General features: G+C 35.7%; 3 protein-coding genes and 2 pseudogenes across 3 annotated transcripts; 3 read left to right on the forward strand and 2 right to left on the reverse strand.

Moving 5' to 3' along the window:
- Positions 1 to 6,689: 6,689 nt before the first annotated feature.
- On the reverse strand, positions 6,690 to 9,075 carry LOC113769308 (annotated as a pseudogene).
- A 20,265-nt stretch (positions 9,076 to 29,340) lies between these two features.
- On the forward strand, positions 29,341 to 32,883 carry LOC113768511. The gene is made up of 3 exons (XM_027312903.1): positions 29,341 to 29,914; positions 32,116 to 32,251; positions 32,478 to 32,883. Exons 1-2 carry the CDS (start codon positions 29,417 to 29,419, stop codon positions 32,140 to 32,142), a joined length of 525 nt encoding a protein of 174 aa, XP_027168704.1. The 5' UTR covers positions 29,341 to 29,416; the 3' UTR covers positions 32,143 to 32,251; positions 32,478 to 32,883.
- Positions 32,884 to 35,662: 2,779 nt separating this feature from the next.
- Positions 35,663 to 36,187, reverse strand: LOC113769309. Its single transcript, XM_027313769.1, has one exon. The coding sequence runs from the start codon at positions 36,185 to 36,187 to the stop codon at positions 35,663 to 35,665; it is 525 nt and encodes a 174-aa protein (XP_027169570.1).
- A 15,893-nt stretch (positions 36,188 to 52,080) lies between these two features.
- On the forward strand, positions 52,081 to 53,407 carry LOC113769310 (protein NUCLEAR FUSION DEFECTIVE 4-like). The gene has a single exon (XM_027313770.1). It carries the CDS (start codon positions 52,081 to 52,083, stop codon positions 53,341 to 53,343), a length of 1,263 nt encoding a protein of 420 aa, XP_027169571.1. The 3' UTR covers positions 53,344 to 53,407.
- Positions 53,408 to 68,004: 14,597 nt separating this feature from the next.
- LOC113769311 overlaps positions 68,005 to 72,089 on the forward strand; it is a 5,754-nt pseudogene continuing 1,669 nt past the window's right edge.

Raw genomic sequence — 72,089 nt, forward strand, 5'->3', positions numbered from 1 at the left:
TTTGCATCCTTCTACTAGTTTTCTTGTTTGATTAAGGTTTGCACCACCTGATTTGGAAGTGTTGGAATTTGAAATATTTGAACTGCCTGAGATCGACTAAGCTGAGCTCACTTGACACTTGAACCTGTTTAGGCGAGTGTGCTCCTACGTACACTCAATGGATCTGACTTGACTGAGTATATGGTATTTCTTTTATGCATGAGCAAATAGTTTGATTCGTATATGACCCGTATGTAGACTTGAATACTAAGACTGCTTGAGAATGTGAATTGCTGGACATAGGCTAGGCGAGTGTGTTCCTTGAACTTGAACTTAAACTTGTGCTCTTACTCGTACTCGTGCTCCTTGAACTTGAAATCATTGATCCTGCTTTTGAATTTGTATGTTTTCATGTGTGGTTGTAGACCGACTAATATTCTTTTGTAGCGGTTGAACTAAACCTCTCCGGTGAGCTATTGCCTGTTGTGTTATCAAGTACCGCCATTCTTCTGGCGAGGCATGCTTGTTGTGTTATCAAGCATCACCAGGGACGAAATCTTGATCTGAGGCTCTTTGGCAAGATATAGCCGTTGTGCTAACCTGTTGTGTTGTCCAGCACCGCTAGGGACAAAATCTTGAATCTGAGGCTCTCTGGTGAAGCATAGCGTTGTGCTAGCTTGTTGTGTTGTCCAGCACCACCGGGGATAAATTTCTGAGACTTTCTGGTGAAGTATAGCCGTGTGTTAGCTTGTTGTGTTGTCCAGCATCACTAGGGGTAAATTTCTGATCTGAGGTTTCGCTATGTCCTGAATTTCTTCCAAATATCAGGGACTTTAAGTCCAATTTCGAGCCTTTTGCATGTTTTATCTAGTTACTCGATTAACTATCTATTGGATCATGATTATTCAATAAGTTGGATTGGGGTGCTTTTAGTACTTGATTGTGATAAGTTGAATTAGAGTGATTCTTAGTACATGACCGACTTTTGAGGACTATTTGATTTGATTAGTACAAGTTGGAATGTCGAGGACGACATTCTTTTAAGGAGGGGAGTTTGTGACGCCCGAAAGAAGAAGAAAAGGAAAAAACATTCTAGTGAACAGTGATTTTTGGTGAATTCGGCAGGAAATCCGGCCAGTTCTTGGCCAGATACCTGCCCGGATTGGCTTGGAATTTGGAAAAAATTTGATTTCGCCACTGCCTTGTATTCGGCCAGCAATCCGGCTAGATCTTGGCGGGATTGTGACGTGGCACCTCGGCAGCCAGCTTTGACCGACTGTTTTTCCTTTATTCTTATCTTGTTTTGGCTGATATTTTCTTCATTTCTTCTCCTTGCTTGGACGGCTGTTTTGAGAGGCAAAACCAAGAGAGAAAACTCCATTTTCTTTCCCTTTGATTTCTTTCACCAAATCTTGAGATTTCACCGTTAGTTTTGCAATCTATTCCATACAAGTGCTCTTTGAGGAGGTTTAAAGTTTTTGGTAGAGCTGTTTTGGAGGGGCAAGTTCTAAGCTACCATTTTCTTGAGATTTCAAGATAATCTTTGCTAGAAATCCTTCTTTACTAGTCGTACTAGCATAGTTGTGTTTTAGAGTTGCAAAATATGTGGTTTATGAGAATATTTCATGGGTTGAAGTAGTTTATGGTGAATTTCAGATTTTTGGTGAAGTTTATGTCTTTAATTGATGCTTAAACATATGTCATAGATTGATGGCTTGGTGGTGTGTGAAATGGAACTTGTATATGCTAGATGTGATTTCCTAGGGAAAATTTCCGCTTGTGGGTGTAAATTTTAGTTCTAGGGTTTCGAATTTGAGGCCTTAATTGGTTAAGATTGAAGGGGGTATTGCAACCCTAATTAAGAGTATTTAATGGTCTATGATGTATATGTGTGATTGTGGTTAAATTGAGATGGATTTGGTGATTGTTGTAGGATGGAAAATAAAGAACGTAAGGGGAAATGCTGTCCGATCTTTGAGAGCATTTGATTGTTTTGGATTTGAGTTAAAGGGCTTAAGCTTGATCAAGAATTATCAATGATGGATGAGCACCGGAGCTGTGGTTGGTGAGTGATTCCCCAACTGTTTCCAATGTTACTTTTCGAACTATTTCTTGCACTGTTTACTCTATTGCATATCATGAGTGCTTGTATGTGAACCATGACATGATTTGGCTCCAATGAGTTCTTGGGAAGTCTTGTGCTGAACACCAACGTCTCCACCTCTGTTTATTTGGAGCAAATGGCTCCCTATCACTGTTTATCTGTTAACTGATCTGTTTGAGCGTTGGAGGTTTAAATGCAATGATTTCACTGGTTCACGAAAGCAATAAAAGTACATTTAATTACTGATTCATGACATCACTTATATGCATTCTTATGAAATTGATTGGATTACTGATTTTGCTGGTCACTCGCTGAGTTTCTAGCTCACCCCAAAATATATTTTTCTCCCCGCAGTTGGGTTTGTGGCAAAGGAGGCACTGGTATTAAGTTTTTCGTGTGACTGGATGGATTATCTCATGCACAGTTGAATTTGTTTTATCTTGTGTAATAGATAGAAATGTATGTAAATATTCGTTCAAGCTTGGGGAACTGTTATTCCGTTTATTATTGAGGTGTTTCGGATGTAAATTTGTGGAGCATTGTAAATTATTCGAAGATTGTAGTGAGTCCCGCGAGAGTTGGGCAGGCGGTCCGCCGAACCCTTTGGTTCGCCTTGGGGGAGGTGGGGCTGTCAGAACTGAATTATACATATCATTCACCATCATTAACTGTCGGAATTTACAGTTAATGTATGATTTGTGTGGAAAACTGGTTCTTAAATTTTGTGTGGAATTTACAGTTAATAAATTTTTAAGCTTTAGGATTTTTTTCAGGAATAACAATATGTTACTTGCAAGAAACGATAGTTAATTTCTTCTGTTCTTCCAGTCAATACTTACTTCGCAAGTGTCCAAAGTAAGAGGTTTTTAGATTTTAAATTGCCGGTTAAACATTCTTGCACCTAATCTTTCTTACACAAAAGTTATTATTTTTTCTTCATCATTTGCTAGCCAGCAAAAACATTTACGTTGATTTTGCTTTTCACATAGTATTTGATTAGCGCATTGGGAGTTTTGTTAACAAAATAGTTTTTTTTTTGGTTTGAAGGAATAAAAAAAATGAAGTTAGTTAATTAGCCTGTTTGACACAAGGTTTATCAAGTTGCAACAGTTGCTCTTGTCGTCTCTAGTGTTTAGTAAACATACCATTTTCATCCTAGTCATTTTAATTTGATAAAAATAAAAAGACGAACTTGCAGATTAGGTAAATTGTTTGTCTTGATGAACATGTTCCAACGTTAAATTAATAGCAACTCCTGGAGTGAAGATCATCGAGCAGAAAGCAGCAGTTGGTTCCAGTCCGTGTATTTGGCCATCTCTTGTAGGCAAAGTGTCTAATAAGTTACTTGTGAAATGAATTATAGGAGAACAGTGTGCATGAGTTTTTATTTCTTTCCCTTTGGGTCTATACTTTTTTCTTGAAATTGATGTCATATAAAATTTTTGGACGGTTTTTGAGGATCTTCCGCTATGGATTGAAATGGGGCAGAAAAATTTTGGTGGTTTTTTGTGGATCTGTAACTATGGATGAAATGTTACATGTAATTGATTGAGATTAGGCTGTTTAGTGGATTGGTAAAATGTTTATAGTTAAACGTTTTGTTGTTAGTAAGTTGAAATAAGGTCTGAACATTTGTCCTGTGAATCTGAAATACAATCAGAGTGAAAAGAGTATTAGCAGCTTAGGATCTCGGTTTAGAAATTTAAAATTTGTTTTCTGGTACACTGGAAAGCCAATGTAATGTCTTGTATTGTTGTCTTCCAGCTTATCACTCTACTGTTGGCTTTTCTGAGAAAGCACTTTACAACATTTTGAAACTTGATGTATGAAACTCAATGAGTGGCTGTGGGTAAGAAATTTGTCAATTGAATAAAGATGGAGAGAGGAATATGTGAGCTTTCTCTGAGTGTGCTGTCCATGAATTGGCTTTCCTCCACAACGTAGAGTGATTGTAATGTGAGTTTAAGTTGGACAGATTCTGTTTCTTCACCTCATTAAAGTTCCAAACCAATTTGGGTTGTGTTTCTAGTATTGAACTTTACAGAATGATCTGGGCACATCGAAATTCAAGTGTAAAGCATGTCTGCTAACAATATTTGAGAACTCAATTTGTAGTTAGATCTATCTTAGTATGTGGCTGATGCGTGCATTTGGTGTTGACTCATTGCAAATTGTCAATCTTTTAGGGTGATGCACAATGGTTATTCATATGTATTTGGTGAATAAACCTGGTAACTTTTAGGATGAAGTAGGCTAAACAAGGCTTTTTTAAATTGGATTTTCACTGCCTTCTCAGAAGTTCTAGTTGGAGATGCTAACTCTGCTTCGTCTTTTTGCTACTTGCGTTAGGTGGTGTTCATAAAAACGGCTGTAGGAAGCATGAGAGTTGAAGTGCCAGAGGACAAGCTAACTGATCCTTCCATTTCTGGGGACCCAATTGTGTTTGCTTCAAGTGCTTTTCTGAAAATATTTGGTTATTCTAAAGACCAGGTGATTGGGAAGAATGGAAGAATGTTTCAGGGGCCTAAAACTAATCGAAGATCTGTTCTGGAAATTCGTGAGGCAATAAGGCAAGAGAAGGCTATACAGATTAGTTTGTTGAATAATAGGAAAGATGGGACTCCATTTTGGATGTTGTTTCATATGTGTCCTGTTTTTGCTAAGGAGGATGGAAGGGTGGTTCACTTTCTGGGAGTTCAAGTGCCTATCTTGAGAAAGTCCAGAGTTGTGAGGAATCCCTCAAAGTTGTGTGAAGATGGAACCGGATTTCTTGGGTGCTGTCGGAGAGAGGTGACTTCTGATTCAGTCATGGAAGTGGGACGTGGATTGGCTCTGGATTACTTATTGAACTCAGAAGATAGAGGTTTGTCTCAAATTCTAATGTTTCCAGTGCCATAGTAGCATAATATTGTGCTTTCATTGCCACTTTCAGTGCTTTAGCAAGTAAAAATTTGTGTCTAGGGGGGGTGAGGGAGGGCTTTTGTTTGTCACTTTTGTGGATTGTTACTCTCCTTTCTGGGAAGAAACAGTGACCCACGTACAAATGCTCAACAGTACGATGTTACTTTATCTCACGTTTGGAGGAGTAGGATTATTGTAAATCAGATTCTCATTTTTATTAAAGCATATGATGTTTACGTTCCTTGATTTGTAGAATTAGAGATTGATCAGCCTTGTGAGACAATTGAGCTGGAGAAGAGGAAAGCTGCTACTGCTATTAGCAACATTCTCTCAGTGCTAGCTCACTATAGTGAGAGTGAGGTCACTGGTCGATTGGTGTGTGGAAAAGCATGCTGCCTATCTGGAATGGGTCTTGGTGCCTCCATTAATATATCATTTGGTAGAATCAAACTCTTTTTATTGTGAGTTGTTTCAATTTCCAACTATTTGTAACTGTTGCTGTCCAATAACTGTATTCTTTCCCCAGGTTATTGATGTTCTGCTTTCCATTTTTTGGAAACACTTTCTGTTTCCTTGCAGAACTGATCCACACTTACATGACATGCCAATTGTGTATGCCAGTGATGCCTTTCTGAAATTGACAGGTGCCTACCAAATATCGGTCAACTTGTTTGTTTGTCTGTCTTAATCAAGCTCAATCCAACCCTGACGAACTCCCACTTGGTAGAAAACTTCAAAACGATGTCTTTAGTCTTCTCATTTTGTTCTTGTATCCATGATTCAATAGGTTATGCACGGCATGAAGTATTGGCGCGTAACTGTAGATTTTTAAGTGGGCTGGACACAGTTTCTGTCACTCAATTTCAGGTAACTTATTCTCCAATTTGGTTTTGTAGTCAATCTTTGTTTTGACTTTGAGGGCTTCAAAATCTTAGTATTCTACATAAAAGGAAAGCAAATGAATGTAACCGCTGGCTAATTGTTCTTTGTCAGATAGCAGAATGCATTCGAAATGAGAGACCATGCACTGTACATATCCTTAATTACAGGTATTTTTAATAATTTACTCATTCTAAGTTAAATAAAAGTGAAATCAGCTGCAGTTACTTTGTTATGTTTTTTGTTTGAAATCAGCTTTATTGTCACATTCCTTTCACCAGTGATGCTAAAACTGCATGTATGTTGTTAATTGTTCTGATTGTTATCGAGAATAATTTTTTTCAATTGCTATCTGTTAAATGAGGCAAAAAATTGGCTTACTTGAAATGAATTAGATAGCGAAGTAAGTAGACACACAGTTAACAGGAATAAACTACCTCAATGCAGTGACAGTGGAATTATTGGTTTCAGTGATCTGATGTCAACTATATCTGATCTGAAAAGCTTCACCAATCATATGGTTTCGCTGACATCAGTAGCAGCACATGATATGGCAATCGCAAGAGCTGGACTATAATGAACATGTGGATTATATGATTCAGAGAGCAAGGAGGTGATTTGAGCAGTCTGCATTTTAAGGTTAGCAACTCAATTAGATGGATTGTTCAATATCTGTATTTTCATCAATTCTTGTACAAGAGTTTAAAAAAATTTAGAGCAAACGCACCATATGAAAAGTTGTTTGGAGAAGCAAAGTCTTGATGTCAAATTTTTATAGCTCAGAACATAAACCATAAGCAAGTGGCAAAACTAAACGTAAGAGAAACTAAGCAAGTGGTAAAACTGGAGTTGGGGTAACATTGTCACTGAATTCTGATGCAGCAAAATGCAGCAGCTGTTGAAGTTTAGAATAGTCGTTAAAAGATGACAAAAAAAAAACGTCTAAGTGAATTTTGATTTCTCCTTCTCACAAATAAGGAAGAATTCATTAAACTTTTAATTCAAGAATATCTTCATTAGAAGTTCCTAATGCTGCCAAAGTGAGACTAAAGTAGCTACTAAGCTGAATAACCTGTGGGAGACAATTTTTTAAAAAGGCGGAAAAGCTAAAAGCTAAAAGTCTGTACTCCTGTGTTCCCGAGAACGTTGGATCAAGTTCCTGTACATACCAATGTGAGACAGAGAGAACAAAAGCAAAACTCTCCAGAGCCTAACCAAAAGTACCCATATCAGTAGTACCTGATACCGCTCCAGTGCATTATTGATTTTCACAACATCACTTTTACACAGTTGGCATATGCCAGCATTAAGAACGTGCCCCTTGACTCTGTACTTTAACAAGTTATTGTTAAGTGATTGTCGGGCTATGTCTTCATAAATCTCAATTACCTTTGGATATCTGCAGGGCATTATGATTACCAGTTTTGAAGACACACACACACACTGAATCTTGTGTATAGGGTAAAAACAAAAAGTCTTATGACCAATTCCTTGCTCTTTCTTGCATCTTACCGTAGTTTCCAAACTTTTATCAGCTAAAACATCATTTATATGTTACGTGGGAGTAATTATCATATGCAAGCTGGCACTCAGGCTTCCTAGCCTTAAATCTTTAGTACCATCTTCCCATTTCTGCATTTACTGTTTAGTTTTCTTGACATATGCTATGCTTAAACTCTAAATAATGAGGAAAAACGTAACATCTGTATTGAAGACAGGCTTACTATTCCAATTGAGAAGCAAATTGGACAATTTTCTATCTGCACTGATTTGCAGTGGTGTTAATATCTTCACTTTGGAAAAGATCAGCTGCTCTCTCATAGTAGACAATAGCCTGCTCCAAATTCTGTTCTTACTCATATAGTTCAGCAATTTCCTAGATTCAAATAAAGGAATCAATAGCTAACACTCAAAAGGAAACATAGATTAAGAGATAAAAGCAGATATCACAGCCATCATGGCATGATAGACAGAAAATATATAGCATCGTAGGTTACGAGTTCTGATAAGTTGATCAATAGTCCGTACGTATTGATGTTACAGTATGTCGAAAAACTTTAGATGAGACATGAAAACTTTACATATGAATCACAAACGTATCAAATCTACCTAAAAGACATTCTGTTCTTTCAGAAAAGAGAAAAGAGCTTTAAGAATAAGATGGAAGATAACTACAGAGGCAAAAGATATTTTATTTAGGTGAAGTGACAGATTGCACCTTGTAGTATCTTGTGGACATATTGAGCCTTGCAATTTCCAAGAACAAATTCACGGACTGTTCCAAGCAAGATATAGACTATGTGAAGAATAAAATTATCTGCCATCAACAGTTCCTAAAATAAAAGCTCTATAATCTAAGTGAAAAGATGATGGCTTAAATCCCAAAATGGGATTGGATGAAAATCAGAGGAAGAAAGGAACAAGAATATCAAAACAGATAAAAGCTAGGCTGGAAATTAGGATTAAAAAGAAATTTCATTGCATTTCTTAAGTGCGGTTGAATTTGCAAAGAAGATGGGCTGGAATTTTAGTAGCGCTTATTGGCAGAAAAAGATGGGGTAAAATTGGCTGATGAAGAAACCAACTGATAACATGAGAAACAAAGCAGGCATAGGAAATAAAGTTTAAGACAATATTTAATCTACTTTTTTGGTGTTGAAATATGGACAAGTTCCTAAAAAAATCATGTAATCAATAACTAAAAACTAAGACTGATCTCCAATTTAAGCTGAAACAACCAGCCACCAGATGAATGATTGTATTGAGTGATAACCGACAGCCGTAGTCTGAGCTCAAACAATGTGTCAAAATTGGTAAGAGACCAAACCTTTAATGTTTGTCTTCTTATAGCAATGAGCAGCATCAGTATAAGCATTTGCAGCTTCATGTTTGCTATCCAACTGTGATATCAAAATTACGAAATTTAGTACAGCAAAAGAGAACAGCTACAGAATTGATACAGAAAAATAGGAGGTAGATAGATTCAAGCAATCAACAACTTTCAAATACTTACCTTCAGATGACAACTTGCCAACTTGATATACATAGCTCAAGCTTGATCCCTTAAAAGGCCCCAAAAGTCAAAATTAATGACAAACAGCAACAGAATTCAGCTTAATAAATTTACATAGACTGAGTTAATAAATGTGAGTCAGGAATTACAAATCATCAATTATCAGCCACTTCAAGAATCTGAAAGGCTTGATTTCCATTTACCAAATATGAAAACAAAGAGAAGGATGCGTATTTCTTAATGTTAAAGATATGTGATATGATATTATGGAAAGATTTGATATTGTAAATATTAGGAAAGATTTGATTATAGTATCATATGATTATACTATCATGTATTAATTAGGTATCATATGATTATAATATCATATATTAATTAGGTAGTAGATTGATTTAGATTAGCATGATTTTAGGATCTAAATTATGTTACACTTGTGTATATATATTTGTATATTGTGTAGTCCAAAAATATGTAGAAGAGTATTTTCTCTCCCTTTTTCTTAGTTTACATGGTATCAGAGTTTCAAACTCTGTTATCAGTTTGTCTTTTGACGTGACCCTATTGAGTCACTTATTAGGTTTTTCTTATGTGAATCTTTGTTATCAGTTTGTCTTTTGACGTGACCCTATTGAGTCACTTTTAGGTCTTTCTTATGTGAATTATAATGGCAGATATGAAAGGTAGTAGTAAAGAGATGAAAACAGTAATTTCTGATGTTATTTCTACAACATCAAAAATTACTGAACACAAATTGAGTGAAAATTTTTTTTGAATTGGAGTAAAACTATTCGGATATATCTGCTCAGCATCGATAGAAATAATCATCTCACTGATGACCCACCCGTTGATGGAGAAGAAAAGAAGATTTGGCTAAGAGAAGATGCAAAACTATTTTTGCAGATCCGAAACTCTATTGATAATGAGATCGTCAGTCTCATTAATCATTGTGGGTTTGTTAAAGATCTTATGGATTATTTGGCTTTCTTGTATTCTGGTAAGGGTAATTTAAATCATATATATGATGTTTGCAAGGGATTTTATCGTCCAGAAAAACATCAGAGATCCCTTATAGAATATTTTATGGATTTTAAACGTGTGTATGAGGAATTGAATTCTCTCCTTCCTTTTAGTACTGATGTAAAAACTCAACAGTCTCAACGGAAACAAATGGCTGTAATGAGTTTTCTTGCAGGATTACCAATTAAGTTTGATGCTGCTCGAACACAAATTCTCTCTAACCCAGAGATTGTTTCCCTCCATGACACTTTCACACGAGTGTTGAGAACTGAGAGATCTTTGTCTACTTCCAATGTTACTAGTGCTCTCGTGAGTCGAATTGGAGCTGGTCGAGGAAATAATGGTAGAAACAGTGGCAAAAATAGGACTGGTGGGATTGCTGGTCATGGACAATACAACTCAAATCAACGAGTCTGTTATCACTGTAAGAAATCAGGTCATACCATACATACGTGTTGGGACCTTCATAGTAGACCTCAACAGCAGCCCCCGTTTGCAAATTTTGCAACCCAGGAAAATAATTATGTGCCCTCTGACAAGTCCATACTCATCTCTGCTGATGAGTTTGCCCGCTTTTCTGAATTTCAGGCCTCACAAAAATCTGTTAACCCATCTTCTATTACCAATCCTCCTTTTATTGATCACTCAGGTAAATTTACTACATGCCTTGTGTCATCTTCTAACAAATGAATCATCGATTTCGGTGCAACAGATCATATGACCGGTAATAAAGGTATGCTCTTCTCTTTTAATCCTAACAAGGATCATCCGAATGTTACTTTGGCTGATGGGTCATGTGTTTTAGTTGTGGGTTCTGGTATAGTAATTCCTATGTCATCTATCCCCTTATATTCAATCTTATGCTTACCTAATTTTTCGTTTAATCTACTCTCAGTCAGTAAAATTACAAAATCTGTCAAGTGCTCTATCTCATTCTTTCCTGAATATTGTGTTTTTCAGGATCTTATGACGGGCAAGATTATTAGTAAAGGACGTGAGTCTGGCAGCCTATATACACTTGAAACCCCTTCATCAAAAGTGCCGAAACCTGTTGCATGTTCCTCCACCTTGACTCTGCTTGAAATTCACTGTCGTTTGAGTTATCCATCTCTACCCACTTTGAAGAAGTTGTGTCCAAATTTTCAGAATTTATCCCATTTAAATTGTGAGTCATGCCAATTTGCCAAGTATCATCGTTTGCCTTACTTGCCTAAAGTCAATAAACGGGTTTCATCCCCCTTTGAATTAGTGCACTCTAATATATGAGGCCCTTGTTCTATAGTATCTAAGTCTGGTTTTAAGTATTTTGTCACCTTTGTTGATGACTACTCTCGTGTTACTTGGTTATATTTAATGAGAAGTCGTTCAGATTTATTTAATAACTTTTGTTCCTTTTGTTCTGAAATAAAAACACAATTCAATGTGCCTGTCCGCATTTTGCGAAGTGATAATGCAAAAGAGTATTTTCTAAACTCTTTAATTCATATATGTCAGAAAATGGAATCCTTCACCAATCTTCATGTCCTAACACACCACCACAAAATGGTGTTGTTGAAAGGAAAAATAGGCACTTATTAAAAATTGCTAGAGCCCTTCTATTTCACATGAAGGTTCCTAAGCAATTTTGGGCAGATACGGTTTCAACAGCCTGTTTCTTAATTAATCGCATGCCATCTTCTGTGCTTGCTGGTGAGATTCCTTATTCAATTTTGTTTCCAACCCAATCTTTATTCCCTATTGAGCCACGCATATTTGGGTGTACTTGTTTTGTTCGTGATACCCGTTCTCAGGTGTCTAAATTAGATCCCAAATCTCTCAATTGTATGTTTTTGGGTTATTCACGTCTTCAAAGGGTATAAATGTTATTCTCCAAATTTAGATCATTATTTAGTCTCTGTTGATGTTACATTTTTTGAGGCGCATCCATTTTTTCTTGAGTCTAATGTCTATAGTAGTCAGGGGGAGGGAGATAATATTCTAGCCTACACTGTTACAACAACTGTTCCTACAAGATCACCGATCACTCAGGTGTATTCTCGTCGTTCTCAACACATAGACTCACATCCCCACCACCTTCTCTGTCTATAGATCCGAGTTCTGATCCACCGCTTCCTGAGTCTCTAGATTCCAGTCTTGATTTGCTTATTGCTTTAAGAAAAGGTAAAAGACAGTGAACTTATCCAATTTCATCATTTGCTTCATATGACCATTTGTCTCCCTCCTTGCGTTGTTTTACTGCTTCCTTAGATTCAATATCTCTTCCTCAACGCTTATCTGAGGCTTTGGAATATCCTGGTTGGCGGGCTGCTATGGAGGAAGAAATGATGACCCTAGATAATAATGGTACCTGGGATTTGGTTCATCTACCAATAGGTAAGAAACCTATTGGTTGTAAATGGGTGTTTGCTGTAAAAGTCAATCCTGATGGTTCTGTTTCTCGCCTCAACGCTCGTCTTGTTGCAAAAGGGTATACTCAAACATATGGGGTGGATTACTCAGACACGTTTTCTCCCGTAGCAAAACTCACATCTATTCGATTATTTATTTCCCTTGCTGCTACTAATAATTGGCCTCTGTACCAGTTAGATGTTAAGAATGCATTCCTTCATGGGGATTTGCAAGAGGAAGTTTATATGGAGCAACCACCTGGATTTGTTGCTCAGGGGGAGTCTGGTAAGGTTTGTAGACTCCGAAAGTCACTATATGATTTAAAACAGAGTCCTCGTACTTGGTTTGGGAGATTCAGTGAGGTGGTTCAAGAGTTTGGCATGAAGAAATGTAATTCTAATCATTCTGTCTTTTATCAACAATCTGAAGTTGGTATTATCCTATTAGTGGTTTATATTGATGATATTGTTATTACTGGTAGTAACAATGCAGGTATTGCAATCCTTAAAAATTTTCTTCAATCGCGCTTTCAGACAAAAGATTTGGGTATGTTGAAATACTTTTTAGTTATTGAGATTACAAGATGTAAACAAGGTATCTTCTTATGCCAAAGGAAGTATGTTCTTGATCTTTTGAAAGCAACAAGAAAGCTAGGTGCTAAGCCATGCAGTGCACCAATGATCCCTAACATGCAACTTACAGTAGATGATGGGGAGTTATTCTCAGATCCTGAAATGTACCGGAGATTAGTGAGGAAGTTGAATTATTTTACTGTGACTCGTCCGTATATTGCATAGCGGGTTAGTATTGTGAGTCAATTTATGTCCTCACCAAGAACCACCCATTGGGCAGTTTTAAAGCAAATCTTATGTTATCTTAAAGGAGCTCCAGGACGTGGTATACTATATGGTAATCATGGCCATTCTTATGTTGAATGCTTCTCAGATGTGGATTGGGCAGGTTCTAAAATTGATCGAAAATCTACAACTGGATATTGTGTCTTCGTTGGAGGTAATTTGGTATCATGGAAAAGTAAGAAACAAAGTGTAGTATCTCGCTCTAGTACAGAGTCTGAATATCGGTCTATGGCACAATCCACTTGTGAGTTTATATGGATACATCAATTATTATGTGAGGTGGGAATCAATAATTCACTTCCAATGAAGTTATGGTGTGACAATCAAGCTGCCCTTCATATAGCATCAAATCTAGTTTTTCATGAGAGAACAAAGCATATTGAAGTTGATTGCTACTTTGTTCGTGAAAAAATTCAGCAAAATTTGATCTCAACCAGTCATGTGAGAACTGAAGAACAGTTAGCTGATATTTTCACTAAATCTCTAAATGGTCCGAGAATTGATTACATTTGTGGCAAGATGGGCATGATTAATATCTATGCTCTATCTTGAGGGGGAGTGTTGAAAATATGTGATCTGATATTATAGAAAGATTTGATATTGTAAATATTAGGAAAGATTTGATTATAGTATCATATGATTATAGTATCATGTATTAATTAGGTATCATATGATTATAGTATCATATATTAATTAGGTAGTAGATTGATTTAAATTAGTATGATTTTAGGATCTAAATTAGGCTATACTTGTGTATATATATTTGTATATTGTGTAGTTCAAAGATATGTAGAAGAGTATTTTCTCTCCCTTTTTCTTAGTTTACACTTAACAAGCGAAAAGACAAATGCTGAAATTTATTTTTTAAATCAACTTAATTACCAATACCACAAGGCAATCGCTTCTTTTTTGTTCAATAAATCTAGATTCTTGAACTAATAAATTAGAAATAACAGTTGCGCGTATGCAGTGTTTCTGATATTATTTCTAAAAATTAGAAATCATTAACTAACGTTACAATGTTATATCTAAAACTTTCCAAAACAGATATTTGTGTGTTCTAGGATGCCCTTGAATTTGCACTTCCCTATTCTTTAGACAATTAAACATCCCCAGCAAGCACTAATTAGCTATAATCATAAGCCTACCTTTTCAATTGCAAAGTAAAGAAGTCAAACCCTTTCCTGGTCAATGTGTGCGATCAATAACTGGATCATTTTAATTCGTCAAAACAATTAACGAATTGCATTTACCTCTAATTCACAATTAAACCCTAAACCACCTTTGCTTGGCAGCTCAGAAATGTTGAGAAATTCTTCTCAAATTGCTTGACATATGCCCTTATCACGCTTGAAGGACTTGAACTTGCCATATAAATGTTTCCTTGATTAATCTCTTCGAATTCAGGAACCTAAGGAGTAAAACCAGCATTATTTAAGTTTGGCTTTAAAAAAAATTGTAAACTTGAAATCAAGCGAAAAAAAGAAAGGAAGAGAAAACATGCTTGAGACAACCATTGAAGACTATTAGATGAGTGAACAAATGAAGTTTTTTGGTGGGGAAAAGCCATTGGTAGAATGAAACTTTAATCTCTTCCATCTGCATCTTCAGTTTTTCTTGAAACTGTGGCATAGACTTCAAAATGGTGTTGAAATCATTGCTAGGAAGATGATTCAAGTATATCTGATATTGTGGAGATTTATGGCCTAAAATTTTGCGTTTCTTGTCCACAGTTTTGATGAGCTCAGAAACTGCCAAAAAAGTGTTAGGTCGAGATGAACATCTCAAGTTTGCAATGCTGATGCTTTTGGGGATGAGGCTGCGGTAGAGATCAGTAATGGCCGCTTCTGTTATTAGCCTGGTCGTTAGCATCACCTTTTGCTGCATGGTCGAAATTGAAGGTAAATGAATACTAATCAAATTGTTGTTTTTTTCCTTATAAGCCACCAAAAAAAAGGGAGAAAATCTGCATGCAAAGATTGTATCAAGATTAAAGCTTGGTGCAAATTTTGAATTTAGGAAGTAATCCCAAGAACAAAATATATTGTTCAAGGATTATATTAAATGTATAGAGAAGAAGAAAATTAAGTTAGATGTAAAAAGAGAGCAGAATTTATTTAGGATAAGTAGACAACCTGAACCAATAAGGAGCTATTAGTGACAAATAAAGAGCTCCACTGTGTGACAAAAATCATCAGCTCCACTGTGTGACAAATAGGGAGTTGCTAGGGAGCTGATTTTCGTTGTTGTAGATGGTTTCTGTCAATAACTCGTATTACTGCTATTAGATAGATATTACATTTTTTATTATTATGCAATGTGAATTGTATAAGAATTGCAATGTGAATTGTATACAAGTCTGTCCAGGCAGTAGTCCTTTTATTTTTCATAATCTATCAGCATAAATAGTTTCCTTTGGATCTGTGTGGGAGACATTTCTTTCAGAATTATGATTACCATCTGTTATCTGAATATCTTCTGATGTGGTATTTAGTCATGAAGGATGTAGCTTAACTTTCAAAAGAAAAGCTTGGTGTTCATTGTTTACAAGGTCAAATGCTATTTGAAGTTCCCAATAAAGCATCAATTTTGCCTTCTGTTCTTAAGAGTTTGTCAAATACAGTGGCAGTGTCTTTTGGTGTATCCAAAAGCATGAGAAGCTGACATATGCTTAAACAATCAGGCAATGGCAGTTTTTGCATCAACATTCTTTAGAATTTGGAATAAGGTTAACAAGAATGAATTACGTGGATATAATTACCTGATGCTGATATTTTCTAGAGGTGATAAAATTGCGAGAGACATCACTACAATTGTGTTGGTTATATACCTACAGGGAAACTGAAAAATGAGATAATGAGAAAAAGTTGAAAACTGTAGTGTAATCTAGCGTTTCAGAAGTTTATATACATTCATGTATAGCTTTAGTTAAGACACAAAACGATATAGTAGAAAAAAATATGTAATAAGTTGATGTGATGGTTAAAAAGAAATGCATAGTTAAGTTATATAATATTAGTGGCACTTTACACTCCAAGATTAGTAGTTATTCAACCATGATTTATTTTGTTATAAGTACAATACATAATAATCCTGAACAAATTTAGGAGGCAGAACTGAACAATAATATAGCACCTAGAATAGTTCATACATAATCTAAATCTTCTGATACATTGAATAGAAGCTCAAGTCCAAAGGTATAGAACAATGAGTGATTTAGTTCATCTAAATAACAAAAGATCTGACAGGGGAAACAGAGATTTGTTATAAATAATGAATGAATATGAAAGCAAAAGAACTTAGGCTTCCTGTTCTTGAAATGCATTATACATAAGCTGGTAAAATGACTAATATATTAATGAAGCAGATGAGTACTCTGTAGAAGTGAGGTTTAAAAGAAAAGTTTATAAGGATTTCGAGTTTCTTTAGTGATAAATATTAAAGTAAAGCAAATCACTATTTCTATTTTGCAATTTGTTATATAAAATAGATAAGAAGAGAATTAAAGATACAGGAAAAGCATCTTTGAATCTTTGAGGCTAGTAGTGCAGCTAGTTGTCTCTGAGTCTCATCAAACTCTTCATCTTCATATACAGTCTCACTGCAAAATGATAAACACTGAGCAATGAATTTTTTGAATATAGAATTAGAAGAATGAGTAATATTAATTCATAATCAGTGTTCTGTACATTCAACTACAAGAATGAGTAATGTTAATACATAATGAATTTTCTAAATCTATAACTATAAGAATGAGTAATAAGAGCAGTATCATGAGAGTTTAGCAATAACTAATATTGTGGTATAAAAAAGATATTCTGTCAACAAAAGCAGTAATTACTTGTACGAGTTGTAAGAAAAAGGTCAACTAAGACATTGCAACAACAAAAATGGCCCTGATGAGAGGAGATCAAATGTAATGAACACTAACCTTTGTTTTTTGAATATTTCTTAAGGACATTTGTAAAAGTATAAGGTAGCTCAAAAATGAAGCAGTATTTGCGAAAGATTTAACATTATTTGCATTATCAATGAAGCATAAGCTTTACTTAATGCTATATCTTAATACAAGAATTTTCTTATTACATATACTGAGACATCAGTTGGCTGAAAAATTGAAGCAGTATTGAAAAATAAGTATTTTTTTACAAAAAAGTTAAGCATGAGTTGTCAGTGAAATCTGCTAAGTATAAAAGCAAGTGAAATCTGCAGCAGTGCACAACAAATAATTGGGTGTTAAGCTTTGATTAGAGCAGGTATATAGCTATGTAGAAAAGGTAGGGGAAATAAGTGCAATGAATATGAATCTCACAATCTTATAATCAATAATTATGAAAGGTGATGACTTGCAAGCTCTAAAATATCTTTGTATACTATGTTATTGGTAGCATAGTCAACTGTTGGATCAAAGGGAGAAGGCTGTATAAGAATCTTTACACAATTGCTGCCTTTTGCTCTTGATAAAGCAACATATAGTTGGCCATGTGAAAAAACTAGTTCACGTAAGTATATACCAACAAAATCTAAGGTTTGACCTTGAGCTTTATTGATTGTCATTGCAAAGCATAGACGCACTGTAAATTGAACTCTTTCAAATGACATCGGGCAATCAGGATTATTTTCTATTCGGAAACATATTCTATGTAAAAAGACTTGTTTGCCTTTGAATTCTCCAGCACTTATAACTGCATCAATAAATTGTTAGTAAAAGATTTACATATTAGCCTTGTTCCATTGCATAAACCTTCTGGGGGATCAATGTTTCTGAGAAGAATTATTCGGCAATTTGGTTTTAGGATAAGGTTGTGGGGGGGGGGGAACCATTGGGTGTTAAGCTGTTGAGAAAATCTTCAAATAGGCCTTGTTCTGAAATGTCAAGTGTTTTATCACGACTAATATATTCTTGAGTCTCACCTGGAAAAATGTTAATTAACAAGTTGTTTAACACATCAACAAATTCATTTTTTGTAGTAAGGATTGTTCGATTTACCATGAAAAATCATCCTTGGAAAAAGCACTTAAATCAGGGTAAACTGTTTTGATAAGTTCAAAAATTGATTCTGTTTCACTTTTGTATGGTATTAGTAGTGGGAGAGGAATCTTTACTTTTAACCCTTGTATTGTTGGTTCTAGTCCATTTCCTATTCGGAGACGGTAATCTGTGAATTCTGGGTCTGATATTGCTCTCATATTATCTGTGAGGTATAGTTTATGAAGCTGTGGCCAAATGTATGAAGTTACTAAGCTAGCTTGTACAAAATTTTCCTTTGAACCTTTAGTGACAACAGGGAGAACTTGTCTAAAGTCACCACCAAAAATCATAACTTTTGAGCCAAATAACTCAGAAGAACCCATTAAATCTTTTAGTAGTGCATCCACACCTTCTATACCAGTTTTGTGTACCATTGGAGCTTCATCCCAAATGATGAGTTTAGCTGCTTCAATTAGTTTAGCAAGTGCACTTTGTTTACTAATTTTACACATATTGACTGAATTCATATCAATTGGAATCTTGAATCGAGAGTGCACTGTTCTACCTCCTGGTGATATTGATGCTGCAACTCCACAAGAAGCAGTAGCTAATGCTATAAAGCCTTTTGATCGTACTTCAGCTAATAACGCTCGATAAAGAAATGTTTTTCCTGTGTCACCTGGTCCATCTATAAAGAAACATCCTTTTTTTTAATGTATAATGCCTGCATTATAGTATCAAAAGCTGCTTTTTGACCAGGATTGAGTTTAGTAATTGATATCAAGTCATCCTCTGAAACTTTAATCTCTGTTTCACTAATTGTATCTCTTACATCTGTGTTTGAGTCATGGAATTTTAGTACTCTTGGCACCAGCCCATAGTTGTTTATGTTACGACCCATAGACTCTAAAAAATTGCTTATTTGATGCAGAACTTTAAATTGAATATCATTTTTGGTTAAATTTGGGACTCTATTGTAATCTTCAGACAACGATTCTTCAAATTTCAGCCATAGGGTTCTTGGGTTTGAGGGGGGTAAAATATACCAACAATGTTGCAAACAACCTTCTTAGGCTATATGGCATATGATAAAGGGCAGCTTCTTCTAGATATTGTTCTTGTGAGTTATTTGATTCTAAATATCCTCTAAATGCAGTTGCTTCGCGAAATGTAGTAACATGTACTCCATTTACAGTTTTTAAATCATCATAAGAAGTTGGACTTCTAACATGCAGTCAAAGGAGTCTTAGGAAATACCGTTCACCTTCTAGGGGATTTGCTGCAACAGCTCTACCGATAGAATCTTTTTTTTTTCTAGGTTGCCAAGATTTGGAACTTGGATAACACACAAAATGCTCAGGAAACTCTTTGTAGGTACATTTGAGACTTTTTGCAAAATCATCTGTAGCATTCATTTCTAAAAAATTGGGTGAGCATAGTTCTTTTTGCAAACTTGTTACTTAATATATTGTCAAGACTATCATTTGGTCGAAACAGCATAGATTGAAAGTTTTCTAGGTGAAGCTGAAGTTGTATTACAGCAGGCTGCATTTCATAAAGATGAAATCTGTATATTTTGCACATTGCTTCAGGTGCACATACCCACCGTGCTGACTGATATTGTTTGATTTCATCAATAGGGGATTTGCTCCATTATCTGAATTCACTTGAAAATGTATCCTTGCATGGCCTTTGTATATATACTTATACATATACTTGACAGCCTTAATTGTGGAGCAAATTTCTACATTTATATGGCAATTGAATTTAGCCAACAGATAAGCATTGTATGGCACTACCCATCTATTGTCTAAGTAGTGTCCCCGAGCCAAAATTTTTTTCCCAACATTTCTTCTTCTGTATGTTGAATACGAATTTTGAGAATGTGTAGTTTTTTCTGCCCATGCTTTTGGATAATTATTCTTGCAAGACTTCTTTGATGCACCCTGCATACATACATTATCAGGTTTTTTCTCGCCACATGGTCCATGCATCATATGTTTCTTGACCATTCTAAATAGATGCTCATTTTGTGCTTCATCGGGTATTTTTGCAGAAACTATACGATCATAATCTTCTGTTGTATATAATTTGAAAGCAGGCTTCAGGATAATCAAAAAGTGAGCATGAGGCAAACCGCGTTTTTGAAATTCTATAACATAAGTATATGCTGCTACTTCTCCAAATATTTGCTTCTTGAACAGCTCTTCTTTCATAATTTCTAACTTTGCATGAAACACAAAAGCAATAAGATTAGGCCTATTTTGTGCTTCATCTGATTGTAACAGATTTTCTTTAATCTCTGGCCATGATTGATTGCAAGTCATGGTTATAAAAAGATCTCGCTTCCCAAATTTCTGAACTAAAGCCATAGCATCAAGATACATTTTTTTTCATATCTCTAGGACCTCCAATGAATGATGTAGGCAATATTACTTGCTGTCCGATCTGAAATCCATTTTCTTGCCCCTGTATTACGCTGTCCATAATTCCTTGTAGCTGCTCTCGAAATATTTGTTGTTGTCTACTTCGATAAAAATCTAGTCTTTGTGTCTCTATTTTAACATATATGTCAACTGAATATTGTTGCAAAGCTCTTCCAGCATTTAAAATATTTGGCCCAATTTTTTTTCTCATCTGAAATTTATATGCATAATACTCTCTCATGGATACATATTTCTTGGAGTTTTCATATGCCTTGTAAGCTGTAAGATTTAGAATATTTGTCAAAGAAGAGATTACTGCAATTAAATACAACTATATATAATGAATGGTATAAATGTGTTACCTTCATCTTCAAGATCAATCATTTCTTCTGACGACTTAAAGCTGGACAATGTAGCTGTACATGAATGTTTCGTAGTCTTTCTTTTGCGCTTTTTTGGATTATCTCTTCCTGATCTTTGTATACCCGGATGCCATCCAGTTTCTCCAAATGGAAAAAGCAGTGGATACTGAAGAGGGTCATAGCAGCCGTAGTAATATTGAATGCGGTGACTGTGTCCTTCTTTTGTATATATCTATATGTGTCTAGAATAACCTTGATTAGTGTTGTCTCCTTCAACCCATAAAGCTGCAACTTGAGATACAGTGGGTTTATTAAACACTCGCTGGTCGTTGTCGGAGTGAGATTTTAATACTATCTGATATGAGTCCAGGTTTGGAACATTTCTCAAACTCCTGAAGAAGCAAGCATATGGATTGTCTTTCATTACTTCCATTGGCTTCACTACAATTCTTTCGGTCAGCCTTTCTGATATTGCTAATCGATTCTGAATTTCATGTTCTGTGTCATGGAAATAAAGTTGAAGATACATTCCTGATCCTCCATGCGGTATTAGTTCATTGATGAAATGGAGTGTTTGACCTTGTATCTTGAATGTATAGATTCCGTTAGTCCTCTTGCAAAGGGATTTGTCATAGTGAACACCAAAGGAAGTAAATGCAAACATGCTATTATAGGTCTTGACATAGGTTCGGAAATGTATAGCTTCTTCACTCTGTCCAGTAAAAAGTTCAATTAATATATCAGGTAACTTATTTTCATGGAGTAGAACTTCGCCATCAGAACAGCAAAAGTTTGCTGTCTCTGAGTAGAATTTTTTCGCTCCACAATATTTACAATTTGATGCATCAGGCATATGGTCTGCGTTATGGCTAATGAAATTCAGAGCCTCTACACCAGCTGCATTTTTAGATACTGTAGAATAATAGGAATACAAAGCATTTTATCACTATGTTATGTGCATATGAAAGAACTATAAATATTTGTATATGAATACATAGGAATGACACTTTTGTTTTGCATGTAAGTCTTGTTTGCTCGGATACCTGATCTCCTTTGGCTTGAGCTTTTGCCTACAGAACAATAATGTGGCTAGTCAGGAGGTAAAAACGATTATGCTCCTGATCAGAGTATATAACTTCTGCAATATTTTCAGATACATTTTAGTTATACATACCTTTTGGATGATTTTTGATGGCATTAGAAACATTGGTTTCCACTGGCTCACTGCCTACTGTCATTGATATACCTGATTAAGCAAATAAGAATGTGTAAGAACATAAATCAAATTCACTGACCAAACAACACTGGACAAATATTTGTAAAAATAGGATTAAGGAGTTCAACCTGCAAGATCATCAACTGTTTCATGCAAGAAATTAGAGCAGCTATCACATATAAGAGGATCACCTAGCAGATAAAAGCATAAAATTTGTTATATGAAACATAGACTGATAAATATGATTATAACAAAATATACTTGGCACATTTAGTTTATTGATTCTTCTGCATTTATATATGGGCGACTTTTTTGATGAAGAACCTATATGAACATAAGATAAAATAATACATTATAAACATACAAGAACAAAAAAAAATGTTTAAATGTCAAAAATTGCTTGTGTAAACATAGAATACAGAAACTGTAAGGCCCGAAGACAACCAATGAGACAATGAACAAGAAAGCAAAACTGCTTGGGAGTAGAAGAGATAAACAATTTAAAGATCAAAAGCGTAACAATAAATAAAAGGAAAGGATTGCAAACCAATTTACTACACAGCTCCTCTTGAACTTGTAGATTAATTCAAACAAGCTACTTCAAGTTGATGAATTACAATCACTCTTGTGTACAAAGGAAGGTTCACCTCCTCCTTGCCCCGAACTCCACTCGGTCAAGCCAGGACGTTTTACAATCCCTCAGGACAACCCTCACAGAGCTACACTCATGAAGAATTCACTCACAAATGAAAAGCTTACAAAGAACCTCACACCACTAAGACTACAAATCTTCTTTTTGGAGTATTTTCTCACTAAAATCTCTCTAGATCTTTTGTATCTTCAGTGTGCAAAAGTTATCTGAAGTATCTGACCAACCACTATTTATATAGGACCAAGAAAGTGCCTCATTAAAGCATCCAACGGATAGAAAGTAGCTGAACAGTCAACTAGCCGTTGGGGACGTCGGACGTCCGACAGATTAATCACCGTCCGATCCCATCGTCCGAAAATCAGCCAAGTTGTCGTTCGGACGTCCGATGGGATTTTATCGTCCGAGCTTTTGTGTCCGAACGTCGTCCAGAGAGTTATCAAATCTTCGTGGAATTTTTAGGACGTCCGATGAGATTGATGTGCGTCCGAAGCATGCGTCCGATCCTTCAGGACGTCCGATGCTTCCTTACAAGCGTCCGACAGAGTTTCCTTCTTGATGTTCTTCATCCTTTCGGACGTCCGATCCTGACTATTTGAGCGTCCGACAGCTTCAGCATACTTAGTCCCCTTTCAATTGCACTTGTTCATGGAATCAAACAACTTCAAAACTGAAAGTATATCTTGAAGAAATATTAGTATCATCCATTTGTTTTGTAAACATCAAAAGATAGGGATCAAGATCAACATTCTCCCCCTTTTTGATGATGACAAAACAATGGATGGAAGGAAGGAAAAAAGATTGAGCATATGAGCATAGACTCCCCCTCACTCATTGCAACCAAACTTATAATTTTAGAAGAACTCCCCCTAACACATAGCATCCGTTTCTCCCCCTTTTTGTTATCATAAGATGAGAGTAATACCCAACAACCATAATCCAACAATAATAACAGAGAATCCAATATTCAAAACAAAACAGAGAAATGATACCAGAATTCAGCAATACCAACATACCAACATATCACAGAGAGATTAGCAAATCATCGTTAGATCAGAATAGTTCTTTTCTCTCCCTTTTTGACACCATACAAATTCAGTAGTATTCAAAAATATCAGCGAAAACACAGATCAAAGTATCGGAAATATCAAAAGAAAAAAAAAATATTGTGAACAAGAATCACTGCAATGATTAACAAAATCTCCTATTTGTTAAAGTTAGCATCATGTCTAACTATCCACATGCATTTCATGCCTCTTCTCATATTCTTTCTCACATAACAATCACTTTTCATGTGACCTTTTTGACAACAAAAATTACACATAACCAAAGAGTTATCTACATGAACAGGTTTAATAAATCTTACTTGTCTTCTCCTATGGATAGTAAATTCGTTGGAATTAGAATTCAACCTATTCTTTTGAAAACAGACTTGTTTCTTGTGTTTAAGCAACTCATTTAGACCATCCATTCTTCTTTTCAAATCACCTTGTTCCTTTTTGAACAAATCACAAAGTTTTGTTTTTCTATCAAGTTCAAAATGTAAAGCAGTCTCACTCTTTTTGAAGTAATCATTTTCAGCTTTCAACTTTTTATTTTGTTGAAAAAGATTTGCATTATCTCGAAGCAAAAAACTAATTTTCTGTTTTAACCCCTTGTTTCTAGCATAGGACTGTTTCAAACTATCATGCACTTTTATAATGAAAGATTCAATATCATCATCAGTTTCTTCATCACTTTCAACTTGAGAGTTATAAGATGTTACCTCATCATCTCCAATGGCCATTAGTGCCATTTGGGCCAACTCTTCTTTTTCTCTTTTTGAATTGCATTCATCCCATATAATTTTGCAATCTCCTCTTGAACTTCTCTTGTTGAAGATCTTCTTGAAACATTTGATGTGAGGAGTTATATCATTGTCCACTTTCATGTTTTCATTACCCATGAAGGATGGGTTATCCCCCACTTGAGATGCCTTAAAAGCTATGCCTCTCTTATACATTCTTGCATTTTCTTCCTCTTGCACTTTGAATTTCAGCTTTAATTCATAAGAGGTTAGGAAATTCACAAGAGATTCAATGGACATAGAATTTAAATCCTTTGCCTCTTCTATAGCATTTATTTTGTTTTCCCATTCTTTTGGCAAGGCATTCAAAATCTTTCTATTTTTCTCACCCAAAGAATATTCTTTTCCAAGCAATTTAAGATTTTGAATAATGTCACAAAATCTACTACACATCTTATCAACATTTTCAAGAGGATGCATTTTGAAAAATTCATATTGAGAAACAAGCAAAGATTTCTTTTGTTCTTTAATATCTTGGTTACCTTCATGAAATACATACAATTTATCCCAAATATCTTTAGCTGATTTACAACCTTTAATCCTACTAGATTCATTTACATCTAATGCATTGTACAATATATACATGGCCTTGGCATTCAAAGAAAGGTATCTCTTGTCTTTTTCATTCAATTCTTGTCTAGTCTTTAATCTACTCAAATTAGTGGTAGAGTCAACTATTCTAGCTTCATAAGGACCATCTTCTACCACATACCATAATTCAATATAAACGGATTGTAAGAAAATCATCATTCTTTGTTTCCACATGCTAAAATGAGAACCATTAAACATAGGTGGTCTATCAATAGATTGCCCTTCTAAAAAGGAAACTTTTATGGTTGCCATGATCTTTACTCTAAGCGGTTAAGCTTGATCTCAAGGAGACCAAGCTCTGATACCAATTGTAAGGCCCGAAGACAACCAATGAGACAATGAACAAGAAAGCAAAACTGCTTGGGAGTAGAAGAGATAAACAATTTAAAGATCAAAAGCGTAACAATAAATAAAAGGAAAGGATTGCAAACCAATTTACTACACAGCTCCTCTTGAACTTGTAGATTAATTCAAACAAGCTACTTCAAGTTGATGAATTACAATCACTCTTGTGTACAAAGGAAGGTTCACCTCCTCCTTGCCCCGAACTCCACTCGGTCAAGCCAGGACGTTTTACAATCCCTCAGGACAACCCTCACAGAGCTACACTCATGAAGAATTCACTCACAAATGAAAAGCTTACAAAGAACCTCACACCACTAAGACTACAAATCTTCTTTTTGGAGTATTTTCTCACTAAAATCTCTCTAGATCTTTTGTATCTTCAGTGTGCAAAAGTTATCTGAAGTATCTGACCAACCACTATTTATATAGGACCAAGAAAGTGCCTCATTAAAGCATCCAACGGATAGAAAGTAGCTGAACAGTCAACTAGCCGTTGGGGACGTCGGACGTCCGACAGATTAATCACCGTCCGATCCCATCGTCCGAAAATCAGCCAAGTTGTCGTTCGGACGTCCGATGGGATTTTATCGTCCGAGCTTTTGTGTCCGAACGTCGTCCAGAGAGTTATCAAATCTTCGTGGAATTTTTAGGACGTCCGATGAGATTGATGTGCGTCCGAAGCATGCGTCCGATCCTTCAGGACGTCCGATGCTTCCTTACAAGCGTCCGACAGAGTTTCCTTCTTGATGTTCTTCATCCTTTCGGACGTCCGATCCTGACTATTTGAGCGTCCGACAGCTTCAGCATACTTAGTCCCCTTTCAATTGCACTTGTTCATGGAATCAAACAACTTCAAAACTGAAAGTATATCTTGAAGAAATATTAGTATCATCCATTTGTTTTGTAAACATCAAAAGATAGGGATCAAGATCAACAGAAACAATTTGTGCAGGCATACCTTGTTCAAATGTCGAAAATACAGAAACATCCTTTTTTAGCTTGCCTTTTGATTTAGCATTGGTTTTACATAGAGAATTACTTTTGACAGCTATAGATTGCTGCAGATTAGTCTCTTTGTCTCTTCCCTGTTGCGGAAGCTGTTTAATAGCAATACTCTGTTGGTTATTGTGCTCATTGTTCTGCTGTAAGTCGTACCCAACTGGAAGTTGTACACCTGATATAGAAGATTTTCATAATTTACATTGCTTACAGAAGATTTTTCTTAATTTAGTATTAAGGCAACAAAACAGAACACTCAAAAACTTGAGAAGTTATTTTTTCTGCTTTTTATTTATGAAGAAAGCAATTTAGAAGCATGAGTCAGTGATTGTAGTTTGTCTTGCTGGCCATTAGATCCTTTAGCTTATCAGTTGGTTCTCGTTTAGATCCTTCAAACTTTCAATTTTTCACTAGTCTGCCATAGTTCATCTATGTGTTTCTCATAAGCAAGTTTAATATCCGTTGGTAATTAACTCAAAAAACAATTTTTTTTGGGGAATTCTTGAATAGTGCATGCATGAGAAGTAGCTAAAAACTGCTTATCCACTATGTTATTGTTCTTTTATTGTTGTTTTCAGCTTGCCTCTTGATTTAGCATCGGTTTTATATAGAGAATTACTTTTTACAGCTACGGATTACTGTAGATTAGTCTCTTTGTCTCCACCCTGTTGCGGAAGCTGTTTAATAGCAATACTCTGTTGGTTATTGTGCTCATTATTCTGCTGTAAGTTGCACCCAACTGGAAGTTCTACACCTGATATAGAAGTTTTTCATAATTTACATTGCTTATTGAAGATTTTTTTTAATTTAGTATTAAGGCAACAAAACAGAACACTCAAAAACTTCAGAAGTTACTTTTTCTCCTCTTTATTTATCAAGAAAGTAATTTAGAAGCATGAGTCAGTGATTGTAGTTTGTCTTGGTGGCTGTTAGTTGCTACAATAATTCTACCTATCTCAACGTTAGGTTAGGTTTTCCTTTGCATCCTTTAGATCCTTTAGCTTACCAGTTGGTTTTTGTTTAGATCCTTGAAACTTTCAATTTTTTACCAGTCTGCCATACTCCATCTATGTCTTTCTCATAAGCAGGTTTAATATCCGTTGGTAATTAACTCAAAAAAAAAAATTTTGGGGGAATTCTTGAATAGTGCATGCATGAGAAGTAGCTAAAAACTACTTATCCACTATGTTATTGTTCTTTTAACACAATATGTAGGCGAAACTGAATCAGATACCATTAGTTACCATTAGTAGCTTTCCTTGCTTTCCTCTTTTGATAAGCTTCTCTCTGTTTAGCTCGACGAGCTTCTTTTTCTTCCATTGATAAGGAAGCATATTTTTCTCTTGATCTTCGATTGCGAACAATATTCTTATTCGTTGAATCTGCAAGTGCATCGGTTGAAGCCATGATTTACAGTTTATAGTATGAATAAAGGAAGCAGAAGCTAGCGGATGAGTTGAAAATACATGCAGCTGCAGATATACAAGCATCACCAATAGAACAGGGAGAAGAGAAGGCTCAATTTTCTAGTCTATGACAGCAAAAGTAAAAAGCTACTGTAAAATGACTATGTTAGACATGAGTTGAAAATATGTAGTCTATTCAATGACTATTTTGAGGGATGAAAATGTAATTAAACAAGACAATGAGCTGGCTCATAGAAATAAACATCATATCTCATTAATGCTGCTTGTTAATGCTGCACAACAACCAATGTTCCACTAACATTCGGCTATGGCTTACAATAAGCAACAACCAGTTCTAATAGCTCCAACAAAAAACACAAGCAAAAGCCTAGAAGGACAAAAATGCCCCTGTAGAGAGCAGATGAAAAAAAATGAACAGTAACCCTTCAAACGTCTTCTTATATATTATAAGGATATATATATATATATATATATATTCCGGTATCTCTCAATCTTATTCCAAGCTCCTAATATTTCCAGTTATAGTAGTTTTAGTCTCCAATATTTAGTACCTATATAGAATTAGTTCTTAAAATTTTGGCAACAAATAAGTCTGGTCCTAATGTTTAGCACCTTTAGGTTTTTTGTCCCTAATTTTGGCAAGAACAAATCTAGTCCAAAATACACACAAGTGAAAGCAAATCTAGAACATTTGAAAAATTTTCTTAATTATAGATAGAATTTAATCACATACAATCATTTGTCCATTGAGTCGAGTTTAAAAGTAAAGAAGCAAAATAGCTGCTATTTTAAAAAAAATTTAAAAAAAAACAAGATGAAGGACTAATAACTCAAATGCTAATTGATTAACCAGCTCAAAAAAAAAATGAAATTTGTTATGTTACAAAATGGAAACCATCATTCCAAACTTGTTTTCACTCTCCATCTCCAAGCAAAAGACCCTAACACCCAATTTTCCGGTATAATTTAACAAAAAAAAAAAGTTTTTTAGTTTCTTAGTTAATTAATTACTCAAGTGGAGTTATTCTTATTTTTCAAAGTTAGTCACTTCTTTAAAAAAAAAAAAAAAATTAACGAACACGTGACCACACGTGACCAATTTTGTCAGTAAATAAGAAAATTCATCAATTGTCATAAATCGGTTCCAAATTGGAAAAATTGAGGACTAAATTTGTTTTTGCAGAAATTTTAAAGACTAAAATGCTTAAGATGTCAAACATCGGTGGCCAGATTAATTTTTTTTATCAAAATTTTAGGGATTAAAATCCTGTAGACATTAAACATTGGGGACCAAGTGACCAACGCTGCATTTCTCCTCCAGAAACAAGCAATCAATCCTCGTAACCTTTCTATTAGCGGAGTATAAGATTAGACCTGGACAAAAATTCCAAGATTAGACCACATATTTAAACTTTCAGACAGCCAGAAGCAGAAGCCCGAATTGAATGGAGAACAGCCACCGCCATCAGCACCGCGGCAGCGGCAGCAAATGGATAGCGGCGGTGGCGAGCATACGGATACAGTGCAGCTGCGGAGCATCGTACGCCTTCGGAATCTACTCACCAATCCTAAAATCAAGGCAAGGCTACGATCAAGCCACTTTGGACACCGTGTCAGTGTTCAAGGACATCGGGGCCAACGTCGGGATCATCTCCGGATTCCTTTATTCCGCCGTGGTACCCGACCGGAGAGGGAGAGGACAAGGACGGAGCTGGTTACGGCAGCCCTGGGTGGTGATCCTGGCGGGCGTAATCCAATGCTTTTTGGGCTACATCATGATGTGGGCTTCGGTGACCGGAATCATTGACCGGCCGGGGGTGGGATTGATGTGTTTGTTCATGTTCTTAGCAGCTCACGCTCAGACTTTCTTCAACACCGCTAACGTCGTAACCGCTGTTCATAACTTCCAGGATTACAGTGGGACCATTGTTGGTATCACGAAGGTAAATGTCTTTCTTACGTCTTCAATTATTATTAATTTATTACTGCTACTATTAATTTATTACTACTATTTATGTTTGCCTCTATTCCTTCTACATTAAAATGGACATTTTTACTTCTTATTAGAGATTTGTCTTCCTACAAATACCTATTTTTGGAGTTTTCTTTCTTCATATGTATATATATATATATACACACACACATAGACACAAACAGACAAGAACCATCGTTGAACAGTTTCGAACATCAACATTCGAGGGGGCTAACGTTATTCTGGACAAGGGTTTTGAGCTGATAAATACGAAAATTATAATGTTAAAAGCGAGTAGTTTTTGGCGAAAATCTCTTGGATTGAGGATTTGAAGTGTCCGTATTTTGTGACCCAAATGCACCAGTATGATTTTTTTTTGGGTACAAGGCAATGTTTTGAAACTTCCACCGTTAATTGAACCAACGAGGTGTTCGGATCGAAGTTCAACTGTTTGGACCGATTCAACTCTGATTCAATGAATTTTTTTAAAAATAATTTATATAAATATATATTTACTAAATAAGACATGCAATGGACTAATTTAAGACTTTACATGATGAAATGTTTAATATTTTCAAAAAATTTGGATTTTTACAAATAAAAATTTTAAATTATAAGTTACAACAAATAAATTTCATTTTAGTATCAATTGTATCTACCAAAAAGTAATCTTAAATCCAACCCAAAAAATGCCACAATATTCTAAAATTATACAAAATTCATGTCTATGGAAATTAGATATTGCGAGTTAAAATTTTAATTCACGTTTTTTGGATTTAGCGATTGCAATTTTTTTTAAAAAAAGAAGTTTAGAATTTGAAGAAAGTCAGGAAAATAGAAAACAAAGATGCAAACTTGATAAAAGGCAAAAAATGAGAAGAAAGTGAGTGGATGTAGCATTCAATAATTAGTCTTTAGGATTAAGAAAAGCCTATTCTTTTTTTTTCAATTTAATAGATAATAACAAAAAAATTTATCGATTCAATGGTTCAATCTAGTTACACGGTTCTTATCGATTTTTAACTCCAATCAATCCGAGATATGAATTGAACCAGAGCTATAACCGATTCACGGTCTAATGGGTCGAATCGATCAGATTTTCAAAACAATGATACAAGGAAGGGATGAGATCAAGAAACGGTTTGAGGAAATAGGATATGGAAGACAATTATTTTTAATTTATGGATCCTCAATTGGTCGATCTTAGGCACAAGACCTAAAAAAGCACCAGTCTGCTTGGTTAAAATTTTTTTTTTAAACACATTTTTTTTTTCATTTGTCTACCTTTCAGGGATAATTTGGATTTAGAATGGTAGGCATGATTAATATTTGTAGTTCTTGATTGGGCTACTTTTTTCTTTTCTAGTTGAAGGGGTTAGGTAGGGTGAGTAGGGAGGGTAGGGAGGGTAGGGCATGGACAGATGGACCCCAAAGAACCAAAGGAGACGGTACTGGGGCCTTTTGCTGGGGGTGAGTGGGTGTTTAAGGTACTCTGGCCGAATTTGTCGGTCGGCAGAGTACATTGGCATTATTCTCAATTGCTTTAGATTTTATAGAAACTGATCATAAAAAAACAATCAAAATTAGAAAAAATTGCTCTTTAGATAATTATAACATTTAATAGTTTTTATTATTAAAAAATTTATAATTAAAATATAAAATTATTTAAGAATATTTTAAAAATTAATTATTCAAAATCAAAATCTATAATTAATTATAATAAACAATCGAGAATAAGCCCATGATAAGGAGTGAAGATTTGGATATGTCCGAGAAAATAGAAAATGAAATTGCCAAAGTAGACCCTCCGCTCCAATTGATTGTTAGGGATAATTGTCAGCCGAATGAAGAGGATTACGTTGCCACGTCTATGACTTTTAGTAAATCGGAATTCCGTCTACAAGTGAGCCATTAATTTTAAGTTGTTCGTTTTTTATTTTATTTTTTTACAAGTGAGCCCTTTGTTTCTTTTTCAGTTTTAGGGTCTGTTTGTTTGGAATGAAAAAGGTTTTCCGGAAAACATTTTTCATATTTTCTTTTGTTTGGTTGTCAATTATTTTGGGAAAATAATTTTCGACAGAAAATAAATTACACCCAGAGGAGGAAAATAACTTCCTCATCTGTCTTTGTGAAGTTATTTTCCTTTCTAAAGAGCAGTCTTCTTTTTCGCAGCGACATCTCCTCATCTCCGGCAAATAAAAGCGTCCAGCGATACCATCGATAAAAGTCTCCGGCGACATCTCATCAGCAAACAAATCCCTTCTTCGCAGGCGGCATCTCCAACTCCGACAAAGACCCAATTTCGGAGGTAACAGATCATCTCTCTCTCTCTCTCTCTCTCTCTCTCTCTCTCTCTCTCTCTCATTTTTTTTCCTTTAAAAGCTGCCAATATCAACGGTCACGTGTGGATGCGTTTGTGTGAGTGTGAGTTTGTGTGGTCCATTTCTCTAGTCATCGGAACTAGACTTTGCCATTGCGGCCGGTAACCATCTCTCTCTCTCTCTCTCTCTCTCTCTCTCTCTCTCTCTCTTCAGTCTGCTTTTTGTTTGTGAGCTGTGCCCGCCATTGTGGATGCGTTTGCTTATGCAGCCTCAGAAGCTTGTTTGACGGCCTAAGCACAATCTCATTCCCGTTCCTACAATAGCATTTCCAACAAGGGTGAAGACTCCTTAAGTATTTCCAGAGGTATGATCTCTTGTTAGTTTTTTTTTCCCTCCCTTTTCCTTTGAAAAATTGTCTAGAATTACTGGTGTAGATTCTTGAAGTTCCATTTGAATGAATTTTTGTGGGTTGCTTTTGTTTTAGTTTGTTCTTACCTGATTAGGGTTAAATCTGATTTGATTGATGCTAATGAATTAATTTGGCTGCTGAGTTTTGGGGGTTTTAGACCATTTGTAAAAGTTTTAGTGAATTCATTGAGTTTGTGAAGCCACGGGCTGATTCTTGCCGCAGCTGCTTGATTGAAAAGGGAATATAACCGTGGAAATACTTCTGTCTTAATATACTGAAATCTTTCCTCAAACGAAATGAAACACAAGCAGGGCAGCTTCCCAAGTCAGTGACTTTAGAAATTGCCCTGCACAAGCTTGATTTTCTAGTTTGTTCATCTGAACAAATACCTATTAGAAATTGCCCTGCACAACCATGAACTAGTTGAAGTCATAGCATTTTCTACTGCACCTCTAGCCATGGAAACATGAGAATCGAGTTTGCTGTTATCTGTCAAATACTCATATGCTTGATCTTGGACTTTGCTAATCGAAAGCTCCATTGGTCGGCAGCAAGAATTAACAAATTATGAATAAATCCAAGATTCCATTAATAATTCAATTTAAGAATTCATGGTATAATATGAATAGATATTTTATAGAAATGATAATGGCTCCGCTTGGATTAGCTGTTTTTGGAGGTGTTTTTTAAAGCTTTACTGTAACTTTGTATATAAAAAACTTTTACTGTAGATGTTTTTGGATTGTTTTTAGAGGTATTTTTAAAATATATTTTTGAATATTTTTATAATTTAGAATTTTGTTGAGATTCTTTTTAAATATATACTGGTTGTGTTTCTATATATTAATGTTTATTTATTTATATATATAATATTTTTATTTCAATTTTGTTTTTTAATATGTATATTATTATATATTTAATATACATATACAAATATATATATATATATTAATATATATTAATATACATACTATAAAACAAAATTGATATGTATATATTTATATATTTATATAAATATATTTTAAACAAATATTAATATTTATATATAATACATATATTTATTTCAATTGATATAATATATATAATATACATATTAATATGCATAATTTAAATTACATATTAATATTAATATAATTTATATATATAATAAAATACACATAATTGAAATATACAAATTAATATATATTAATATACATATTATAAAACAAAGTTGAAATAAATATATTTACATATTTATATAAATATATAAATATATATATTTATATAAATATATATAGATATATATATTTATATTTAAATAAATATATATAGATATATATATTTATTTTTAAATAAATATATATAGATATATATTTATATTTAAATAAATATATATAAATATATTTTAAACAAAATATTAATATTTATTATAAAAATATAATATTTATTTCAATTGATATAATATATATATTATACATATTAATATGCATAATTGAAATATATTAATATTACTATAATTTATATATATCTTATATTCATAATTGAAATATAAATATCAAAATATACATATTAATATATATATATATATATATATATTAATTTACATATTATAAAAAGATTTGAAATAAATATATTTATAAATTTATATAAATATATATAAATATATTATTTATATAAATATATATAATTAAATATATTTATATATTTAAATAAATAAATATAAATACATTTGTAAATATATTTAATTATATATATTTATATTTTGTATTAATATTTATATATAAATATATATTTATTAAACAAAATATTTTTTTTGTATATAATATTTATATATATAAATATTTTTGTATATTAATTTTGTATTAATATACATATTAATATATTTTTTGCATATTTGGAGTTATTTTTAAAATATTTGTTTGGATATGATGTTTTTTAAGTTGTTTTTGTAAAATTTTTACTGTAGCATTGTACATGAAAAACAAGTTTTTGAAAAACTCTCAAATCCAAACGGAGCCAATATGATTATAATGGATAGAAACTAAAATTAGCTTGTAATGAAATGAATGTTTTGATAGTAGAAAAATATCTGCATCATATCAACAAATATATCAGAAAATATTTTCATTGACAAACCAAACACCGGAAAATTATGAAAAAAGGAATTTGGAAAATATTTTCACTTAATAACCAAACACTGGAAAATTATGGGGAAGGAAGTGATTTTCCAGGAAAATGACTTCGATGAAGGGTCCGTTTGGTTGGACTGAAAATATTTTTCTAGGGAAAATATTTTCCATCGAAGTCATTTTCCTGGAAAATCACTTCATTCCCCATAATTTTCCAGTGTTTGGTTATTAAGTGAAAATATTTTTCGAATTCCTTTTTTCATAATTTTTCGGTGTTTGGTTTGTCAATGAAAATATTTTTTGATATGTTTGTTGATATATTGCAAATATTTTTCTACTCTTAAAACATTCATTTCATTCCAAGTTAATTTTAGTTTCTATCCATTATAATCATATTATCATTTTTATAAAATATTTATTCATATTACACCATGAATTCTTGAATTTTCCAACTCGAATTGGTAATAAGCTGGAACAATTCAATGTATACAGAAGCAAATATATGCCAAAATATAAAATATTGCTCAACAAAAACGAAAATCCATCTCCAAATGGAAAACGGTCCCAAAAATAGCAAAAGAATCAATTTTTCTCCGAAAAAACTTCTAAAAGGCAAGACTCACTGTATATCTAGATTTTTCTGTATCTTCATAGATGTTTTTGTGTAAGAGTATAGAGAAAAGGAATAAGATAGCAAAAGATAAAAAAGAGGGGAAGGTCGCCAACCATTATTACTTAAATTCCTGGCGGTTCACCATTCATGCAAGGCATTATACGATTCATACTCCAGAAATATCAATAGACTTGTGCCAAAGGAAAATCCTTTGTCGTTACATGATGCTTCTTGCTGATGATGGCATTGATGCAGAGGAGCAAACTGATCACCTTTTGGCTTCCTGAATGTGGAAGCATGGAAAGAAGCAACGAAACAAATGAGCTCTGAAGGCAAACATGCACCCAAAGGTTCCACCCCTCCTTTCTCTTCGAACTTGAGGTAGAAGTGGAACACCGTAAGCAGGATTTGGCACCATGTACTGCTGATAGGAAGTAATGCTGGCAGCAGCTGGCATTGTAGGATCTTGCGGTCTGGGTTGTGGAACCGAACCGAAGTCTTGCGGACCAAATGTGGGATCTTGAACTTGAGCTGGGTTTGATGAGGTGAATGAGATAAACTTAGAGTTTGCATAGACGGTGTCTTGAGCCTCGTGATCGTACTCAACCCATGATGATGAAGATGATGATGTTGGTAATGGTGGAGCAGAGGGCTCATACGGCGGACAGTAATATTGGTACTGACAATGGCATGGTGGTGGTGGTGGGTTATCAATGAACAATGCCTTCTTCTTCTTCTTCTTCTGCTTTCTTGACCAGAACTTGAGCTTCTTCACGGCCTTCATCATCTTCATGGCTGGCCTTCTTGTTTTTCGAGGAGAAAATGAAAAAAGTCCACTTTGTTCAGCGGAATCTTGTAAGTTGATTTATTCAAATAGAAGAGATAACTTGGCTGTGGCAAAGTACGGATCTGGAAGTGGAAGCGAGATTTGATAGTCTTACGGAGGACACTTGACAAAGCATTCAAAGACAGAGAAGTTAAAAAACTTCTGCAACTCTCACCAGCTCCTTTTTCATGAGTCCTGAAGCCGTCGGAAATTAACTTCAGGAAAATTGTTGTGGAAGTCATTTTCCACCCGGTGGCGTGAAAACATTTTCCAGCTGAAATAATTTTCCAACCTCTTTTGCTTCCAAACACCAGAAATTCTGGAAAACCTTTTCGGGAAAATATTTTCAGTCCAAACAAACATACCCGAAATAGAAAATATTTTCAGTCCAACCAAACGGACCCTTAATTTTATTGATGGGACAGCTTAAGAATTTGCATTTCACCTGAATTGGGGTTACAAATTCCCTCGTGCAAGTCCCCCAATTCTGAATGCTTTTTAACATGCATTTGGCTATTGGATTACGATTTTGATTTATATAAAAAAAAAGAAAATTATTCAAAATTTTATTTATATATTTCAAACAAAAAAACAAAAATTTTCAAACTATTTTCACATTTTGAGGTAATAAGAATTAATCAATAGCGGCGAGTGTTTTCTTATTGTAGTGAAGGATTTGGACAGAAAAGAGAGGGAAAGAAGAGAAAGTTAACTTTTCTTTCATTTGTTAGTTTTTAGTAGGAAAGAAAAAAAAGGAAAATGGAATGATTTGAGAGGACGAATAGTAGGCAAAAATTTTCCTCCCAAATTGGAGAGAAATGGAGAGAAAGTTGGAGGAACCTTATGCAAGTTTTTTAAAATACCAATTTTATCCTTAAAAATATCTTGAACAAATATTTAATGACTTTCATATCCAAAATCATTCCACTAATTCTCAAAAACTTCCAAACAACATAACAATCCCTTCTCTTCGCTTATCTTCTCTCATAACTTAAGTTTTCCCTTCTTTTCTTTTCTATCCTAAACTCCCAAACTTAGCTTAAATACATAATTGTCTTCTTTATGTGATAGCAACAACGTCAACTTGGTATCCTTTTATTGTTAATGCACATTTCTGATTTCACGGGAAGCACAATTCTTTCGGGGGTCAAATTTGCAAATGAATTATAACTCTAGGGCCATGATCGTCAATTGAAATTGTCAAAGGTCCTTGGGATGGTTGGCAGTGTAAATCCTGTTTTTGCTTATTTTTATCCTTTTCTTTTTGGGATAATTTTAGAAACCTCTTTTGAAATTTGTGATAGTTTTTACCTAGCACCTCTTGAACTTTGAAAAAATCACTTGAGTCCTCCACTTTTAATTTTTTGTAACATTGTTAACTTGTTGTAGAAAATATTATTTAAAAACTCATATTTGGATGAAGAAAGTATTTTGATTTCAAAAGTGCCCTTTATTATTCCTTTTATTGTAAAGTGTTTTCAGTCAATTTGACGAGTTTTTCAAAATTTCTATAAGTTTCTTGTTTAGATTAATGGCTTAAAAAAAGACAAAGTGTTTATGTTTACAAACTCAATTAAGGGTTTTTCAAAGGCAACATTACTTGTTTAATCAAAAAGTGCTTATGGATGAATTTAAGGTTTTATGAATCGTGTACAAGTTTTTTGAATTTTTGTGTAGATTAATGGCTTGAAAACTTGAAAAAGATGAATTCTTAACTATATATTTAGAAACTTATTTGAGGTGCTTTTAAAGTGCAAAATGTTATTTTCATCACTGGGGACAACCTTTATGGGGTATTCTAAATTACATAAAATCTTACCATAATTCTGTTGTAGTCTAATGACACGAAAATTATTAATAGGTCTTTCAACGTTATTAACACCTTGTAATACCTAATTGAAAAATCATACTGCCTAAGTTTTCAAAAGTTAAGGGATTCACTTGATTTCTCACAAAACCAAAATAGTGATATATTTTTGTTGTGAACATATTTTCTATCCACTAGAAAGTCTTTTTATAATATATTTTGAAATGAGTTGATATAAAAAGTTAAAAGTCGGAGAGGCAAGTGATATTTTTCAAAATTTAGGAGCGCTAAGTGATATTATCACAAACCTTAAGGGAGGATTTTTGAAATTATCCCTTGTTTTTTTTCCCAATTATTTTTTGCTGGATAGTTACGCGGAAACTGAAATTTGGTCTCAACAAAGTTTTGTTTATAGGACAAACTATTGGAAATGTTTATTCAGTTCTGGAATTTTGTCAAGACGAATCAATTTGCAGCATGCCTAATCAAAATCGGTCCACATACATACATATATATATATATATATACACTAAGGGGAAGTGCCCGTGCGATGCGTGGGTGTTTAGTGCCTGTGATAAAAAAGAATTTTTTAGTGGTTGAAATGAATATTATTTCCACATTAACCAAGAAGTTATTTTTTATCAAGAACCTATCGGTACATATCATCCATATTGTTGCAAGGTGAGCAAGTGAATAAAGATAAGAGTAGGATAACAACGCATATTAAGTAATATTAATAAAATTATTGTAGAGAATAATACATATTAACCGAATCCTACTTAATATGAGTAGAAGGAAATGCATGGATAATGGAGTAGTTTAGAGGGCATTAAACCTAATCCTGGAAGCCGAAAAGGGAACAAACGGAAGAATGTGAAGGAGGAGACATCGAAACAACCATAATCGATACTTAGACATTAAATCATCAACATAACTATGTTTTTGGCTGTTTAATTGAGATGTAAATAGTGGTATATTGCTGGTGTGGAAGCTGTTTCAAAGACAGGGGCTTCAGACATGGGAACTCATGCATTGGTATTATTATGAGCTGTTTCACATAATTGAATGAATAGCTGCAAGTCTCTTTATTTTAATTGCACTATGACACCATTTCAGTAAATTGCACCAATACATATGCTTATATAAGTTGTATCCAATGCACTAACGATTGCAAAATAATCCCTCAGTCCAAAAATACCCAGATCTCCTTATGCTATATAAAAATGAGTTTTGGTCAAATTTGTCAAATGCTACTGTATGATAACATCTAACAATCATTTCATTTGGTGCAATAGGTAATAAATTAAGTAGGCAAAGATTTTACAAATTATTAGAAATTGAAGTTATTAACTTGTATAAATTAAGATCCATTTTTATCTACTTTGGAAGCTTTTTTTTGTTAAAATTGTAATAAAGTATTTACAAGGATCTTCAAAAGATAAGAATATGTTTGTCCGTATAATTTTTCGGTAGTACTAAATTTGCTATAGTTTCAGTCAATTGGTGATAAAACAACTCCAACTTCAATAGAATTTTGGAACTATTTATCTGGCATAATTTGTGGTGTAATACTTATAAAGTATGTATCTAAATTTAGGTTGAATTCTAATGCTTTGTGAAGGAAGTCAGGAATGAAAGCTTTAATGAATTCTATTCAACCACTATGGACTACTCAATTACCATAAGTTTAACAAAATATAAGAGAAAATAAACATATTATCAAACATAAGTTTAAGACAAGTCATGATGTGAAACCCCGATCTAGACAACCAAAACTCCATGGCTTAGGCAGCGGAAATTTGACCCAACTAATCCCTAGAAGTCACGAACAATTTTGATATTATCTCAACCTGTAACTACTCGAATTAACGAACCAAATTGGAGGTAGTAGAACGCCACAATCAAGGAGATACTCGATTGATAAGTTCAGGTGAATAACTTGAGAAGATTCTCAAGTATTCAAAGGCAACTCTCTTGCCAAAGAGAAAGTGAAAATTCACGAATTGTATTTAATAGTCAAAAAACTGGTCCCAAACAAAGAGGAAGTGGGGCTATTTATAACCCTTACAAGCATTAACCCTAATCCAAAAGTTGACCAAACTACCCTACATACTTAAGAAAGATTTTGGGCCTTACTAACAAATGGGCCGCAATTAAACTATCTTAATTACCTAGACTTTTTAAAACGAGAAATAACCAAAATCAACGAGGAAAATCAAATAATCCTACTAAACTCAAGCATTTGTGCAATCAACTAGTCTTCACTTGAATCTTCCAATTCCCCATGTGCTTGAATGGGCCTTGGTCTTTATATTCTCACCATTCCCCTCCTTTTTAAAGCAATTTGCCCACAAATTGAAGCACGAATGGTGACAAGACGAGTTATATGCCTTCGACTCAATCTTGTTATGATGGCTACAGATGGCATCCAATGCAAAGCCCATGTGCTAAGTTGGAAAATAACCCTCGTCGAACCTTGAATCTCACAAACCATCTTCAATGTATGCTCAACTTTATTGTTTGTGGTCATGAGGTAAGGGTCCTCAAAGTGGTATGAAGTGTATCCCGTGAAATCGAACTCCGGCTCGAACACACTTGCAAGGCACCAAGGCAGATTTGGTGATGTTGGAGCTGCATGTGGACTAAGAGCAAGACGAAAATCATAATGGTCATTGAGGTACTTGTTCTTTAAACGAACCCTTGGTACACAACCATCCCTAAAATATGGAGTGTTCCCTTCAAGATGAGCTCGAATCAACTCCCCTTTGGTGTGGACTGATTTGAGTTGACATTGTTCCATGAATGGATACCAAGGGGGTTTAACTCTTGGAGTACCAACTCCATGGAGGCTTGCAACGTCTACAATTGATTTTGGAATGGAACACACCAAGATCAGCTCAACTTGCCTTTGCTTGATCTGTATAAAAGAAGAAACACTAAACAAAGCAAAGGTAAGTTTGTTAAGAAAATAATAGGCCTTCACCGGGTTGCTCAAGATCAGCCCACTTTCTTTTCTTTCTTCCTTTTTACCACCCATCTCATTAGATTTTTCCATCTCTTTTTCTAGTTCAACAGCTGACCCTTTTATCTCATTACTTTCAACTTCCTCGGGTTTTACCTCTGCATGCACAATTCCCTCATCTAGCTTTTTCTCCATTCTATAACGCTCAACCTCACTTTTCATGCATGCTAGATCAATACAAAATTGGTCATAAGTAAGTGATACAAGTGCAAGACGACGACTATTAAATAAGAAGGAATACTTATTAGTATGTCCATCAATTTTAACTTCTCGCCTCGACATCCATGCTTTGCCCAACAACACATGTGTCACTTGAATTGGGACTACATCACACAACACCTTATCCACATATTTGCCGATTTGAATAGGTACAAGTGTGTGCTTAGTAACCCAAACATCCCCATGAGTGCTCGTCAACTTGTACGGTTGAGGATGATCAATGGTTGGAAGATTTAATTTCTCAACCATGATAGCACTTGCAAGATTGACTTCACAACTACCATCAATGACCAAGCTACAAATTTTATCTTTGACACCGCAACGAGTATAAAACCAACCAAGCAACTGAGATTTGACGAGATCCAATTGCTCATCTACACCACGTAATGCCACTTCTTTGACTCCCTTAGGATCAGAAAGACAATGTTGTGGACTAACTTTTATGCGTCTTATACTCGCCATGATGTATGAGGGAACCTGCAAAAAATTAGCAACGAAACCGAAGATATTGCCTTTCACGCTCCCTTACGTGTATCCATTTGCACTCGTGTATATGGATGTCACTCTAATGGACTTACCAAATATCTTTACCTGTTGGGTTAGGTAGTTGAGAAATGCTGCTCAAGTCCAACAACCGTTACCAACCTTTCCACAAGTGTAATCACAAGAATGTAGGAGAAAATGTAGGAAAGTGTTCCTAGAATCTAGGAAGAGAATATAGGAGAGTTTCCTAAAGTGGATGAGAGAATATAGGAAAGGTCCTAAAAATGGATGAGAGAATTTTAGGAAAGTTTCCTAAAAAATGGATGAGAGAATTTAGGAAAGTTTCCAAAAAAATGGATGAGAGAGTTAGGAAAATTTTCTATAAATGGATGAGAGAATATAAGAAAGTTTCCAAAAAATGGATGAGAGAGTTTAGGAAAGTTTCCTAAAAGGGTAGGAGAGAGAGTGTCCAAGTGAGTACAAAGAGTTATCCAAGTGCTTTACTTAGTTTCCTAATTGATTTTGGAAACAAGTTAGTTTTTGGAAACCTTTTGAAAATCCTATTCTTCTTGAACAACTTTTGGTAACCTTCTTGAAACAACCTTTGGTAATCTTCTTGAAACAACTTTTGGTAACTTCCAAATTCTACTCCAAGAAAGATTGCACAAATCAGATTTGGTTCTCTATTCAAAACAATTCGGTTGCCCCTTTCTTTCCTTTCCTTTTTTTTTTCTCTTGCCAACCAATTCCTCTTTTCTTTCTTCTTTTTTTTTTCTTTTTTTTTTGACTACAACTATCAACCACGACACAAAACAAGGAAGTCCACAAATAATAACAACCAAGAACTCCAAGATCTTTCAAGAACGTTCAAGGAAGTTGTCAGGAACTTCAGAAATTTCAAGATTGTGGTCAAGAATTCAAGAAACTCAAGATTATTGTAAGTTCTCTTCAAGATTCACAAAATTCCAACAAGTTTTGCCAAAATTCAGATTTGAAAACCAAGTAAACAAGTTGGATAACATAAACAACAAGGCTGGACAGATTTGTATTCGGATGAACAGTAAACTATGAACAGTGTCGGTGAACAGTAACGATGAACAGTGTCGGTAAACAGTAACGATGAACAGTAATAATTTTTTTTTTGGTTCTAAACAAACGAACAGATTGGGATAAACATATATGACTCGAAATAAACGAAAAACATAAAAAAAAAGATATAACCTGGTGGTTGTCAACTAGCTCTGGTACCAACCCGAAATTATAACACTACTCCACAACCATTTACTCGACCATTCCAGCCTAGAAGGGAGGAGAGAGGTCCGAACGTTTGGAACACTCCAAAGCCGAAGCAAGACCAAGGGGCCAGCTCACGGCCACCTTTTCCAAAAACAGACTCCAAGGTTGTTTCAAAATCAACAATGGAAACTTCAAAACCTAGGCATCGTGACACCAAATGTTGGAGGTGTCAAGGAGTTGGGCACATTGCAAGCCAATGTCCAAATCCAAGGACCATGCTTGTGCTACCAAATGGAGACATTGTCACTGATGATGAAGAGGAGGAGTACAAAGACATGCCTTCCTTTGTTGAAGAGGAAGATGAGATAGAGGAAGTTCCAACTTAAGACAAAGTTGGATTGGTAGCAAGGAGAGCACTAGCTACTCAAACTAGTAAAGATGAGCTTCAACGTGACAACATCTTTTACACGAGGTGCCATGTGACCAACAAGGTATGCAGTTTGGTAATTGACCCCGAAAGTTGCACTAATGTTGCTAGTGCATTGATGGTGGAGAAACTAAACTTGCCAACTAGTGAGCACCCCCGTCCCTACAAGTTTCAGTGGTTAAACAACAGTGGAGAGGTACGTGTTCATAAACAAGTTTTGGTTACTTTTCGCATTGGTAGGTATGAAGATGATGTTATGTGTGATATAGTACCAATACAAGCTGCACATATACTCTTAGGGCGTCCTTGACAATTTGACAAAAGAGTCACTTTTGATGGTTTCTTGAACAAATACTCTTTCATGCATAATTGTAAAAAGATTACACTTGCACCTCTTACACCTCAACAAGTACATGAGGATCAAGTTAGTCTACAAAAAGAGTATGACTTGCATGCTACCACTAAGAAGGATAACGCCAAAGCTAAGCACTTAGTGTTGGCTGACCCTTCTTCAAGCAAGTTGGATCACAAACCCAGCATGCTTGCCAAGGTGAAAGATGTGAGAAAGGCGTTGCATTCTAATCAGGTTTTATTTATTTTATTTGGCAAGGAATCCTTACTCACTAATGCTCTTGATACTTCTTTGCCTAGTGTTATTACTAACCTCTTACAGGAGTATCAAGACATCTTTCCTGAGGATATACCTAATGGTTTGCCTCCATTAAGGGGAATTGAACATCAAATTGATTTCATTCCTGGCTCTTCCCTTCCAAACAAGGCACCATATAGGACCAATCCTGAGGAAACCAAGGAGCAACAACGACAAGTGGAGGAGTTGCTTAGTAAGGGTTGGATTCAAGAAAGTCTAAGCCCTTGTGCTGTACCAGTTCTACTTGTTCCGAAGAAAGATGGAGGATGGAGAATGTGCACTGATTGTAGGGCGATTAATGCCATAACGGTAAAGTACCGCCATCCCATACCTCGTTTGGATGACATGCTTGATGAATTACATGGTGCTATCATTTTTACTAAGATTGATTTGAAAAGTAGTTACCATCAAATTCGCATGAAAGAAGGAGACGAATGGAAAACTGCATTTAAAACAAAACATGGACTTTTTGAGTGGTTGGTCATGCCTTTTGGGCTAACCAATGCACCAAGTACTTTTATGAGACTCATGAATCATGTTTTACGTTCTTTCATTGGTAAATTTGTGGTCGTTTACTTTGATGACATTTTGATCTATAGTAAGACTCTAGATGAGCATGTTGTGCATTTACAAATGGTCCTCGATGCACTTCGCAAGGCAAGCCTCTACGCTAACCTTAAGAAGTGTACCTTTTTCCACAAATCAATTGGTTTTCCTAGGCTATGTTGTTAGTGAGCAGGGAATTCATGTTGATCAAGACAAGGTGAAGGCTATTAGTGAATGGCCAACCCCTACCAATGTAAGTGAGGTGAGAAGTTTCCATGGCTTGGCAAGCTTCTATAGGCGTTTTGTCAAGGATTTTAGCACAATAGCTGCACCACTTACATCAATTATCAAGAAAGATGTGCAATTTCATTGGGGAGAGGAGCAAGCTAAGTCCTTCCAATTACTTAAACACAAGCTCACACATGCACCTGTTCTTAGTTTACCTAATTTTGACAAAGCTTTTGAAGTAGAGTGTGATGCTTCTGGTATAGGTATTGGAGCTGTTTTACTTCAAGAGGGCCGCCCAGTTGCCTACTTTAGCGAGAAGTTAAATGGAGCTGCTCTAAACTACTCAACCTATGATAAGGAACTCATGGCCTTAGTGCGAGCCCTACAAACATGGCAACATTACCTTCGCCCTCGTGAGTTTGTCTTGCACACCGATCATGAGTCGCTCAAGCATATCAAGTCCCAAGACAAGTTGAGTAAGCGACATGCAAGATGGATTACCTTCATTGACAGTTTTACCTTTGTAATCAAATACAAGACAGGTAAGACGAATGTAGTGGCTGATGCACTCTCGCGAAGGCATACCCTTATCACTACATTAGACGCTAAGTTGCTTGGTTTTGAATTCCTTAAAGATTTTTATGCGTCTGACCCAGATTTTGGTGAGATTTTTGTCGTCTTGCTGTGACAGCCCCACCTTCCCCTAAGGCGAACCAAAGAGGTTAGCGGACTGCCTGCCTAGCTCTCGCCAGGACTAACGGTGCAGTATAGAGCGATCTATCACGTTCCGGAACTTATAACACGCGTAAACAAGGCAAAAGGGCAAAACAACCCAAAATAAAAGAAACAAAATCCGGAGTCGGCCATGAATAGTAACCGACCCGTTCGAAACCCAACCAAACATCGAAATACATATACAACATAACATTAAACATTTACAAGCCACAATGGCATTTAAAAGTGATACAAAAGTCACTACATATGTGGTTTGCCAAAACAAAAGTGAAAACGGCCCTAATGATACATTTAGGGTCCCATTTTAAAACAATACAAAAGAAACATTCATCTAGTTCATTCGGCAACCATTTATCAAAATTCATTCCAAAAGAGTCATACTCCTGTAAGGAAAACAAAAGGAACGGGGTGAGCTAAATGCCCAGTGAGAATACAACTCAAGTCACCAAGTTCATAGATGCATCAAGTTGAACAGTCCAATTTACCAAAAATAAGTAAAGCCACACATTAATAATGAGGATAAAAGGATACGGGTGGCTCTCAAGAGCCATTTTCCTCGTTTGAATTCTTGATCGGGTCTCATTGACTCTCCGTCAATGTTTGAAAGTAACCGACCGTAGACTTCACTTAACTTTCACTCCTTCCACCTAACATTCCTCAACCGGGCCCGAAATCCAAACGCATGCATGGTGGTATTACTCGAGTAAACCGGAATCAAGAGTCTCTCATACTACAAGATTCCATATAACGTTGCCCCAAGGTACATTAATTGGCACGACCAAGCCCTCGCCGGCTCGATTCAATCAATTACCAATGGGGTTGAGCTCATGGATAATAATTGAAGTCGTGGAGACTCGTCCAAACGACATCAAGTCATGTATTTCATCTCATATAACATTTCATATAGCATTCTAATAACTTTCCAATAACATGCGAAACAATAAGTGAAAGTGATAAAGTACACTCTCACTTCAATCAAGTAACATTCAACATCTCAAGTTCAAGTATCAAAGTCATATAATAACACATAAGTGAGTAGTACACTCACCAAGCTAGCACAATGTGGTTTCAAGCACTTTAGTCCAAAGAACGTTGTGCACCACCGTCACGCCCTAAAAACATGCAAACAAATATAATGAGACTCGATAACGAGTCATCAACCAAGGCCAAACATGACCCCAATAGGGTTCCATAAGCATATATAAACAATAGAGGAAACCAAAAATTTTGGAAATGTAACTAGCATTGGCCCGGAAAAAAATACAGTTTTGACGTCATTTTGCGGTAATGACACCAATTTCACTACGATTATCGGATGAGGGTGTAAGACCCACCATCTCGAAGCTAAAATATAGGGCTACAACATCACAGAAGGTCACTCAACCCAGTTTTGAGTGCAAACAGGTCAAAAATGCAAGATACCTCATCAACAACGTAAAACGGATTCACCAAAATGCATTCTAGCGGAAACATCATAACTCAGGCTCTACATGTCCAAATCCAGAAATTCCAAAACCAGATGAAAGCTAACAAACAGGGCTAAATTTCATCAGAAGGCCTCAACACCCAATTCAAAACAACCCATTACAGTCGCAAATCCCAATTTCGGGTAAAACAGAACAGCAATAGTAATTTCAACTTATCTCAGTCCACTCAACTCCGATTGACCTGAAATTTTGTAGACACCTCTAAAATGTTATGCCCTACAACTTTCATGTTTTGAGCTAAGGCCAATTCGGCCTCTATCTAGTACCTAAAATTTCGGACAGAATGCACCCTTAAGAACCCTAGATTTTCCAATTTTCTTCCAAAACCAAAATTAGTTGCAATTAATCACTTTTCCCACCTCCTATACTCATTATAGAACATTTCCAAACATCATAGATAGCCACACCATCATGCTTATATTAAAACAGAAAATTTCCCAAAAATAATAAAAATTCATCATTTCAACCACAAATCAAGAATTAATCCACAAACTTGCATCTTCTACTTCCACTAAGCATGATTTGAGCATCAATTAAAGGAGGAGGGTGGTTCTACACAACTTACCTTTAAAACAAGAGGGAGAGAACTATGGACCACCACAACTTTCCAAATAACTTCACCAAACAACTCACAATCACTACTTGAAGGTGTTTTATGGAATAATTGGAAGATTAATCGGTTGATGTGAGAGATTGAGCAAGATTGTAGACCAAAATTGTGGAGAGTTTCTTCCCTTATGAGCTTGAGAGAAGTCGGCCACCTTGAAGCTATTTTTGATGATTTTTGGGTCATTTTTGGTTATTTAAGTCAATGGTAAGAAAGTCTTAAAGTAAGCCCAATCAAATGGTGACACTTGTCACCTTTTATTAAATGCTCAACTACCTTGTCTCCCTTATATCAATCCACTTAGCACTCTCTACTTATCTCTTAACACCCGATAAATTAATTCCAGTATTCAAAACTTAATCTAGTTGACCGAATTTTTTCGAACTTTTCGCACTAGTGGGTCCCACGTCCGGAATATGCTCTTAATTTCTCAAAATCTATTCGATACTAGAAAAAATCATCTAAAAATTATATCTGCTCCTTAAAATTATCTAGAAAAAAAAATTTCTAGTCACGAAAATGCAGAAAACAAATCATGAAAAATAATAAAACCTAGAAAATGAAAATTACGGGTTCTCACAGCCTTGCCACGACACTCTCGTGAGCATTATTTCATCTCTCAGGGGTTCCTATACTACAAGGACAAGCTTTGCATTCCCAAGAGCTCCATGCGCACACTCCTAGTACGAGAATCTCATGGAGGAGGGCTAATGGGACACTTCGGCATTGCCAAGACCTTAATGATTCTCCAAGAACATTTCTTCTGGCCACGCATGAGGAGTGACGTGGAACGACACATTGAAAGGTGCGTGACTTGTCACCAAGCAAAATCAAAGGTACACCCTTATGGTCTCTATACACCTTTACCTATTCCACATGAACCATGGGTTGATCTGTCAATGGATTTTGTGCTTGGACTGCCTAGGACTAGAAAAGGCCATGACTCAATCTATGTGGTAGTTGACCGCTTTTCCAAAATGGCCCATTTTATTCCTTGTCATAAAACAGATGATGCTAAGCATGTTGCAGATTTATTCTTTCATGAGATAGTTAGATTACATGGCATGCCACGCACTATTGTTTCTGATAGGGACGCCAAATTCCTTAGCTATTTTTGGAAAACTTTGTGGTGTAAACTAGGTACTAAGTTACTATTTTCTACTTCTAGTCACCCACAAACGGATGGTCAAACCGAAGTGGTTAATAGGACTTTATCTACCCTATTGCGCGCAATTATAAAAAATAACATTAAATCTTGGGAAGATTGTTTACCACATGTGGAGTTTGCATACAATCGCACTGTTCATTCTGCCACACATTACTCCCCTTTTGAAATCGTGTATGGCTTTAACCCTCTCACACCTTTGGATTTAACTCCTTTACCTGTTCATGAGAGAGTTAACTTGGATGGTAAGAACAAAGCTGCATATGTACGTGAGTTACACACTAAGGTGCGAGCCAACATCGAGAAGCGTACACTTCAATACATCCAAAGTGCCAACAAGGGGCGCCGCAAGATGGTCTTTGAGCCTGGTGATTGGGTATGGATCCACATGCGCAAGGAGAGGTTCCCACTCAAACGTCGTAGCAAGCTACTCCCAAGGGGGGATGGCCCATTCCAAGTCCTGGAGCGTATAAATGACAATGCCTACAAACTTGAACTTCCAGGTGAGTATGAAGTACATGCTACATTTAATGTCTCTGACTTGAGTCCTTTTCATGCAGACGATGAGTTTGATTTGGGGACAAATCGCCTTCAAGAGGAGGGGACTAATGAGGAGGGGCTCACGGCTGCTTGAACTTCTAGTGCCCAAGTCATGCAAATACCAAGTGGTCCAACTACACGGCGTGCGCTAGAAAAATCCAAGAATCACTTCAAGCTCTTGTTTGCACGATTCAAGAACGAATTGGGGATGACTTGAGGACCATTGAAGGATTACACCATGAAGAAACTACTTTATACACTTTCCTTCAAGTTGAAGAATCAAGCGAAGACTAGTCGCGGATCACTAGCTTGTTAATTAGGTTTTTAGTTACCATTATTAGTTGTTTGTTAGCATTAAATAATTTCGGTCAATTACACTTTACCTTTGGCCGAATTCTGAGTCTTAGATTAGTTAATTAGTTGTTAGATATTAAGTTAATACAACTTGGACAACTACACCCTTAATGAAGGGCAAGATCGTCCATTGACGGTCTAGGGTTTTGTCTTGTAAGGCTATATATAGCCTAGGTATTCATTCATGAAGGATATTCAGGTTTTTACAAAATATTCGTGAGTTGATTCACTCTCTCTTGCCTCAAGAGAATTTCCTTTGAATACTTGAGAATTAATCTCAAGTTGTTCATCGAACTTATCAATCAAGTAGTCTCCTTGATTGTGGCGTTCTTCTAACTATACTTTTGGTTCACTAAATTTGCCAGTCTTGGGTTAAGGAATCTCCTTAGTTCGTGGCTTGTGATTCTAGAAGGGTCAAAGTTCCGCAAATCATCCCAACTTGGTGCTCGTCTAGATCCGTCGCACATCAAGTCATAAGTTTAATAGCAGAAGATCAAACTACCAAAATTAATTATCACATGATCACATATATGAATCAACTTTATCACCATAGCAAATCAGCAGTACAAAGGTCAAACTACCCACCAAATGAATCAAGGATTCCCAGAAATCAGACAATCATATATATAACCAAATACATAAATGAACGAGCTCTGTCACCAAACTAATTAGTATCACTAAGTATACACTCACACCAAAATCAATTCCAGAACTAACTACATATATATCAAAAGAATTTAAAAGATTCAGCAGAAAGGATAAAATTTTGGTTACCTTATTCCAAATATTCCCTACAAAACTTTTCCTCACACACATGAGGCTGATATTGTTAATGCATTAGTATGACCTAATTAAATATATTAACATGTGCATAGAAAGCAGTTATACATATATCACAAGTTATTTGCAAATTATGACAAATTTCAATGTAAAAAAATACCACTTCAACATACCTTAGCTTGGAGATGTAAGTATGTAACACTCTTCCTATGAATCCTGTTCCTACCACAAATACAAGCAACGCAAAAAAATACAATTCAAAAAACTAAAAGTCAATTGATTGTTATGATTTGTCTTCAAATGGATGAAAGATGGTTGCAAACAACAATACCTTTGTTGAGCAAACCCAAAAACTGAGAAAAGGGGATGAACAGATGTCCAACACTTGATACTTTAAATTTTTCAATAATTAGCATTAATTTTTTCTTAACCATCCTGGTCCTAGAATGGTTGGAAACAGTAAAGACCGTAAGCCAAATACATGAAGTTGAAGCAGCAGAATTTGAATAGTAACACCTATCTAGCCAACTTCTGCCAATTATCCCTAATGATTGTGTCTAATAAATCATTTGCAATAAACCCATGCAATGAATGGAATTTAGCCAGCCGAGAAGTCTAATCAGTTACATCAGACCATGTTCTCCAACCTTTAATTTGCAACTCACCACCTTAATGTAATTACACCAAGACAAAAGCTATTATGAGTTGTACCAATTGTTAAAAAGAGCAGTACAACAAACTCGCATTCCCAAAATACCCTTCCCTCATTAATTCCTTTCACTAATTACCTACTAAACCACATTCTCCCCAATTTAATTAGATACTAAGGACGTTTAACTAATTACAGCCACACAAAGGCTATTATCACTTGTACCCACCGATAAAAAGATAACCAAAATAATCATACATTCCCAAAATACCCATAAAAAGACACAACCCCATTTTTGGAAATGTATGACAAAAGAATTCATCATAAATTGTACTCTATCTACAATACAAACTTTAAATGTACAACATGAGGGCATCTCTGTAAACATACCCAAACACATGTTGCCATGAGTTGTACAAAACACTTTAAAAAAGCAACACATTATTTCACATTTCCAAAATACCCTTACCAATGCGGTTGAAATTCAAAACTCCCTTTGACCAAAACTCATTCTTATATAGTATAAGGATATTAATGCCATTGCTGTTGTGACAAAATGCTCAGTTAAGTTTTACAGCTCCTTTTTTTTTCTCTTTTTTGTAAACCCAATTTTTTTTTCAAAAAGTGTTTCTTAAAACTACAATAGGCTTGGAAGACTATGGCATCTATTATGCCCCAGTGATCCTCAACCAACGTGTAAAATATATGTAGCATTGAGAGAAATTTGAGGAACTAACGTGTAGAATAAAGGCAGTACTTGAAGGAAATTTGAGGAACTAATATATGTACATATTACTTCTCAGCTAACTACCAAAACGTTAAAAAGAAGTATAAAGGTTACTCTCCTATTCTTCCAAAACGTTAAAAAGAAACAAAAGTTATTCTCCTATTCGCCTTTTTTGGGGGTTAATTGTTGTCAAGTTTACATGCGTGTTCGGAGCTACACAGAGGGTGTATTGAAAAGTCATCATACCCTTGCATTCTTGTCTGGGCAGGGATTTTTAGGCTTGAGCGGAGCAGTTGTAATTCAAGTGTACGACACTTTGTTTGAAGGCAATCCTTGCACTTTCTTGTTAATCCTCGCACTGCTTCCTACTCTCATTTCCATCTTGCTTATGTGGTTGGTCAAGATTGATGCAGCAGCACGCACCAGAGATGAGAAGAAATATTTGAATGGCTTCTCTGTAGTTTCCCTGGTCGTTGCTGCCTACCTTATGATCCTAATAATCTTGGAAAATGCCGTCACTTTGCCACTATGGTCTCGAATCATTACCTTTCTTGTTCTCCTTTCTCTGCTGTCTTCACCCCTTGGTGTTGCATGTAAAGCTCAGAGTGATAGCTCACTGAACCTTGCATACACATCTTCCGTCGGGACTCCTTTGATGGATGAGGCTGAGCCAATTAAGCAGGAGACAACGTCGTCTCAACCTGCAAATCCCGTGGACATTCATCCTGATGATGATGAAGTTCAAAACAAATCCGGCTCTGAGGATATGCTCAACCCTGGAGCGGAGTTAAACCTCTTCCAAGCAATGAGAACTGTCAACTTCTGGTTGCTGTTCATTGCTATGATATGTGGGATGGGTTCAGGGCTGGCCACAACAAACAACATCAGCCAAATAGGACAATCTCTTGGCTACTCAACTGTCGAGAGGAGTACACTGGTTTCGTTGTGGAGCATCTGGAACTTTTTAGGCCGCTTTGGAGCTGGATATGCATCGGATATTTTCCTCCACAGGAGAGGCTGGGCAAGGCCTTTGCTCATGGCTCTTACGCTAGCAGCCATGACCGCTGGCCATGTGGTTATTGCTTCTGGATTTTCTGGGAACTTGTTCATCGGTTCGGTGTTAGTCGGTGTATGCTATGGCTCTCAATGGTCCTTGATGCCTACCATTACCTCCGAGATATTTGGAGTCCGACATTTGGGTACGATATTCAACACGATAGCTGTGGCCAGTCCCATTGGATCTTACGTCCTCTCTGTTAGAGTTATTGGCTACATTTATGACAGACATGCTGCAGGCGAAGAAAATACATGCTACGGCAAGTACTGCTTCATTTCATCTTTCTTCATCTTGGCATCTGTTACTCTCCTCGGATTCCTCGTTGCACTGGCACTATTTTTCAGGACGAGAAGGTTTTATTCCCAGCTTCTGATTCGATGGTTGAGGCGCGCTGCAACCTTCTAGAGTTAGGTTCTTGTATCTCGGGTATGTATGCATGAATGACAATTAATCATATGATGATTCGATGAGAATGAGCTTGAGCCTCAGGACAAGAATCCCTGGTTCGTTTAATTCATCTCAGGGACTGGAGTGAATTATATAAGAAGTTGAGCAGGACTTAGCAGCAGCCGAGTTTTGACTAAGGCTGTTTCAATAAATGTTTCTTTTATACGACCTTTCAAGAGTTTCAAGAATGGCTTACAGCAGCAATTCGCCTAGCACTTCAACGTCTACAATCAGGTTCTGTGGCAAATATGTGAATCCTCCACGCGTCAGTGTTTCATAGAATGATATATATATTTTCTCCTTTTTCACGTTGAATGGTTTCTTGCGGGTGATTTTTTTTTTTTTTTTTGGTTTCTATATATAATTAACTAGCATTTTATCACCTTAGGCATGCTAATTATAAGTGAAGTGACTAACCCAAAGTAAAGTGAAAGGCAAAGCAAAAATCTTGAGTAGTGTAAGTAGGATTAATCTTTTTTACACTGACAGTGTATACACTTTTAGCGTTGGATGAATGACAACTATGTAAAATTTAAATTTGAAATTCAACTTTTGCACATATGTCATGAATCAAACGGTGATAGTATATACACTGTCAGTGTATATAAGATTTACTTGTGTAAATAATGCTGAAAAGGAAAACACAAAACATGCAAAAGAAAGTATATGTTACTATAGTAAGATATAAATCCACAGATTTGCTGAAGTAAAAAGTAAGAAAATTTGTATTACCAAATGTGAGGAAACAAGAAGGTGAAAGAAGCTTACTCTCTGCTATGTGAGAATGAGAAGGAAATAAAACAAGAAGGAAATAAATCACAATAATAATTTTATCTAAAAAAGTAGTCTATGAAAGCTAAACTAAGCTATTACTTTGTCTTTCAATCTAATTGTTATAAATAGATGAAGTACAATTGATAATTCATCAAAATGTTAACTTTCTTATGAAAGACAAACTAACTTTAAAGAAAAATATAAATATCTGATCTGGTTAGGTAATTGAGAATAAGTTGAGTTGTTGAAGAATGATTGTATTATTTGACTTATAACTTATTACAAGCAAAGCAAAGGAAAATAGAAGAACCACGTAATGTGTAAGTTGGCTTGTTAAAATCTAATAATGCAATAAGTTTGGAAAAACTTTTTCTCTCCAAATTGAAACTTATAACAAATAGGAAAAAAAATGCAAATCTAACTATTACCACGAAAACAACAACAAAGAGCATTTAATCAAATATAATAGAGATACACATATTTTTGTCATTTAGATGTTAATGCATTCCTTTGATTAAGAAAGGAAAAAATTAACTGTCATAAAAAACACATGTTAAACTATAAATGAATTAAAATAGAATTGATAACAAAAATATATGAACATGAAGTCAAATGCTGCCAAATATTTTAATATAAACAAATTAAAATAAATTTGAAACTGAAAAATGCACACTACATTAAGCAGCAGTAATAATATTTTTCTTTATAATAAGATGGAATTAGTTTTAAATAATCTTTTCCGTTACATTAACAAAATAACAAAATGTCAAACAATATAACAATTTGAAAAAATCCATGCAATTCGATGATTTTTAACTAGTGCAACTTTGTCAAATATAACTTTAGATAACAATTTATAATGAATAAATATAAATATAAATTCAAATAATAATGATAATAATGTCGTAATCCAATTAAAAATTAAGTTAATATATCAAATATAACTTGAAATGATCATGTAAATGATAGTTAAATTATATTTCTTCAAAATCTACAGTTTGAAAAGTCTATTAAAAGTATTTCAACCTTATAATTGTGAGTAGAGGACTTTGCTCCCCTGGTTAACCTTATAAAGTAATGCCAAATCCATAAGACAATATCAAGTCCATAGAAAAAGCTCAAAATTCACCCATAGTGCCACGTATTAGTAAGGAAAGTTGCTACAGTAACTTTAGCCCTTTGCTTATCTTATAGTATATATATAGTAAGACATAATATACTCGAATTGTGCTACACATATTTGTTGCACTAAAGCATTTTATCCAGAAATGTCTCACAAAGTTTGCCTACTGTGCTTTTCAATCTATTAACAAAATTACCCACAATCAATCATTCAGAAAAAAAAATTGTAAAACCATTCAGAAGAAAAAACTCACCGAATTCGTAAAAGTGTACCTTTTTAAGTTAATTTTGGCTATTTTAATAGCGGCTTTTGACAAAATGACCTAAAAAAAAGAATTTTTTTGACTTTTTTTGACAAAAAATTTTTTTTTGTGACTTGTTTTGCTATTTGCTCTTTCCCTTTTTCCCTGTTCAATTAATTTAAAGGGTATTTTCAGGTTCCCTTTTACAAGCTTGCACAACCTTCCCTTTTCCTCATGACCAACTTAAACGGCATTCTAACTTGAAGTGTCAGCCAAGAGAGTTGCCATTACAAATTAATGATGTGGAAATTCAATCCATATGTTCAACAAAAGAAAAGGAAAGTAAAAAATACATACACGTTGAACTTCTGATTCTCCCGTAGTTTTTCATTAGCACATTTTTCAATCATCTTTTTACCTCATATATATCAAATCGCTACAGGATATTATCATTCGAACATGGCGGTTTGTTTTCTTGCAAAACAAATGTATGATCTATCCAGAATTTACAATCATCAGCTGGGAGATAGATGAAGGGGAGTCTGAGGCTGAGCAGGTTGTTTATGCATGCATGTTTCCAATTTCATGATTTGATGAGAATTAGAAACAATGATCGGAGGACACAAGGGGCCTCGGAGCTCCAGGAAGGAACTAGTTCTCAAGCTCGTTCCGTTCAGCTCTGTCAAAGTCATGGGCTTAATCAGGGCTGGCAACATACTCTTGAGCCAATGTTTCAATATTTGTCTGTCACAGTTTTCTAAGTATTCAAGACACAATTTCAGGCAGCATTATGCCATTATTCCCCGTCCCTGCTCCTACATGGTCTAAACCGGTTAGGATTGCTATTTTTAGAAATTTTTGTAATAAAATATATTATAACGATTTTGATCTATATAATGTTAAAAATTTTGCTCACAAAAAATATAAAATTTTTTTGTTAAAAATTACAATCCAAACAATCTGTTTGGATTAACTATTTTTGAAGGTGTTTTTGAAATATTTTACTGTAGTAATGTAGGTGAAAATTTTTTATTATAAAGGTCCGTTTGGTTGAACTGAAAGGGAAAATATTTTCCATCGAAGTCATTTTCCTGGAAAATCACTTCCTTCCCCATAATTTTCCAGTGTTTGGTTATTAAGTGAAAATATTTTCCAAATTCTTTTTTTCATAATTTTCCGGTGTTTGGTTTGTCAATGAAAATATTTTCTGATATATTTGTTGATATGTTGCAAATATTTTTCTACTATCAAAACATTCATTTCATTGCAAGCTAATTTTAGTTTCTATCCATTATAATTATATTATCATTTCTATAAAATATCTATTCATATTATACCATGAATTCTTAAATGGAATTATTAATGGAATCTTGGATATATTCATAATTTGTTAATTCTTGCTGCCGACCAATGGAGCTTCGATTAGCAAAGTCCAAGGTCAAGCATATGAGTATTTGACAGATAATAGCAAATTCGGTTAGAAAATTCATAGCCCACCCCTCCCAAACCAGTTGTTGTTACTTCTCAGCTTAAGGTTCTCATGTTTCCATGGCTGGCTTATGGCCATATATCTCCCAGCCTAGAACTAGCCAAGAGACTAACGGATAGAGGATTTTCCATGTAAACCTGTGCCAGAGCCTGTTAAGATGTGTTGAATTGTCAAGCATTGCGGCTTGACTTGTGTGGCAGAGTTTTGCGTCCCACATCGAAAACCAGAAACGGAAGGCTTCCCTCTTGATCCCTATAAATAGAAGAGGCCATTGAACGTTTGATGTGCACCACTTAAGAGAGTTATATGGGCTATTAGCTTCTTGAGTCATTTAGCCCATTTAGTCAAATATTTTAGACTCTCTTATTTTGAGTTTAGGAATATTTTCTAAACTCTTTTGTAAGTGCCTTATTGGCCTAGGAACCACTTTCCTACGGCTTTTGTATTTCTTCTTCATAGTAGAAATATTGCTCCTCCCTCGCCCGTGGACGTAGGTCAATTTGACCGAACCACGTAAATCTTCTGTGTCTTTTATTTGCTTTGTTATCCGTCTTTATATGGTCGATTTTACCGCCTAATTATTATATGGCTGGTATCTACCGCCTATCTATTATATGGTCAGTTATACCGCCTATTTTGTCCTAACTTGGATTTGTCTATTTCCTGGGCGGTCCTAACAAACTGGTATCAGAGCTGGTTATTATATTTTGCAAGACAGGTTCATCTGGTGGGGCCCGTCCATCCTGTGGGGCCCACTCATCCTGTGGGGTCCGTTTATCCGTGGGGCCCGCTCACCTTGTGGGGTCCTTTCATCCCGTAGGGCCCGCTTATCTCGTGGGGCCCGCTCACCCTGTGGGTCCCACTCACGAGACTTGCATATTTGTTTCGCCAGTTTTTTGAGACAAACTACAAGTTACAGATTTTTGTGGCAACAATGATGATAACAAAGACGGTTGTCGAAAAATTCGACAGGAATGTCAACTTCGGAATGTGGCAGCTCAAGATGGAGGCCATTCTTGTTCAAGATGGAGTTGATCTAGCGATTCACGGAATCGAGAACAAACCAGAAGATGTAAAGGATGCGGATTTCGTCGATATGGATAAGAAGGCCAGATCCAGTATAATCTTAAATCTCTCCGATGAGGTATTGCGTGAGGTAGCAACGGAGACTTCGGCCAAGGCTATGTGGGATAAATTGAAAGCCTTGTATATGAAGAAGACAGTCGAGAATCGGCTATATTTGAAGCAGAGTTTGTACATGCTTCGGATGTCTGAAGGTACATCTATACTCTCCCATCTTGATAAATTTGATTCCATTATTATGGATTTGGGGAATATAGATTCGAAAATTGATGATGAAGATCAAACCCTATTACTTTTGTGTTCCCTTCCCCAGTCTTTTAAGCATTTCCGCGATACTATGATTTATGGAAAGGAAACAATTTCGTATCGGAAAATTAAATCTGCATTAAAATCTAAAAAGCAGATAGATAGGGACATTACTGGGGAAACTAGTGGGAGTCAAGCCGATGGCTTGTTTGTTCGGGGTAGATCTGAAAAGAGAAACACAGAAAATAGAAGTAGATCCAAGTCCAGACATAAAAATGTAGTGTACAATTATTGTAAAAAGAAGGGCCATGTTATCTCTGATTGCTTTAAATTGAAAAATAAAGAAAAGCAAAAAGGGAAATTTGTTGAGAAAAATACTGAATCCGCTGAAGCTAGTATAGCAGCTGATGATGGAACCATTTTCTGTGCAACGGAAAATATTTTTAGGTCTAACAATGAGTGGATTTTAGATTCGGGTTGTTCATATCATATGTGTCCCAATAGGGACTGGTTTTCATTATATGAATCAACTGAAGGTGGAGTTGTCTTAATGGGCAACAACGCTGTTTGTAAAGTTGTTGGCAAAGGTACAATCCGGATTAAAATGTACGATGGTATTGTGAAGACGCTCACAGATGTTAGACATGTTCCAGATTTGAAGAAAAATCTCATCTCTTTAGGCACTCTTGAGTCTATTGGGTACAGGTATTCAGGTGGAGATGGAGTTCTCAAAATCAGTCGAGGAGCTCTTGTTGTTATGAAGGCACACAGATCTGGTACTTTATATATTTTGCAGGGATCTACTGTTACAGGTGCTGCTGCTGTTTCTACATCCACTTTGTCTGATTCTGATTTTACCAAATTATGGCACATGAGATTGGGGCACATGAGCGAGAAGGGCTTATCTATTTTATGCAAACGAGGTCTTCTTGGTAGTCAAAGTATTGGAAAGATGGGACTCTGTGAACATCGCATTTTTGGAAAGCAGAAGAGAGTTAGCTTCCAGTTGCCGGCAGTTCACAGGACAAAAGGAACTTTGGACTACATTCATTCAGACCTCTGGGGGCCTTCTCGTGATTCTTCTAAAGGAGGTGCCAGGTACATGTTGACTTTCATTGATGATTATTCAAGGAAAGTTTGGGTATATTTTCTTAAGCATAAAAATGATGTTTTCCTAACTTTCAAGCAATGAAAAGTTTTAATTGAGAAGCAAACAAGAAAACACATTAAGCGGCTCAGGACAGATAATGGCATGAAATTTTGTGAAGGTGAATTTAATGAATTCTGCAAGAATGAAGGAATTGTTCGGCATCACACCATCAGGATGACGCCTCAACAAAATGATGTGGCTAAACGTATGAACAGAACGCTTTTGGAGAGAGCAAGATGTATGATCTCCAATGCAGGGTTGACAAACGACTTTTGGGCAGAGGCGATCAATATGACCTGTTATATTGTCAACCGTTCTCCTTCTGCATCTCTTGATTTCAAAACTCCTGAGAAAGTTTGGTCAGGTACTCTTGCTAATTACTCCAATTTAAAAATTTTTGGATGTCCAGCATACATGCACGTGAATGATGAAAAATTGGAGCCAAGGGCTAAAAAGTGCATTTTTCTTGGGTATGCTTCTGGGGTGAAAGGATACAGATTATGGTGTTCTGATCCCAAATCTCCAAAATTTGTAATTAGTAGAGATGTTACTTTTGATGAATTGTCTATGTTATCTTCCAAGAAGGAGTCTTCTAGTCCTTGTACTACTGATAGTACACAGAAGCAGGTGGAGCTTGATATTGGCAGTTCTGGTTCTTCTCAGTCCAAACCTTCTATTCAACAAGTGCCAGTAGATGTACCTGAATCTACTGTTGAAGATAGTTCAGAAGAAGAGGAATATTCCATAGCCAGAGATAGACAAAGGAGAGACACTCGACCACCACAAAGATATGCAAACTTAGTTGCATATGCTTTGTCTATTGCAGAAGAAACTGATGCAGTTGGTGAGCCTTCCACCTATTCAGAAGCAGTTTCTTGTGATGATTCTGCAAAGTGGTTGATTGCGATGAATGAAGAAATTGAATCTCTTCATCATAATGAAACTTGGGTTCTTGTAAAGCCGCCGTCAGCTAAGAAAATTGTTGGTTGCAAGTGGGTCTTCAAGAAAAAGGAAGGTATTCCAGGAGTTGAAAATGCAAGGTATAAAGCACGATTAGTTGCAAATGGATATAGTCAGGTATAAGGTGTTGATTTTAATGATGTGTTTTCACCTGTTGTTAAACATAGCTCTATTCGTGTTTTGCTTGCTTTAGTTGCCATGTATGATTTGGAGTTAGAGCAGCTTGATGTTAAGACAGCTTTCTTACATGGCGAACTTGAAGAACATATTTATATGAAGCAACCCCAGGGTTTTGAAATTGAAGGTAAGGAAGACCATGTTTGCTTATTGAAGAAATCCTTATATGGATTGAAACAGTCTCCAAGATAATGGTATAAAAGGTTTGATTCCTTTATGTTGGGTCATGGTTATTTGAGAAGCATGTATGATAGTTGTGTTTACTTCCGGAAGTTAAATGATGGTTCTTTCATTTATTTGCTGCTTTATGTTGATGACATGCTCATTGCTGCCAAGAATTTGTCAGAAATTCACACTTTGAAACTGCAGTTAAATAGTGAATTTGAAATGAAAGATTTGGGAGCAGCTAAGAAAATTCTTGGCATGGATATCAAGCGAGATCGAGGAGTAGAGAAGTTGTTCTTGACCCAGAAAAATTATCTTGAGAAAGTTTTGGAGCGTTTTGGCATGAAACATGCTAAACCAGTATCTACTCCTCTTGCTAGCCATTTTCGGCTATCTGCTGCTCAATCACCAAAATTAGATGAAGAGGAAGATTATATGGCACGGATTCCTTATTCCAGTGCAGTCGGCAGTGTTATGTATGCAATGGTTTGTACTCGTCCAGATATCTCACAAGCAGTCAGTGTTGTTAGTAGATATATGTCTTACCCCGGTAAAGCACATTGGCAGGCTGTGAAGTGGATTCTCAGATACTTGCGAGGTACTTCAAATGCATGTTTGGAGTTTGGAAGAAATAATAACACTTTAGTTGGTTTTGTAGACTCAGACTACGCTGAAGATCTTGACAGGAGAAGATCGCTTTCAGGTTATGTATTTTGTATTGGCGGTTGTGCTGTTAGTTGGAAAGCTACTCTACAACCTGTCGTAGCTTTGTCTACTACAGAAGCAAAATATATGGCTGTGACCGAGGCAATCAAAGAAGCCTTGTGGTTGAAGAGTTTATTTAGCGAGTTAAGTCTATATCAAGGTGTTATTGATATTCACTGTGATAGTCAAAGTGCCATACACTTGACTAAAGATCAGATGTATCATGAGAGGACGAAATATATTGATGTGAAGTATCATTTCATTCGGGATATCATTGCTGAAGGAAAGGTCCTTATTCAGAAAATCAATACCAAGGACAATCCAGCTGACATGTTTACGAAACCTCTTCCAGTTTACAAGTTCAAACAGTGCTTGGACTTGGTTGGTATTCGTTTGTGATTTAAGCCCATTGGGGCTTATGCGGAGAAGGTGGAGTAGGTTTACTATTGTCGATAGTGGAACTCAAACTATGCCAAGATGGAGATTTGTTGAATTGTCAAGCATTGCGGCTTGACTTGTGTGGCAGAGTTTTGCGTCCCACATCGAAAACCAGAAACGGAAGGCTTCCCTCTTGATCCCTATAAATAGAAGAGGCCATTGAACGTTTGATGTGCACCACTTAAGAGAGTTATATGGGCTATTAGTTTCTTGAGTCATTTAGCCCATTTAGTCAAATATTTTAGACTCTCTTATTTTGAGTTTAGAAATATTTTCTAAACTCTTTTGTACGTGCCTTATTGGCGTAGGAACCACTTTCCTACGGCTTTTGTATTTCTTGTTCATAGTAGAAATATTGCTCCTCTCTCGCCCGTGGACGTAGGTCAATTTGACCGAACCACGTAAATCTTCTGTGTCTTTTATTTGCTTGGTTATCCGTCTTTACATGGTCGGTTTTACCGCCTAATTATTATATGGCTGGTATCTACCGCCTATCTATTATATGGTCGGTTATACCGCCTACTTTGTCCTAACTTGGATTTGTCTATTTCCTGGGCCGGTCCTAACAAGATGCAACCCCCTCCCAAAATAGCAATGCATACGACTATTGTAGATCTTAGATTAGACCTCATAATGCCACACCATGTCTATTAAAGGCCATAAGCAAAAATTGTCCAATAACTTCTTCTTAAAGAAAACAAAATTCAGTTACAGGCACTTCAGATTGCATACTAAACCCATGTACCAGGGAATAAGCATGCTTGCTACAGAATATTAAAAACTTCGCTAAAGACAACCAAAACTCCTCTCATGCCATCGAAGCAGAATTTGCAACTTCAAAGTACTTTATTCGACGCCCCAATCTTTCTTGAACCTCTCGAGAGAAATCAAACGTAGTCTTTGACTCTTCGCCATAAATGCTTTTCCTATCTTCTCATTTTGCACCAAATGCTCGAATACCAAGTCTGGAAATTCTTCGCTATAGCCTTCTATCTTCATAATCTCTTCATGTAGTTGGTTGATATCAAGGTTGTTTGCACTAATTTTGTTCAAAGCAGCTGCCACTTCTCCAAGTTGTTGAAACATCTTTTCAATGTCTTTATTGCTGCGATTTCTTTTACGATGTTGTTTGGTTCCCGATGATGTTGCTCTCACTTCTGAGGATCTTGCACTAGTCACATCCTTTTGTTCTACACTTGTCTCTTCACTTGTCTCCACACTTGTCTTAGGAACAAATGGAGTTTCCAAATTCACATCAACAAATGATTTTGCAAAAGACCTGGTGGCCAGATCTTTCCCAACCACAACAGCCATTTCATCATACAACTCGATTTTATTATGAATATACTTGTCATGACCTGGATTTTTCTGCGTAATCATAAACCAGAAATTTCAATCAACAATATAACAAATCCAGGTTTAGTGCAAAAATTCAAAAGAACAAGAAGTCCTCATTTGACATTCCTAACTCCATTAAATTACCTGGATATAGGCATGATACACACTAGGACTGGCCGTTATCATCTTCAAAGTATCATCCCAGTCAAATCCACTTTTTCCATGAATTTTTACTATGGTGGACCAAGATGATCACCCTGTTCTTAGATGATTTTCCACATGTTCTACCGAGCATGTAACCCCAAACTTATCTTTCATGGCATCTACCACACATGTAAATGAACTTGATTTAAAGCTATTGTTAGGCCTATTCCCGAGTTTCACCTCATCGGCAAGAATCTCAAGCATCAAACGCTCCATAGGTCTTGACCAGCTAAACCGTTTCTCTCCCTTCTTGCCCATCTTCAAAAAATTAATCAATTTCAATAGTCATCACCAATAAGACAAACTTATAACAATTATAGCCAACTATTTGCAGAAACATTAACAATTGCAACAAGAATGAAAATCATGACCCTGGAGAGCATAAGTTAGTTCTCAATGGACAATCAAGGTGGTAGTGTTAAACCTCCTATCTTGCAAAAGCAAATCCCCCTGTCTATCTATCCATGTTTAAAGCAACTGCAGTAGATAAATTCAATCCATAGAGTAGTCAGAGTATACTATTCTGTCTTGCAGTGGTTTCAAGTCGAATCACAGCATGCTAGCTTGGACAAAACCATATAATATTTACCTTTGAAATTAGAGTGAAAGAAGAACAGGGACATCTTTAAAGTAGAGAGAAGGGAGATTGTTCATTAGCAACTGCTCTTATAATCTGATGACCAGCAAGTGGAAACCAGATTGTAGCAAAATTCTCAATAGTCTAAGCTTTTTACCGCAATACAAAATCACAAGAAGCATTAGAAACCTATTTCCAGACCAACCGCATCAAGGCACACATTCAAAAGACAAAAGAGGATGCCCCAAACATCAGTTGAACCGGCTATCCGAATGTTACAAATAAGTAAATAAAAGTCAAAAGTAATTGTGAATTCTATCCTAGCAGATAAATATTGGAATCTAGCAAAGTTCAATTCACTTCATGTTCAAGAGTAGTTAAACAATTGTACCACCATTTGACAGTGACAACATTGCTGGCCAAAATGCATGTTCTAATCTTTGCAGACCTAAATGACCCTTACTACTCAAAAACTTAGAAAAACATATATGCCAAAAATCACCAACCTCAAACTGAATTGAAACTATTATGTCTGCTGCGGTTTGATGATCCTGTGTTTCTAAGAGCTTCTTTTCAACACTGTAAGAGTTTCTAAGAGCTTCAAGTCATTCATCCAAAGCGAAAAATGAAAATAATCACAATCAGGGTTGTAAAAATTTTGCAATCTTTCAATGATTAGGCAGATTTATTCATATATATGCAGGCAGAACGCCGAGAGCTCTACATAGATAAATCACTCATATAGAGCCAAAGACAACCTTACATGGCATCCAACGAACCAGCATTATCATAAAACAAAACAAAACTAAAAAAGAAACTACAACCACTATCTAGATTATCTACTTTGTCTTCTTTGCATGTAATATACATACATAGCATGTGCAATTGCGTCTCTTTTCCTTGCCCATTCTCTATTTTCTGCTCGTCTCTCACTTTGTGTTTGATAAGGCTGTGTGTAAGATGCCTGTTCAGTCAGAACATTTGGAGTTTCAGATTGTTCCTCTTGAATGACCTCCTCCATGAACATGTCATTTGGAGCTATACCCATAATGTGATTATGTATGATACAACATGCCAGAATCACATCTACTTGGGTTTTAAAATCCCAAAAAGGATCATTATCCACCACCTTAAATCGTTTCTTTAAAACACCAAAGCCTCGTTTGATGGTTGTTCGCAATGAGGAGTGACGAAAATTGAAAAGCTCTTTTTCATTTTGAGGGGGATTGTCATCATACTCCTTTAGGTGATATCGAACTCCAGAATAAGGAGGAATGAAACCGTTGTGAATGCCATATCCAGCATCTACAAGATAGTACTTGTCTAAAATTGAAAAAAAAAAGTTACTTTTGCCTAATCTAACGATGTTTTGCATAATTATACGACTCACATAAATTAAGACAAGTACCGCAAGGTACTTGTAGACCCCTTGGTCTTGTAAGAGCATCTTCAAGAACACGAGAATCGTGTGCCGATCCTTCCCAACCAGCAAGCATATATGAAAACTTGAGGTTGAAAGAAATAGCAGATAACACATTTTGAGTTGGGTAACCCTTTCGACCTCGAAATCTTCCTTGAATTCCAAGGGATACACTTGCAACAACATGTGTCCCATCTATATCCCCTACACAATCCTATTTTGTGATATCAATTAGATATAAAATAATTTCTATTATTTGAGTTAATTAATTTTTATACAAAGAACTGGACTTATAGTAAACCAGGGGTAGTATCTTCGACTATTACGGATCTCTCGTGGAGTCGCACCATTTGGCAATTGTATTAAATCTGGATATAGTTTCAATATGGCATCAAGTACAATGGAAAAGTAGCGGTGTATGGTTTCAGTTGACCTATACAAGTACCCCCCAACCACTCGAAACCTCAAATTATAGCCAACTATTTGCAGAAACATTAACAATTGCTCTCTTACTGACATATGAATGGTAGGTTGTAATAATCCTCTAATGGTGAGAGTATTTAGTAATTGGAAAATTGTAGTTTGGTCCATTCTAATTTGGTCTATACAATACGAACTACTTCCATATAATATGCTATCCATGTAATCCTCTCTAGCTCGCTCCCTATTAACATGAGGTGGTTTAGGTATAACAACTGGAGTTTTATAGACTTCAAGAGCTGCATATCCTGCTGCTAGGACTGAAGTGGCAGCACCAATTACAATAGCATCCTCATCATCATCACTACCGGGATCCATCTATGAAAATTCACGTAGCAATAGACTATTAGCAGTGTACCAAAAGGAATCCAAGACAGAATTCCTCCATATCCCAATCAGCAACATGAAACACAATCATCACTGGGCAAATGGGAAGTAAATAATGTCACTTGTTATCAGCGGGTATTTACCCAAAAGCAGCAAAGTCAAGCTAGTTATTGAAATCAATCTAATTCCACTCATCAAAAGAAGGTGAGGTTGGTCTTACATATGAAGCACCTGACAAGTAGTTCTACACATTACCTTTTTTCAGCTAAGTGACTCGAGGGGAATATATATATAAATAAATAAATAAATAAAATGCAGCAAGTAGGAATTGGCATGACCTCACATATAGCTGGATTTGCCTAATATTTATACCATTACATTACATGCTCCACTACTACTATGGTTCACAGGTGGAGGAGGGGAGGGAGGGAGACTGTTCAGTTGAAGGCAATTGATCTCTACCCTCTTGAATTTGAGTTGGGACCTTTGAATTGATGGAAATCTAGAATGCCATGCAAAAGCGTAATGTGTCAAAAATTAACTGGATAAAGCGGATCCTTAGTAGGAGCCCAGTCTGGAGATAAAAGGCGGGGGGGGTAGGGGTGGTCATTCACCATTTGGCTGACCCAACCCGCACCTTGCGGGTCAGCCATTTTTTGACCCTTATCCGCCCCGCATATCAGCGGGTACCCTATAATCGGATACCCACTGAGATAGGGTCGCGTCGCCCCCGCCCCCGCACCCGCCCCATTTATCATTTAATTTTAAAAAATAATTTATACCAATTTAATTTTATATTTTACACATTCATCTAAGATTTAATAAATTTTTTTTCTAAAAAAAGATTTCCCACCAACAAACAAGCATGTGAAGAAAATATAAGATAAAAGAAAAAAATTAAAAGAATTCGAAATTAATAAAAGTTTGAAATAAGTAGCACAATTTTTAATATATATGTTCCACATTAATTAAACTTTTTTCTATAAAATATAAGATTATGGCCTCTACAAATGAATCTTGTAAATAAACTATAGTCTCTCATATCTGTAATGCAATTTGTTCAATAAAATTACTTATTTAGTTCTTATTATTTTATAGTATATGTATAAAAATAAAAATAAAATAATATATATATATGCGGGCCGGATTGGGTACGCGGGTTTTTAATTATGTGACCCTAACCCGCCCCGCATCTTAGTGGGTACCCGACCCTCTTTTGACCCGATCAAATAATAAAAATCGAATATCCTAATTTTTTGATCAAATCGGATCGGATATGACGGGTTTTCGGGTTAGCGGATAATTTTGTCCACCCCTAGGAGGGGAGTTCGAATTGACTGATCCCCCCCAGCTCCTCTTACTGCAGCACCATTCATTGCTCTCGTCTGTGATAATCGATTCATGAAAGTTTAATCTCTGTCTGTGAAAGCACAAACCAAACACTATAAAGGGCTTCTCCAACTATTAACGATTGTGACCACACCCTTCCTATGTTGACCTTCTCCCTTTCCCCCTTTTCCCCTTCTTTAGCATCTATCAAATCAGATTTAACCCTAATCAGGTAAGAACAAACTAAAACAAAAGCAACCCACAAAAATTCATTCAAATCCAACTTCGAAAGGAAACAGACGAAAGTTGTGTGCAATTGTATATACAGACGCAGTGAAGGTGTTTGTGCGTGAAGATGAGAAACTGAGAGTTAAAAAAACCTGTCGAATGAAGATGACTTGTGAGTATATAGATTATGTGGTGGTAGCCGCCGAGATAGTGTCGCCGGAGGAGGTGACCGCCACTGAGGACTGACGCCGGAGGAAGCGGGAATGGGGGTTCTTTGGGAATGAAAGGAAAAAAAATGAGAGAGAGAGAGAGAGAGAGAGAGAGAGAGATGCCGAAGTAGTTATTTTCCCTTGCGAGACTGTGAAAAGAAGCTGAGGAAAATAACTTCACACTGTTAGATCAAGAAGTTATTTTCCTCCGGCGGGTGTAACTTATTTTCCGTCAGAAATTATTTTCCCAAATTAATTGACAACCAAACAATCGAAAATATGGAAAATGTTTTCCTGGAAAAGATTTTCCTTCCAAACAAACAGACCCTAAATGAGGTTATTTTTCGAGGCTGTTTTTTTATAATTTTGAGATTATTTTATGTATTTTTAGTATTTTTGAAATTATTTTTAATATTTTTGAAATTATTTTTATTTATGTATTAATGTAATATTGTACATGAAAAACTTATTTTTCAAAAAATCATCAATCCAAAAATGATCAAAAAATTATCCATGTGCTAGCATGACGAGTCAAATTTATCTCATCAATCATCCCCGTTTTGAAGGTAAAATTGAAAAAAAAACAAACAAACAAACAAACAAGTGTCAATAACATAGTCCTCCCAACGCACTCCCTCACATCACTCTTCAGTCTACTGATGTACAAATCTGAAGGTATTAGTATATTCCTCCTCCTTACTTTTTTTTTTTGGGCCTCCGTTCATTTATTAAAACTCTTGAGTTTCTGCAACAATACACTCTCCAGTAATCTCCACTCCAGATAAAGGAGCTCGCATGGATTTGGATTGAAAATTTTGAGCTTCTCAAAACGGGGAAGGGAAAATTAACAAGAAAAAAGAAAGTATGGAGCTTGATTACAATCTTAGTTACAACACAAAAGCATAATCAAGAAGAATAAATGGGTTTCCACGGCGGCCAGCATCTGGATTCAGTCCACCAGTGGCTCGGCCTACACCTTCGCCATCTACTCTCAAGTCTTGAAAACTAGTCAAGGCTATGATCAGTCGACCCTCGACACCATTTCTGTTTCCAAGGATTTTGGTGCCAACGTCGGGGTGCTCTCCGGCCTTCTGTACTCCGCCGTCACCAACCCCAGCCGCAGCAGCAGAATTGGGGGGCCCTGGGTGGTTTTGGCAGCTGGGGCGGCCCTTGTGTTTGTGGGCTACTTCTTCATGTGGATGAGTGTTGTGGGGAATCTGCCGAGGCCGCCGGTGCTCCTCATGGGCTTGTACATGTTGTTAGCTTCTAATGCAACGACGTGTTTTAATACGGCTAATGTGGTTACTGCTGTTCATAATTTTCCTGATTATAAAGGGACTGTTGTTGGCATCATGAAGGTAGCAATTTTCTTCTTTCACCTTCATTGTTACCAGCTTTATTTTTTCTTGGTATTGGTTTGGGGGTAATTCATGGACCTTATCATTCAAAATGTTTAGTTACTTCTGCAGTAGTATGCAATTTGTGTGTTTGTTACTGGAATTGGATTTTTGCAATGATGGAGTAAGTGATCGTGATGCTTTTGTGTCCAAGCTAAGCTACTGATGGAAACCTGCCTAAGCTCATCGAATGGATTAGGGGCCTTGCTGCTGCTTGTTTCTTATTAAAAAAAAAAGAGCTTTATGAATGCAGTTTGCTGATAAGTTAACGTTCAATGCGCTAATGAATATTGTTGTACACAGAGATTGAGAATAAAGGATGATTTGGTAGCCTCTTTTCTGAACCATCTTTCCTGGCCATCTCTGGTTTGTGTAACTAGTCAGCCCTAGTTCCATAGGCGGATGGGAAAAAAAATGGTAGAAGGTCTTTGACTTTGAGCTTCGAGGAGATACAGAGCTTCAAGCCTATGCCCCATTACATCAGGAATCTAGAAATGCAGATTTTACTCATATCTGAGAATGATTTTAGATGCAAATTTATGTCCATATATGGCATATAAATCTTATACTATTTTAGTTTGTGGAACACTGGTGTAGTTTCCCATTGCTTATATCTGACCTTGGGAGATTTTACCAATACAACTCTCGGTGAAATGGTTTGTATCCAAGCTTGTGATTCCTAAAATTTGATAAGAGTAAGCACAAAATGAACAGACAAATAGCCAAAGTTACTAATCTAGCTTGAGTCTGTGTGTTAAGGACCGCATTTCTAGTTTGAGTTTGTATTTTAAGCAAACAAAAGAATAATTCCCATGGTAGATTTAGCTGATATGGTGGCAACTACAAGACTATACAGTGTTTAGATAAGAATTGAAGGTATCTGTCGATAATGAAACATACCAATATATTAAAAGCTATTTGTATCATTCAGTTGAATGAGACCAGACTGCTTGGGGTGGAGGGATTTAGCATTAAGCCCTGAATGCATGCTTATATCGAATTGGAAAATCAGTTGCAAAATTTCAATACTGAAGGTACTCATCCACTGAGGAGTGGGTAGCTTTTGGCTAAAATCTCTAGATTTGAGGACTTCAAGTGTCTATATTTTATGCCTCAAATCGCTGGCAAATGCATCATTATGCTTGGTTAACATTATGATTTTTTTCCCTTTTTCCCCATTTTTTCCCACTTTTTCTGCATTTTACGGATAGTTTGGCTTTATAATTTTAGCCATGATTAATGTTTAGTTGAGTGGGGTACTTCTTTTCTCAAAGGAGTAGTTGGTATTATGACACTAAATTCAGAAGTATTAAAAAAAAGGGTCAGGACTTGGGGCCTTCCACGGGTGTAGGCAGTCCGTAGGGTAATGGTGGTATAATTTTCGGACTATCTATGCCTTATCATCAATTTTGAACTTATCAAAAGTGTCAACATATGGATATGTTTGAAAAAAGAAAAAGAAATTCCTAAAGTAGGCCCCCGTCTCTAAGTTGTTTCTTACTGATAATGAGCCAAATGAAGGGATGAATTTGCTCCATCGTTAACCCAATATTTTCTTTAAAAGAAATGGAATTGATATATTAAAATTTCAGTATACTCTTCAAAAGTAAGAGTTCATTTTGAAATGAGCCATTGATTTTATTTATTTATCTTTTGGTTTTCTTCTTGTCGATGGAACATCTTAAGGAGTTGCATTTCACCTAAATACAATTAGAAATTCCCTCATACAAATCATCATTTTTGGCTGATGGAAACTTGGTTTAGAAACAAAAATCAATGAGATTAAAGTTCCCAATTCTGATGCTGCTTATAATGCTTTTGGCTATTGCATTTTGCTTGGGAAATTTTACAAATGTTAATTTGGTTATATATTTCAAAACAAAATATGAAAATTTTCTAATTATTTTCACTTTTTGAGGTAAAAAGAATTAATCAATAATGATTAGTGCTTTCTTATTGTATTTAGATACATGGAAGGTTGTCTCCTTTATGTGAAAACGTCAACTTCAAACATTTATTTCCTTGCTTGCACTTGTTGATGTCCACCCACCGATTTGATGTGAAGCATTTTTATTTTGGAGGTCAAATTCACAAACAAGATGTTACTCTAAGCCCATTATCATGAATTGAAATTTTTAAAGGTGCTTGGGATAAATTTGCAAGATAAATTTGATTGAATAAGGCATCCTTGTTTATGGAAAGGATTTTAATATTTCAGCAATATCTGAAAATATTAGGACTATTTAGGCAATTCGAATGCTATATTTCTGATTTGGAACAAGTGTTTAGCTATGGTTACAATGTACATGAGCTGAAATCCTGTATAGATACATCTATTGGGACAGACTTTCTGGTTTTATTGGTCATTGAATTGGATTCTATTGAAAGCAATGATTATGTGGGTGGAATCTACTATTGTGATATGTCTGCTTTGCTTATATTTTGTTGTCTCCTTTTCTAGTTATTTTTTTGTTGACAACTACCTAATAGCTGAAACTACATCTGAAAAATGTTTTGTTTATTGACCAAACTATTAGAAATGTTTATTAGGGTCTTGAATTTTGTCATACCCAATTTGCATAATATCTCAATTTTTAGTTTGAGTAAATTTTTTTTTTAATCCAACAGGATTTTCTCTTCGATT

The sequence above is a fragment of the Coffea eugenioides genome, chromosome 4 (genome assembly GCF_003713205.1).
Source record: "Coffea eugenioides isolate CCC68of chromosome 4, Ceug_1.0, whole genome shotgun sequence".
NCBI lineage: Eukaryota > Viridiplantae > Streptophyta > Magnoliopsida > Gentianales > Rubiaceae > Coffea > Coffea eugenioides.

Excerpts from the sequence above, each read along its gene's own strand:
- LOC113768511 (XM_027312903.1), top strand. The coding sequence starts at position 29,417 with ATGGAGAACAGCCACCGCCATCAGCACCGCGGCAGCGGCAGCAAATGG. Across the intron at positions 29,915-32,115 it reads CCATTGTTGGTATCACGAAG|CGACATCTCCTCATCTCCGG; the intron begins GTAAATGTCTTT and ends TCTTTTTCGCAG.
- LOC113769309 (XM_027313769.1), bottom strand. The coding sequence starts at position 36,187 with ATGAAGATGATGAAGGCCGTGAAGAAGCTCAAGTTCTGGTCAAGAAAG.
- LOC113769310 (XM_027313770.1), top strand. The coding sequence starts at position 52,081 with ATGCGTGTTCGGAGCTACACAGAGGGTGTATTGAAAAGTCATCATACC.